Genomic DNA, 60,948 nt, shown 5'->3' on the forward strand with positions numbered 1-60,948 from the left:
GAATAATTTTGGCCTTAAGTGTATGTGACGACGATGTTCAAAAGTATCAGTTTTCAAGTCGTGCTGGATGTTAAAATAGTTTTGAAGTCATAACATAATAATCTGCAAGCAATTGTGTGGCTTTATTAATCAAAACTCTGTACCTGTAAATTATACTTTGTGTGAAAAGCAATAAAAGTTGCAAATACTAGAGTTGTACTGCCTCTAGTGTTGATTTCAACTGGAAACTGCAGTGATTCATACATATAGGTGAGTTTTTTTCAGTTTTGCAAAAAGAGGCATGTATTTCCAATGAACTGCATCTTTAGCTGTCTGTTCATTGGCAAACACAAATGTGTGGGTGCGTATCTGAATAAATTCATATATATGTATGCATATGTAAACATCTGTGCGTAGATATATGCATTACGTAAGAATACACACGTGCACTACTACAATATGTGCGGATGTGTGTATTTGAGTGTTGGTTTATGTTGGCACACTATCATGACAGAGTTTCATTATATGTGGTTTAATTTTATGGCTATAGATTTCAGCTCTGGAGACTCTCCAGTGTTTCCAGCCATAAATACTGAGCTCTACCTCCCTCTTTAGCTAAATATACAGCCACCCCAGTGCTCAAACTAGAGTTAGCAACTCAGCAAAATTAAATGCTTTTTATTGATACTGGCAGCCATATTTAATGCTGTATATTTAAACCCTCATGTGGCAAATTGGCCAGCTGTTGAGGTGGGACTAAACTGAGACCCAACCCCACAAATGTGAAGATTTCAAGCTGTGGAAAAGCAATGCCAAGGAAACACAATCTCAGGTGCAGGTGCCAGACTGTGTTATTTGAAATAAATTATATTAATTTCTTTATTGGACCATTAATGCAATAAAACACCCAAAGTGATATTCAGAGTCTTGAGAAAAACCTTGTGTCTACTTAAAGATAAACAAATCTAAAATGTAATTATGCTATAGGTATGGCTGACAAGACATACAGTGCCTTGCAAAAGTATTCACATCCCTTCATATTTTCATGTTTTGTTATGCTACTGCCCTATGTTAAATTGCTTTTAAATTACTTTTTTTCCACATCAGTCTACCCTCCATACACCATAATGACAAAGCCAAAACAGAATTGTTACAACTTTGTAATTTTTTTACAAATACAAAAACTGAAACATAAGTACATAATTACATAAGTATTCATACCCAACTATTCAAACCATACCTTAATGTTTTCAAGATACTGAAAAAGCCCAAATGTCAGGGCATGTCAAAACAAGGCCCCAAAACACCCTCAGACCCCAGAGGGTTAACTCAGTACTTAGCTAAAGCACCTTTACAGTCTTAAATCTTTTTTAGTATGATGTGACAAGCTTTGCACATCAGAATTGGCAATTATCTGCCATTTTTCTCCTCACTTCTTCACCTCTCAAGCACTGTCACGTTGGATGGGTTGGATTCTGGTTTCTCCAGAAATATTTGACTGGGTTTGAGCCCAGGCTGGACCACTCAAGGACATTCAGAGTTGTCTATAAGCCGCTCTTGCTGTGTGCTTAGGGTCATTGTTCTGTTGGAAGGTGAACCTTCTGCTTAGTTTGAGGTTCTAAACGATCTGGCCTGGTTTCTTCAAACATGATGCTTGGTATTAAGGTTTGTCAGACCACAAAATATTGTTTCTTACAGTCTGAGGGTGCTTTAGGTGAAAATGCCAAGTGTGTTTTCATGCGGTTTCACTGAGGAGAGGATTGAGTCTTACCACACCCCAGTAAAGCTTAGATGGGTGGAGTGTTGCATTGATGCTTGTCCTTCTGTAGGTTTCTCCTATGTCCACATATGTGACCCTGGACCACAAAACCAGTCATAAGGTTAAATTTTAAAAAACTGAGATGTATGCATCATATGAATACTCAATAAATAAGCTTTCCATTGATGTATGGTTTGTTAGGATAGGACAATATTTGGTCGAGATACATCTATTTGAAAATCAGGAATCTGAGGGTGCAAAAAAATCAAAATACTGAGAAAATCACCTTTAAAGTTGTCCAAATTAGGTTCTCAACAATGCATATTACTAATCAAAAATTACATTTTGATATATTTACAGTAGGTATTTTACAAAGAATCATTATAGAACATGATCTTTACTTAATTTCCTAATGATTTTTGGCATAAAAGAAAAATCAAAAATTTTGACCCATGCAATGTATTTTTGGCTATTGCTACAAATATACCCCAGCGACTTAAGACTGGTTTTGTGGTCCAGGGTCACATATGATCTTGGAGTTCAACTATAGTGACCAACCAATATAGTGGTTGGTCACCACTCTAACCAAACCCCTTCTCCATCAATTGCTAAGTTTGGCAAGGAGGCCAGCTCTAGGAAGAGTCCTGGTTGTTTCAAACTTCTATTAATGCTAACATGCTTCTGTTAACCCTTTAATGCAGCAGAATTTTTTTCTGCTTCTGCAATCTTCTTTCTGACTTCTGAGCTCTACAGGCAGTTGTTTAGACCTCAGGGCTTGGTCTTTGCTCTGATATGCATTTTCATTTATCAGGATGTGTGTACCTTTCCAAATCATACCCATATAATTAAATTTGCTGCAGGTTAACTCCACTCGAAGTGTTGTAACATCTACAAGCAATATAAATGCTCCTGAGCTAAATTTCAGCTGTCCCAGATAAGGGTATGAATACGTTTGCATTATGGTGAATGCAGTGTAGATTGATGTGGGAAAAAAAATAATTTAAAGCTGTTTAACATAACAGTCCGTGAAAAAAATTAAGGTGTATGAAAACTTTAGCAAGGCACTGTAAGGCAAATAAATTTCTATATTTTTGCATAAATATGACCCAAAATATCATCAGATTTTCACACTGAAAGTCCTGAAAGTAGACAAAGAGATTCCAATAAAACAAGTGAGACAAAAATATATTCTTTGTTATTTATTTATTGAGATAAATGATCCAGTGTTACATATCTGTAAGAGGCAAAAGTATGTGAATCTTTGCTTTTAGTATCTGGTGTGACACTCTTTTGCAGCAATAACTACAATCAAACATTTCTTGTAAATGCTATCAGTCCTGCACAAAGGCTTATAGGAATTTTATCCCATTCCTGTGTACAAAACCACTTCAACTCTGTGATATTGGTGGGTTTCCTCCTATAAACTGCTTGCTTCAGGTCCTTCCACAACATTTCAATTGGATTAAGGTTCAAACGTTGTTCTTCTTTAACCAATCTTTGGTAGAATGACTTGTGTGTCTGTGGTCATTGTCTTGCTGCATGACTTGCTGTTTTCTCTTGAGATTAGGTTCATGGACAGATGTCCTGACATTTTACTTTGGAATTTGCTGGTATATTTCAGAATTCATTGTTCCATTAATGATGGCAAGCTATCATGGCCCAAACTGAGCAAAACAGGCCCAAATCATGATACTACCACCATGTTTCACAGATAGGATAAGATTTTTATGCTGGAATTCAGTGTTTTCCTTTCTCCAAACATAAGTAATTTTTTGGTCTCATCCATCCACAGAACATTTCTCCAATACCCCTTTGGCTTGTCCACATGATATTTAGCAAACTGCAGATGGGCAGCAATGTTCTTTTTGGAGAGAAGTGGCTTTCTCCTTGCAAATCTGCCTTGCACATCATGGTTGTTATGGTTCTCCTAATGGTGGACTCGTGAACAATAACATTAGCCAATATGAGAAAGGCCTTTAGTTGCTTAGAAGTTACCTTGGAGTCTTTTGCAACCTTGTAGACTATTACATGTCTTGCTTTGGAGTGATCTTTATTGGTCGACCACTACTGTGGAAGGTAACAGTGGTCTTGATTTTCCTCCATTCATACAAAGTCTGACTGTGAAATTGTGGAGTTCAAACTCTTTGGAGATGGCTTTGTAACTTTTTCTAACCTGCAACAGCAACTCATTTTTAGAGTCCTCAGAGATCTCCTTTGTTCGTACAATGATTTACAGTACATCCACAAACATGATCAGACTTTGATAGATCCTTGTTCTCTACATAAAACAGGGCAGACAATGACATCTGATAGTCATCTCACTGATTGAAAACACCTCAAAACAGAAGGACTCTAATTTCACCTTCAATTTAACTGCCAGTTATAATATCCTTGCCACTCACAGATATACTGAATAAATAAATGACAAAAAATTTTTTTATCTGATTTGTTTGGGTTTTCTTTTTTCTGCTTTCAGAACTTGTTCAACAAATCTGGTTCACAAACTTTCAAGCAGCATTGTAGTTAGTTGTTTTTGATCCCAGGCTTAGATCCCGGACGGGCCCCCAATTTTATGTCTTTATATAGTATATTATTTATATTCCACTTTATATATTCCACTTGACTATTTGAAGTGGTTCAACTGTGAATATCAACAATGGGCTTCATCCTCAGAGTCAACCCTTCTCCTCACACTCTTTTAAAACATACCTAAACCCAAAAATAAACTCTTATGACCTACATTGAGTCATTGTTGATTAAGACTCAAAGCCTGTTCCACATCAAGTGAATCCCCCTAAGTACATATTTTTTTCTGGAACCTATTGTGATGTGGTCATCATGATCTCAAACTGGGAAAAAAAAAAATTTGATAAACAATTTGACAAATTACATTACAAGTAATGTTGTTCTGGAAAAGGACCCTCACGGAAACTTCCCATAAATTACACACTCAGTTGATCAAGTAGACTGACAGTCTAGGCTCTTCCTGAGAAGTTGATGTCATACTGTATGTTCATTGCCCCACACCGGTCAGTATTGGCTAGTTTCAAAATGATGTCACCACTATGCAATTCTCTAAGGACCGCTCTGATACTGTACAGCCAAATCTTGGGCCAATATTGTCTATGTGAAAAGTCATTAAATTGCAAAGTCAGTGTATGTATATGTATGCACATTTCCATATGTTCATGAGTGTGGATGCCAGATCTCCACATGGTCTACATCAAGTAATGAACTGATTGTGGAACTGTATATTGACTAAACAGTCCTAACACAGGATAACAATACTTTAAACAGGCAATCTACATAGCAATGAGGTAGAAAATGTTTTATGGAAACAGAAGAATTAAGTGCTGGAAAAAGAAAAGTAGGCTACATTGTGTAAGAAATGTCCTTATTGACCCTCTCCAGTAGTGGACGGAATGTGGGACCCAGTGCATACTTTTAAAGGGCACCTACTATGCAAAACCCAATTTTGCAACCTGGTCAGTATGCAAGTAGTGTTTTGGGGACAAACATAATTTTTGCTTGCATATTTCTCTATTTAACACATTAATAATGCAACAGAAAAATAATATAAGGTTTAAGATTTTAAGGTTTAAACATGATTTATTGAATTATATGATAACTTTGTAATTTCTTTTGCTCCTACTCCTGTAAGTAGAACTGAACATTTTAACTGCTTTAGTTATGATTACATTATTAATGAATGTCACTGGTGAACTGTTAAAATGTTTTAAAGCGTCAAAGAATTATTCTCCTGTTTCATAAGATCTGTACACAAATCAGTTAAAATCATGTTTTAAAAAAAGCTTGAGTACATTGCATAACAAGTTTATTTAGAGATAGGAAAACCAAAAAATGCCTTATTGAAGCTTAGTCATAAGCAGTTTGTTCAATAACAAGGGTTATGAGAAGCGCTCTTTCAATGGCACAGTTAAGAACTTGATAATGAAAGTTTAAATCTGAAAGTTTTTAAAGACTTTCATACTTATCTAGGAAGTCACATATGGCCAAATCCAGCTGTCAGTCACTGATTTCAAAAACACATTTAAATACACATAGTAAAACGTTTGTCAATGCAGTGAGGACCAGAATAGTGTGCACTTTCTGCGTGCAACTACTGAAGTAGAGTTCATTCAACCAAAGTCAATGGCCGAGTGCCCAAATGAAAGGAACATTAATTAATAAACTTCAGCAATCTTTGTACATGTACCATATGAAAGAAATAAAGCCAAACTGGTTTGCAATAAGTGCATATGGGAATTCTGTTTTGCAGTTGTTTAATCATTCTTTGAGATATTAATTTCATTTAAGGCTGTATTGCTGTAAGTAGTTGATGTGTGTCTGCTCACCTCTCTTGTTAACCGTAGGTGTCATCACTAATGCTCAGTCATCACTTGTAGAGTGAATCTACTTTATTTCACTAACTACAGCACTGCTTCAGTGTTACTTTTACTCTCTATAGATCAGGACCATGTGAAACCTGAGCAGTGTTTGTTTAAGACTGGGGATGTTACTGTGTAAACATGCAACCGGCAACATGTTTTTCTTTAAGTGATTTATTAAAATTAATTTGGAAAATTGTCTTGGACTTTAACTACAAACACAAACCAGTTTCATAAGAAACTTGATATGTAACACATACGCAAGTTTTGTTGTGGTCTTGTTGGGATTGTACCAGCAACCAAATGAACCAAACAAATGCTGGTCCACCAGCACACCGGCATCCCAAGCTGGTCCTAGCATGCAAAACATACCTTATGCTGGTCCACTAGCACCTGCTTGCCATGCTGTGGACCAGCAAACCAGCAACCAGCATCCCAAACCAGCATCTCATGAAAGGGACCAGCAAACCAGCATTCCATGATGGGATCCAGCAAACCAGCAACCAATGAAAGAGACCAGCAAAACATGCCTTATGCTGGTGACCAGCAATGCTGGATTTTTCAGAAGGGTACAAAAGGATTCCTTATCCTAAATCCAATTCTGTGCCAGCTGAGCTTCCGAGCATTCTTATTAAGTTCTGTGTTGTGCCCATTTTTGTCCCCCTACCAAAATTTTACCCGCTCTCATTGAAATTGCTACATGATTGCCTATTATCGACACCTAACCCTAAACCTAACAATACTAGGGGGGTTATAACCTGGCGGGAGTCAGAATCTGGCAGCGGAAAGCATACAACATATAAAGCTATAATCATAACTGTGTACAAAAACAATTAAGTGCTTGCTGTTTTACTGCATCTAGTGTTCATTTCTTTTGGAAACTGCAGTGATATGTACTTATTGATATGTATTCCGCGTCCTACAAAAAAGTTTCCACAGGTACGTTTTCGTCATGAGATCAAGTAGCACTTTTACATTTGCCATTGTGTGAACACAATCACCCTACAATGATAAAAATCCACCCACTCCTTATTTTTTGATCCCCATTAAACCAAACCAGTCTCATTAGGCAGGCAGTTTTGATTCTCAAAGCAGTATGACATCACATTGTTTAGGCCCCGCCCACAGCCGCTGACTGACAGTCCTGCATTTCCATAGTTTCATCCCTCGGCGAGTTGTGCTTGGTTGTATGCTGTCCTTCATTTTTTTCTGCACTCAAGCAGCTGTAACATCAATTTCTCGTGAGCAATCCCGGTGTTCTGTTTGGATGTATGACTGAACATAAGAGTCTTAATTTTCTCGCAACGCCTGAGGCACTGAGTGAGAACTCCTTTTATTTTAGGAGGTAATGCGCCTTGAAATCTATCAAAATACGTTTATGTCTGCGCTATGGTGTACCTTTTAGGACTTCCTCAAACCTCAGTCATACAACAAAAAGGTGTTATGCCTCAGACTAAAAGGCTTCAGTCACAGGACAAAATGGCATTGTGGCGAGGAACGTCATTTATTCTGGACTTGTCACTATACTGAACAATTCTGGGAAAATGTTGGTTCATTTAATAATAATATCCAGCAAGATGCATTATTTTCTGATTCTACTGAAAAAGCAATGCTTGTTTTGTTATAAACATTTTTTTTTCTTTTTAAATTTTATATTCACAAATTTACCAACAACAAACTGCAGTTTTTTTTTTGTTGTTGTTTAATTAATTTAAAAATGATCTATTTTCGTCAGAAAATAAGACAGCAAGAAGCAACCTTAAAGCCGGACAAGGAACACAGGAGCAAACCAACTAATAAAGGGGTGCTAATTACAAAGACAGGTGCAAGGAATAACCCCAATTACAGGAAGACCAAATATGGTTATATGGGAGAAACCAAGACAGATAGAATGACAGGGGTGTTACATTACTCCACCCTCTCGGAAGGCGCAACCATATGCCGTAGGCTCTGGCGACTGAGGCGGAGCCGCCTCCGGATGTCCGTGGCGGGGCCGGAGCGACAGAGGACTGAGGCGGAGCCGGAGGACGGGAGGAGCCCAACAGAGCCGGTGGGACGGAGCGACGAGTTGGCTGAGGATGAGCAGAGGGGCTGTCAGGAGACAGCGGTGGTATGGCTGATGCAGCATGGCAGACAGAAATGGGCAAAAGAGGGAGGGTGGGTAGGAAATACAGACAGGCATGCCATTTCGGGCAGACAGATAATTCAGGGTAGGCAGATAGTTCAGTATCAAAATCTCTTAAAAATCTATGAAGTCCTGCGTTTGCTCACCTTCAGCAGTGGTGCGGTGGGCAGGGCTTTCCATAGCCCCCTCTCACGCCACGTTGACTTCCACCATCACGGGCGTTGTGGCCGGCTCTCGCACCTGGTCGGACGTGACGGGCTCAATCTTCGCGGCGATCGACTTTTGGTGTGTTTGGCTTCCCATATGTCTGGTTGAACACCGATTGTCTCGCTCTCAGTCATGTTGCTTCTACTGAATGTTTATTGCTATAGGTATGCAAAGCAGAGATGTATATACTACGCCCTCTTCTGAAGAAGGGGCGGGAATATGCAGCTCATTTGCATTTAAAGTGATAGACACCAAAACAGCTCTTTGTTTAAAATTGACATTTTCCAGATATTATAATTAATGACCTGTGGGGTATTTTGCACATTCTGGAGACACCCAAGACCAATATTACATCTTGCCCATTAAATAAGCACGCAAACAATCTCCCAAAAGATTACAAGAATTTATTTGGTATATACAGAGCATACATATAGCATGCATATTTACAGCACATTGTATTTACAAACACTACACGGTTTCACATACCATTGAAGGAACAAAACACACAAATTGTCACAAATAGTGTGTAGTTTCAGAGCAAGACAGTCTGAATATTTTAAAGTCTAGTTCGAAAAGTCTGGTGACTGGTGTCAAATCTGTAATATAAAACATTTGATGTAATATATTTTATGTAACAACAAGTTCTACACAATATGTACAGTAAAATATTCTTGATGACAAGCTATGGAAACTTTATACACACATAGACACACAAATGAGGTAGATAACAAACAAAGACAGCACAATCAATTTCATCATTCAACGTACAGAAAAAGTCTGATTTTAAAACAGAGTTTATCACGATACAAAGTGTTTACTGGAATGAGAGAAAGGCCTTTTGATAAATCCAATACGACCTATGTTAACTCTACAGCCATTAAATGACCTTTCAGAGATTCAAACTCTGTTAAACATGACAGCATTGTTTTAAACATTCACACAATACAAGGAATATACATATGTTCATCCATTTAAACCCACAAACATGGATACATAGAGCTTACAGTGTGACCAAACACACACTTAACACATACTTAAATGAATGGTGAAGAGCTTAAAAGAGAGATAAAAACATTTGTATCATCAAAATATATTTTATAATCCAAATACTATAGTGTTCTCATAAAAATATATATCTATAATAAAACATCTTATTTTATACGATTATGTCAGTGAATGCAGGAATGCAGCTCACTTCAGCATTATGGACTATGTTTAGATTTTGAGAAAACATTATATAGAAATATGCCCACAAGAATTCACAGTATGCAGATAGAATTATAGGGTGGCTCTATGTGTGTATATATATATATATATATATATATATATATATATATATATATATATATATATATATATAAAAAATATAACTTTATACACAAATAAATGTTTAGATTCTTACTCTCTTTCCTCTACAGGAGACATTTATACAAGTTTACAATGAAGTTGAGGTTTGAAATAAAATACATTCTATAGGTACAGTCTGTAGCAAGCAACGCACAAACAAAAAAGCAACATTAGATAGTAGAAATAAACAACTAGATGCACAATTTGGCAGATTTTCACATCAGTGGGTATATATACTGTGCTTAAAGCAAAGCAAACCCCACTTCCCTTCTTGCCTTGTTTTATCTCTGAAATAATGCATATACTCAAAATTAAGGCACTTGTAATGTTATGACATTCATGTAAAGTTTTGACGGTGGGATTATGCTGGCTTTGCATTGATACATTTTTTTTCCCGCATGTTTTACACAAAATCCCAAATTGTTAACGTCACATACACAGCAGAAATAATTATGTTTTTGAAAAATGTTGATTTTGTGTTCACTCTAGTGGTAGTAGTATTTGATTAAAAACACAGAAAAAATTTATATTGTGAAATATTATTGCAATTTAAAACAGTGGTTTTCTATTTTAATATATTTTAAAATATAATTTATTATTGTGATGCAAAAGTTTAAATTTTCAGTCACGTGTGACATGGTCCTTCAGAAGTCATTGTAATATTTTCAAGATTCTTTGATGAATAAATCATTAAAAAAGAAGCATTTGTTTAAAATAGAAATCTTTTCTAACAATTTAAACTACTGTTAAATTTATTAAGGAAAACTTTAATTCAACAAGGATGTTTAAAATTGACCCTGGACCACAAAACCAGTCATAAGGGTCAATTTTCTGACATTGAATAATGTATATAAGTACAGAATAAATAAGCTTTCCATTAATGTATGGTTTGTTAGGATATGAAATATATTTGGCCGAGATACTATTTAAAATCTGCAATTTGAGAGTGCAAAAAAGTCAAAATATTGAGAAAATCATCTTTAAAGTAGTTCAAATGAAGTTCTTAGCAATGCATATTACTAATCAAAAAATAAGTTTTGATATATTTGCAGTAGGAAATTGAAAAAAAAAAAAAATACTTAATATCCTAATGATTTTTGGAATAAAAGAAAAATTGATCATTTTGACCCATACAATGTATTTTTGGCTATTGCTACAAACAAACCTGTGCTACTTAAGACAAAAAGGGTCAAATATTGTTAGACAAGATTTCTATTTTGAATAAATGTTGTTCTTTTTAACTTTTTATTCATCAAATAATCCTGAAAAGCATATTTGAAAGATTTCTGACGGATCATACGACATTGAAGACTTGAGTAATGACTGATGAAAATTCATCACTGCATCACAGAAATAAATTATTTTTAAAAGCATATTAAACTAGAAACTGTTATTTTAATTTCCAATAATATTTTATATTTTTTCTGTACTTCAATCAAATAAATGGAACTTTAATGAGCATAAGAGACTTCTTTTAAAGGAACACTCCACTTTTTTTGGAAATAGGCTCATTCTCCAACTCCCCCCGTGTTAATAAGTTGAGTTTTACCGTTGTGAAAGTTATATCGTGTACTAAGACCGGTGGAAATGCAAAGCTGCGATTTTCTAGGCTGATAAGATTAGGAACTACACTTCCATTCCGGCGTAATAGTCAAGGAAGTTTGCTGCCGTAATATGTACGAAGCAGGCGGAGTATTATCAGAAATGAGTTCCCAGCTAGTTTAGCATTTGCACATGTGCTGCGTGATATTACTGCTCCTGCTTCGTCCATATTACGGCAGCAAACTTCCTTGACTATTACGCCGGAATGGGAGAGTAGTTCCTAATCTTATCAGCCTAGAAAATCGCAGCTTTGCATTTCCACCGGTCTTAGTACACAATATAAATACAGAAGAGTCAAGTTTTAAAAAGGACAAATATGGAAACTCGTTGGTCATTTTTGAACGTGATGCTATTGGTCTAATCGGATTCAATGATCTATGCTAAGCTATGCTAAAAGTGATATCGCCAGAACAGGAGAACGGCTGAATGGATTTCACAACGGTAAAACTCAACTTATTAACTCGGGGGGAGTTGGAGAATGAGCCTATTTCCAAAAAAAGTGGAGTGTTCCTTTAAAAAAAAAAAAAATTTGGTTAGTACCTAAACATAGACACCGCAGGGGCTACTGTAATATTTAAAAACAGGCAGGAAGTAAATGCCCATTCTTTGGCAATAGATTATGTACATCTTTTGTGACTAGGCACATCGAGTCCTTCTCAACAAATGCTCATTTTGATTATAATTTGAGGACAAAATATCAAAATATAACAGTCTGCTGTTTGCCGAAATCATTACTTTTTATACTAATGTTGAATAATAATGCCCAGCATTTTAAAAATCACATTCTATAGAATCTAAAAAGACAATTTTTGACTGCAATTATCTGTACAGAGAGTCTAACATCAAAATTTGGTTGAAAAAAAAAAATTACTAGACAACTAGAATCTATTATTACTTATTATTTTGCGACTGTTTTAAAAGGCCAATTCTGTGAAGAGCTTGTGCATGTATATCTGTAAATTCATTCTTATTTGTCTTTATGATTACATTTTTAATTTTAAAATTATCTTCTAAATGGTGTATAATCTTCTGATAAATATTTGGTTTTAGTTAAAGCTTTATGTAGTTATTTCCACTTAAATCTCTATGCATTTCATACAATATTCACAGAATATACATTATTTTGCAATATTCTTAAAACGGTCCTATATATTGAAAATGCCTCTGATAAAGGCTTTTTACACCATTCACTCTTGGCATTTGAATCCTGAACACCGCTAGTGCAGTCAGCCAGACAAGAAAGAATACTATATGTAGAATTAAATGATTCAAACCTGGGTTTTAAAAGTCAAATATTGCAAGGCAAAGCACTGATCTTTGTTTAGCTTTTGCGTAACCTCACAAAGCACTAACTGTTCCTTTAGACGGCCTTCGTGCCATAAGAACTGGTGTAAACAGCCTTTGTTATTTTCACGCTGATTTCAACCATATAAGGCAAAAACAACACTCTTGTGGGGTTTAAAAAAAAAAAGCTACATTTCAAAACTCTCTGGGATCTTGATTTGATCATTTCCCTCACCTCTAAATGTAGCTTTTTTCATCTGGTTGTATACTCGGCCAAAACTTTTCAGTTCCAAATAATGAAAATATTAAGGCCTCAGGTTATGCTACGAAATCACATCTTTTTCCACAAATTTACAAAGCATAACGCCAATGGAAGGTTGATCAGTCCAGCTGTTCTATGCGTTACTGCTGCTTGAACACGGCGTGCTCTGTGTGCTGCCAATGCTGTGCGCCGCACTGCTGTTTTCAGACACCGGCTGGGACTTTGGCACCTGTTGCCTCGCTCCTGTGCCACCTGAAGAGAAAGATGGATACAGAGGACGTTATTGGGATACATGGAAAAAGAGTGTTCAGATTCACGACATCTAGGAAACAATTACTCGCACCGAATGTGACTTTCTGTATTTTGGGTCTCTCAGAATGGCGGAAGCTGTGGAGGCATGAAAGCATAGTAACGCTTTCAGACATAGACACAACTTTTTTTTCTCCATTAAGTGGTTTGGTTAGTGCACCTAAGAGCATATTAAGTTTGTGCACTGATTAGCATAAAAACTTAATTAGCTTCAGTAGCAGCAGACTGGAAAGTTAGACACAGATGAGAATGCTTGATATGAACATTATCACCACATCGCCATCTTTAATCTTAAAAATGGTTCTTTATCAGAATCTGTGGTTCCAAGAACAACTTTTAACATCCACGGAACCTTCCCATTGCACAAAAGGTTTACAGTGGGAAAAAGTTCTTCACACTAAGAAAAAAAATGTTCTTCTAAGATCTGTTCACTGAAGGATTCTTTGGGGAACCCAAAATGGTTCTTCTGTAGCGTCAATGCAATCTCTCAAATTTGAAATAAATTGTATTTTTTTATTAATATATAATTGAACAACTATTATTATTTACTGATATAATATTATTTTTATCTTTACACCTTTTCTTATTTCAAACAATTGCACCACATTATGAGGACCAGCAAATATCCATCCAAATGTTAGTATATTGCCAGAAAAAAGCAAGTTTATATAAGTTCCCTTCCGGGAACTTCGAGCTGCGTTGAACGCATTGGGGAACGTCATTGGCGAGCCTCGCTCTGAATGTCATCTGCAACCAATCGAATGGCAGGAGTGACGTCACAGGCGTGGTGACGTAAGCGACCAGGAAGTATAAAAGCACGTGCGTTGAAGCCGGCGTCAGCTTTCTGTCATTCAGCGAAGCGCTCTGTGTTTGTCTTGTGATCACTGTTTTTCTGTGCCAGTTTGCACAAATTTCTTTTGAGTGATCATGTCTGCTAGGAGAGATAAGAAAGTTGAAGTTGTGAGTGTCGAGCGGCCACAATATAGAGAGTGTGTCCCTCCTTGCCAATGCTACATTGTTGGTGAGGATACACAAGCTCTATGTGTGGTCTGCTTGGGAGCGGAGCACGCTCAGTCAGCTCTCGAGGGGGCTGGTTGTCCGCAGTGCGATCGCCTGCCGCTGCGGGTGCTCCGTTCCCGGAGGGCTCTCTTCGAGGAGGGAGCCTTCACCAGCGTTCCTCGCGGGTCTGGCCCCGCTTCCACTGAGGCGGAGTGGCAGCTGCACTCGTGGGGTTCGCAATTGGATCTGTTGGAGGGAATGGAGACGGGTGAACCCCTATCTCCTTCCTCACCCAGCAGATCTCCAGCCCTCCTACTGGATGAGGAAGCCCGCTCTGCGGATCCTTCCCTCCAGGAAGAGGGCTCGACGCTCCGCCTATCTTCCTCTGAGGAGGTTGATGTTGAGAGCGTCACAGACACTCAATCTCTCCCCCAAACCCCCCAATTTGAAGAGCTCTTGGAGGTGGTTATTCGTGCAGTAGCCGAATTAAAGATCGATTGGCCTGCCGAGCAACAGCATGAGCCTCGACTAAGCGGCCCTGACGGTGGGGAATCAGGGCCGATGAGGGCAGTCCCTCCTGGGGGAGAGCGGTGTTCACTGCAATACACGGTGCCCGCTCTTCTTCGGGGCCCTCAGGAGACTTGTCAGCTAACCCTGCCATCGTTACAGGGCGCGGCGGTCTCCCGCGAGCTCGTACCTATATCCAATTGGGTGTCGTTTGGAACTCGACCACGATGCAGGCACGAATGTCACCTGCTCGGATCGAGTCAATCCTCACTGCAGTCAGAGCAATCAAGCTAGGTCTGTCACTCACTGTGAAACAGTTTCAGGTACTGTTGGGTCTAATGGCAGCAGCATCCAATGTGATACCTCTTGGTCTGCTGCACATGAGGCCTTTACAGTGGTGGCTCAAAACCAGGGGGTTTTCCCTGAAGGGGAACCCCTTTCTTATGATCAAGGTCACGCGGCGAACCCTACGTGCCTTGAAACTATGGAAAGATCCTTGGTTCTTGTCTCAGGGCCCGGTGCTGGGAGCTCCTTGTCGCCGTGTCACGCTAGCGACAGATGCATCCCTCACTGGATGGGGAGCGGTCATGAGTGGCCGCTCAGCCCAAGGTCTGTGGAGCGGTCACCATCTCTCATGGCATATCAACTGTCTAGAGATGCTAGCCGTGTTTCGGGCTCTAAAATTCTTCCTCCCAGACCTAAGAAACCGCCATGTGCTGATACGCACCGACAGCACAGTGGTAGTGTATTATATCAACCACCAGGGAGGTCTGCGTTCACGCCCCTTGTACAAGTTGGCGTACCAGATTCTCCTGTGGGCACAGGGAAAGCTTCTCTCACTCAGAGCACTGCATATCCCTGGACGTCTCAATGTGGGAGCAGACGTCCTGTCGAGGCAGGGGCCGAGGCCCGGGGAATGGATGCTTCACCCAGAAGTAGTGAAGCAGATTTGGAGAATTTATGGACAAGCTCAGGTGGACCTCTTTGCGACTCAGGAGACATCGCAATGTCCCCTTTGGATCTCTCTAGTTCATCCAGCTCCCCTGGGGCTGAATGCTATGGTACAGACATGGCCGAGGCTGCGTCTGTACGCATTTCCTCCGATCGCTCTGCTCCCGGGAGTTCTGGAAAGAGTACGTCGGGACGGGGTCCGACTGTTAGTAGCCCCGTTCTGGCCGGCCCGAATATGGTTCTCAGAGATAATTTCCCTCCTAGACGGCTCTCCCTGGGAGATTCCTGTCAGGAGGGACCTCCTCTCCCAGGCCAGGGGCTCAATTCTTCACCCTCGCCCAGAGATGTGGAAGTTATGGGTGTGGCCCCTGAGGGAGCACATCTCTTAGATTCTGGTCTCTCAACCGAGGTTGTTGAGACCATTCTTCAATCCAGAGCTCCTTCTACGAGGAAACTATATGGCCTTAAATGGAATCTGTTCTCTTCTTGGTGCAGAGAACGCCAGTTGGACCCAGTTAACTGCCCAATTGGTACAGTACTGGAGTTCCTGCATGCGCGCTTCTCTGTAGGGTTAGCCCACTCCACCCTGAAGGTTTACGTGGCATATTTATCAGCCTACCACGCCCCTCTCGGTGGCCTCTCAGTGGGCAAGAATCCTCTGGTCATACGTTTCTTACATATGTCCACAGAGCTGCCCTGTGGCGTAAAACGGAGCAATTGCTTGTTTGTCATGGCCCCCCTAAGAGGGGGCACCCTGTTTCTAAGCCTACTATCAGTAAATGGATCGTAGATGCCATTACTACAGTCCTCGGGCCTCCCATCACCTTTGGGGGTCAAGGCCCACTCCACTCGAGGCAGCGTCTCGTTCCCTCAGGGAACATACATAACCTGAGACGTTTGATAGTATAGTACTGAATATATTGCATACACTTACAGAAAAACATTAACAAAATATACTATACCATACCATACCATACCCATACCACACTATACTATGCTGTACTATACTGTACTATACCTTTTGGAGTAAAGAAGGTAAAAAGGTGTTACTAAATTACACTACGCTATGCTATACTATACTGTAGTGTACTGTACTGAACTATACTTCACAGTACCATACGGTACAATACTATCTATACTATACTACATTGAAGGATGTGCATAAAGTGTGAGCTAATTTTTTTTTACTATACAATACTATATTATATTACACTACACTGCACAGTACTATATTATACTATACTAGTGTTGTTACTCTTAAGTAAAGCTACATTCTGTAAAAAATAAAATAAAGTTAATAATGAATAAATAAAATACATTAAAATTAAATAAATAAAATATTAAATGAACAGACAAATTTAAACTTATAACAAATATATAAAATACATTTGAGCACTAAAATTAAAACTACAAAAAAATACAAAAAAAAAAGAAAAAAAAAGAAAAGAAAAAAGTGTGTCACTGGGGCAGTACTCTGAAAGTACCCTAATACCTTCTTCACTCCTAAAGGGTGCACATTAGTACATACCCTTTAGATAGTAATAGGTACTCTTATGGTGCTATTATAAAACATTTTGTGGTACAGAAGGTACAAAGGTGTCCGTTTCAGGGTACTGCCCCAGTGACAAGCTTTTTTTCCTTTCTTTTTTTGGTATTTTTTGTTTCAGTTTTAATTTTAGTACATTTACTTCAACTTAAACATATTTTATAATTTTTATACGTTTAAATTTGTCTGATCATTTAATATTTAATTTTACGTTTATTAAAATTATTGTTTATTAAAATTATTTTTAATAAAAAAACAGAATGTAGCTTTACTTAAGAGTAACAACACTATTGCAGTGTAGTGTAGTGTAGTGTAGTGTAGTGTAGTGTAGTGTAGTGCAGTATAGTATAGTATAGTATAGTATAGTGTAGTGTAGTGTAGTGTAGTGTAGTGTAGTGCAGTATAGTATAGTATAGTATAGTATAGTATAGTATAGTATAGTATAGTGTAGTGTAGTGTAGTGTAGTGTGTTCCTTTCAGGGTACTGTCCCAGTGATAAGTTTTTTTTCCTTTCTTTTTTTTTTTGTTGGTATTTTTTGTTTCAGTTTAATTGTAGTAATTTTACTTCAACTTATTTTATATTTTTAAGTTCAAATTTGTCTATTTATTTAATATTTAATATTTCAGTTCAACACTAGTATAGTATAGTATAGTATAGTATAGTATAGTATCGTATCGTATAGTATGGTATGCTATGGTATAGTATAGTATAGTATAGTATAGTATAGTATAGTATAGTATAGTGTGGTATAGTGTACATTTAGGGGTATAATAGCTTGTCACCATAGACAGTACCTTCAAAGGAACACCTTTGTACCTTCTTTACCCCAAAAAGGTTTATAATAGTACCATAAGAGTACATATTATTACCTTAAGATTATGTATTACTACTCTAAGGTACTAATATGCACCCTTTAGGGGTGAAGAAGGTATAAAGGTGTATCTTTCAGTGACAAGCTTTCTTCTTCTTCTTTTTTTTTTGTTTAAGTTTTAATTTTAGTACTTTTCTTCAACTTATTTTGTTATACGTTTAAATTTGTCTATTCATTCAATATTTTATTTAGCTAATATATATATATTTTTTTATTTGAACTTTATTTTATTTAATTATTAACTGTACTTAAGAGTACAGTATAGTATAGTATAGTGTGGTATAGTATATTTTTTATTTTTTGCAATATATTCAGTACTATACTATCAAACCTATATAAACTTTATTTACGCTTACAAAAATATAAATACAGCACTGGATCATTTGCACATGGTCACATATCTTTTGTGTGATTGAAATATTGCTACTTAAACAAAACACTGTCAACAGTTCTCACGTCATCTTCGTTTAAATTACAAGTGGACTTGCTTTCTCTTAAGGAAATGTGCTATGCTGTATTTGAAATTGGCCAAAAAAGGAGGTTGTATACTCAGTTTTGGAACAAGACTTACGTCTGTCTCATTCTTCTCTCTTTGTCTTCCCTGATTATTGTTCTAGATGGATATAAACATTCCTCAACCCTGAAGCAGAGCGGCAAGTAAGAATGCATGTAATTCATCTTGTAGAGAGCTTGCGCCTGACAGAGAGTTGAAGAGTTTTTAATCAAATTCCAGGTTTGCTTTACATACTTGCCATTTGACTAAAACACCAATATTAATAAGCACTCCGCTCTCCTACACTACATACATCTGAAATCTCTATAAAATGTCTGGATATAAATTCCACCAACCCACATTTGTAAATTATAAGTGTGTTTATATATATGCGTGTTTCTCTTCTCAGCTCAACTGGACGTATGTCTGCTTCCCTGTTTTAGGCCCCTCTGCTGCTAATATGTGCCAGAGATGTGCTGCCAAGAGCTCCAGCTAAAAACAGCCTATTTCCTCATCCAGCGCTGTGTACTACACTCCGAGGCTTATCTGCCTCTGTACACCTCTCTTTTTACAACCAATTATCTTGCGAACGTATACAGTGACAGCGTGCTGACTAACAACATATGTTGGTTATATAATTATACGAAACACTACCCCAAACAGAGATGCATTTTGGTGTATGCGTGAGAAAGAGTTTGATGGCAGCTTGTTGACCCCTTCCACTCGACTGTGTCATTTCATTGTGTAACTCCCACTCTGTGTGCACAGGGGCAACGTCCTTAACCTATCAGTGTGATCTACGACAGGGATGGTGACAGGAACACAGGAGCTGTTCTCTAACAGACTCCCGCAACATTCCACACATAGCTTTCCCTAAAATAGAAGCATCCCTAATGTATGGAACAATATATGTTTCACAATTATGAATTTATAATCATGAACTCATTATACCCATCACTCTTTTAGTGTAAAACAATGAAGGATGGTGAGCTACATTTTTACTATAGTACACTACACTAAATCATACTATGCTAAATGACACTACACCACACTACATTATACTATACTGTACTATACATTATTATTATATATACTATACTGTACTATACTATATTATATTACACTACACAGTACTATATTGTACTGTACTGTACTATACAACACTATATTGAAGGATGTGCATTAAGTGTGAGCTAATTGTATAGCTTTTTACTATACAATACTATATTATATTACACTACACTACCCAGTACTATACTATACTTAACCATACTATATTATACTGTTCCATACTATACTATACTATATTACACTGCACAGTGCTATACTATAATATATCACACTAAACAGTACTTGACTGTACTGTATTATACTATGCTCCATTACATTGAAGGATGTGCAATAAGTGTGAGCTAATTTGTTTTACTATAAAATACTATACTATATTACACTACACTACACTGTACTATACTGTACTAACCATACTTTATTATACTGTACCATACTGTACAATACTATACTATATTACACTAGACTACCCAGTACTATACTATACTTAACCATACTATAATATACTGTACCATATACATATTACACTGTACAGTTCTTTACTATACTGTATTATTCTGTATTCCATTACATTGAAGGATGTGCATTAAGTGTGAGCTATTTTTTTTACTATACAATACTATACTATATTACACTACACTACCCAGTACTATATCTAACCGTACTATATTATACTGTACAGTACTATACCATATTACACTATACAGTCCATCCATAATGTACTGTACTATACAATACTATACTACACTTAACCGTACTATATTATACGGTATCATACTATACAATACTATAATATATTACACGGTACACTACACTACTATACTATACTATACTATATTACACTAAACAGTACTTTACTGTACTGTATTACACTATACTCCATTACACTGAAGGATGTGCCTTATGTGTGAGCTATTTAAAAAAAAAAAAAGTAAAATTAGATTAGTTGAAGTTAAAGTAAAAGTGCTCAAATTAAAACTGAAACACCTAACAAAATTAATGCTTAAACTAAAACAAAATGAAAATTGAAAACACAAAAACAAGTTATTTTAAACTATTATAATAATAACTATTATAATAGGGTATAAATAATACTAAAATAGAGTTGTATATGCACTAGAGGTTTTCATTCTGAAATCCAGTTAAATGAAGTCTAGAAGCAGCAAGAAGGAATTAAAGTATCCTCTGAGAGAACAAACAACTAAAAATTTTGTAAAAACAAATTTTAAATACATTTAGAATTACTCCAAACATTAAAATAAATATGCTGTTAATTAACTAAATTAAAGTAAATTACTTCCATATAATATTTTAATCACATTTTGGCTATAGTACAATGAAAATACAAAAGCCACATATTTAATTTTTCAAACAACGTTTTTTCCTTATGATATCACAATATCTAAATTAGGGATTCTTGGCAACAAAATGTCTGTTACCCTTGTACTGCACTACACTGCACAACAGAGACTTTTATTTGTCTTTGAAAAACGCACTGGGGAAATACAGATGATAATTCTGTGGGTCTAACTAACAGAGGGAGAAATAGGATTTTTCCTGCAAGATTTTCCACTGTTCATCTTTTAGAATTTTTCTTTCATCTGAGTCAATAATTTAGTCTATTCCAAACACGAAAAGCAATTGGGGTTAACGTCAGTATCAAAAAATGATTCCATATAGGGCTGTTTTAGTAATATAATTGAATATTTTAGAATACTGTGGTTTGATAGGCCTTTGGCTTGTATAAAGTAATCAGCGCCATTATGAGAAACACATGGCTGGAATGATTAGAGCTTACACCACAACTACACGTTTTTTTCTTCATTTCAACATTTTACACCTGTTTCTGACAAGAAAAAGTTGACCTGACCTGAAATGAACTTCAAGGGTAGTCAAATTCAACAGTGTCCCTCTGATCTGAGATGCCAGCCTAAACAGGCAAATAATAATACACTAATTCTCTGGGGCTACCTGATCTGAGCCCTTCAGTCTCATTTAACAAAAGTGAGCAGAAACACAGCTGGATAATGTCATCCCAACTGAACACCACAGGCAATATTAATAAAAATTACACTGATTTATGTTTTTGAAAAAATTCTGGAATAAAAATGAAAGCTAATAAAAGCTAAACATGACTCCTTTTATGTCAAGGCACGGATATATCCAAGAAATACATGTTCTAAAAACCCAAAAATAGATCAAATCCAGAATGGCTTTGATCCTCGGTCAACATACTGATACTCATCGGCCTACACAACTACAGAATCTGGAACAGTGTTCGGAACGGGACTCCCTTCAATTATGTGCCATGAAACGGTAGCAGGTCAATGGCATTGAGGACAGAAGCTAGCAGGAATGCCAAAGGGCGGAAATGGGGGCTAAGAAAGCGCATGCGCTTCCTTTGCAGGGTCAACAGAGGTCGTCGGCCTGGCGACAACAGGGCAATGCGAGGAGGAGGGGCGGGTGAATCTTGGCATTCAGAGGGAGGATTGTATATGTATTTTCCTGTGAGGCCTGGAGACACCCTCACAGCGAACGGGGGGAATTCCAGTCCCCTTCGGGCTATTGTACCCAAAATACTGCCGACCATCCAGCAGTCCCCCCCCAATGCCTGAAAGAACGGAAAAGACAGATGCGCTTGTGCTGACGAACGGGATATATTTACGAGTTTGGAGTCAATATGTTATTGTTAACATATCACTGCTGCTAAGAGAACTGGCCAGCCCTTTCCGATTATCAAAAATGAGCATGTTTCCTTTCTTATTTTGGCAATATGATAAATGACACAATGCATACTTCTCAGTACTAATTAGTGTGATGCAAGAAATGAGAACAATCGTCAGATGCGTTCAAGGCTATGGTGTGAATATGCAGTATTTTCTCACCTGTATGCGAGTAGATAAACCACAGAGCTCCAGTCAGAAGGGCTCCAATCACAAAGGCAGCAAACGCGATGCCCACCACAGTTGGGGTGTCCAAGACATATATAACGCCTGCAAGAAAAATGTTAAGAAGATATATCAGATTATTTCTGTTAAGGTAAAATTTCTCACTCTGTGGTCGAGGCTTAGTAAATATTTGGTACACTGCTATTAGGAGTGCTTCGATTAGGAACATTTAAAGGGATAGTTTACCCAAAAATGAACATTCTGTCATTAATAATTTACCCTTTTTACTGTCAATAATTACTCTTTTATTGTCTTTTAATTGCTCAAGACATTTGTTCATCTTCGGAACACAAATTCAAGACCCAGAAAGGTAGTAAGAAGATAAATAAAATAGTCCATGTGACATCAGTGGTTTCGACCTTAATTGTATAATGCTACATGAATACATTTTGTGCACACACACACACACACACACAAAAAAAAAAAAAAAAAAAAATATATATATATATATATATATATATATATTAGTGGTGGGCCGTTATCGGCGTTAACGTGCTGCGTTAACGTGAAACTCTTATCGTGCGATAAAAAAAATATCGCCGTTAATCTATTCTCAAATTTGGGTTGGGAGCTGGGTCTAAACTACGCAAGCTATGATGACTTTCACCTTGATAGTTTAACGCGAATGTATACCGAAGACTATAGAATATGGTCGCGCGTTTAAGTCTCTTCTGCCAAAACACAGACGGGATCGCGTCGTCCTCCATTCATAAAAACAGAATCTACTATAGCGAAATGCCACGTAAATTCGTCGTTTTTTTGGATTCATAAATCAAATGTTGGTCTGTCACTTAATTCAAATCGCGATATGGACTAGTGTATGTGAAAACTGAAATGCAAAAAGACCGTTTTAATATGAATCCGATATGTTCCGTTTGCCTAGCTGTATGTATGAATGGCCGAAACGAGCTTTTACTACACGCATACTGAAACACACGTGACGCTCCCGGTAATTTTTGGCATTTTCATCTCACATGAACAGATAAACTCAATCTCCCAAACTGCTGTGAGTGTCACTTTTACCGTTTCATTTGAGAAAAATAGCATCATATCATACTGTATACACAGAAACTTCACGGCAACCTGTCAAAATAAAAGTACGGTGTAACATGTAATGGGTTGGGTAGGTGTTGACGTTAAAAAAACACAATCTAATAGGTAGAAAAAATAATTTCATTGTTAGTTAGTTAGTAAACACAAGTACATCTAATTGAACATAATTTATTTTCATCAACAAATTATCATAGAACAGCTTTATGAGCTTTATGATCCATTCTCGAAGACTTACTTTTAGTCATTATTTGGGTAGCACACATATTCTGAATGCCTTCATCAGAATTCAAATTAGCCATTTTAATCTAGATTAATCTAGATTAATTCCAAGATTTAATCTAGATTAATCTAGATTAAAAAAATTAATCTATGCCCACCCCTAATATATATATATATATAGCTGCAAGCAGCTATGAAAAAAGACATTATCTAATGTTTATGACTGTTATAGTGCCAACTGTGGTCCAATCTCCTTAAAACTTTGCATCCTTGTTTAGACTCGCCTGTCGCATGTGCTCACCAGGTTTTGTGAAGTTTTGAGTTCCCTTCCAGGTAACTCGAGCTGCGTCGAAAGCTTTGGGAACGCCTCCTGCGTGACCACGTCCTGAATCATGTGTGCAACTATCCAACGAGAGTGTGAGACGTCACGGGCGTCATGACGTCCCTATCTCTTTCCTCACCTGCTAGATCTGCTGCTTGGCGTGCTGGGCGTCAGCAGCCCCCTGGCTCCTCACACCGGGAGGCACAGAAACAGAGCGTCGCCTCCTGCCTCCCCCCTTCGGGTAGGGAGCGGAAGCACCAGCGACGCTCTAAGCCGAGCTCTTCAAAGCCCCAGACTGACCTGAGGGAAGTCTTGAGGGCCAAGGAAAGCTCGGCCAAGAAGCCCTGACGGTCAAGGCCCAGGGCTAATGAGGACAGTCCCCTCTGGGGAAGAGCGGCCAACACCTCAGTATACGGTGCCCGTCTCTCCTCAGTGTCCTCAGGGGGCCGCTCTGCCAACCCTGCCACCCCTGGTGTTTTAGGGCATGGCGGCCCCCAGCGAGCATATCTCTCAGTCACCGCCCAATCTCGTAGCGGTGCTAGGAGGCTCGCGACCTCCTCAGAGGTCCCTCGAACAGCTAGCTGGGTCACTCAGTCCCCAGTTTTGGGACCCCCGGCTAGCCGTTCCCTTAAATCCAGAGGTCAGTCTCGAGAGGCTGATTCCCCTAGTAGACTTTCTGGCAGCGTGGAAACTTCTGCCAAATGTCTCTCAGTGGGTCCTGCGCACTGTAGAGAAAGGTTACCGCATTCAGTTCGGTTTACCTCCACCCCCTTTCAGCAGGGTTTTCCCCACTGTGGTGGGTCCCCAGCAGGCTCTGGTCATGGAACAGGAAGTAAAATCCACTACAGTATCACATCAGATATGCTATAAATCTCCTGAGGACCAATTCCATGCATTTTCAACTATAGGAGAGGAAGAGTTGTACAAACTTATTAAATCATCTAAACAGACAACATGTATGTTAGACCCTATTCCATCTAAGCTACTAAAAGAGGTGCTTCCAGAAGTCATAGATCCTCTTCTGAATATTATTAATTCGTCACTATCGTTAGGATATGTCCCCAAAACTTTCAAACTGGCCGTTATTAAGCCTCTAATTAAAAAACCTCAACTTGATCCCAATGAATTAAACAATTACAGACCAATTTCAAATCTCCCTTTTCTGTCAAAGATACTAGAAAAGGTAGTGTCCTCACAATTGTGTTCTTTCTTAGAGAAAAATGGTATCTGTGAGGATTTCCAGTCAGGTTTTAGACCGTATCATAGTACTGAGACTGCTCTTATTAGAGTTACAAATGATCTTCTCCTGTCATCCGATCGTGGATGCATCTCTCTATTAGTACTACTTGATCTTAGTGCTGCGTTTGATACTATTGACCACAATATTCTTTTAAATAGACTAGAAAATTATGTTGGCATTAGTGGTAGTGCACTGGCTTGGTTCGAATCGTACTTATCTGACCGGCATCAATTCGTAGCAGTGAATGACGAGGTATCATATCAATCACAAGTGCAGTATGGAGTACCTCAAGGCTCAGTACTTTCACTGTTATGCTGATGATACGCAGCTCTATATTTCTTCACGGCCCGGCGAAACATACCAATTTGAAATACTAACAGAATGCATAGTTGAAATAAAAAAATTGGATGGCAAGAAAATTTTTACTGCTAAATTCTGAAAAAACAGAGGTGTTAATTATTGGACCTAAAACCTCTGCATGTAATAACCTAAAACACAGTCTAATACTAATACAATGACTGCTCTGTCAATTCGTCGTCATCAGTCAGGAACCTAGGTGTGCTATTCGATAGCAATCTTTCCTTCGAAAGCCACATTTCTAGCATTTGCAAAACCGCATTTTTTCATCTAAAAAATATATCGAAATTACGACCTATGCTCACGATGTCAAATGCAGAAATGTTAATCCATGCGTTCATGACCTCAAGGATAGATTATTGTCATGCTTTATTGGGTGGTTGTTCTGCACGCTTAATAAACAAACTCCAGCTGGTCCAAAATGCAGCAGCTAGAGTTCTTACTAGAACCAGAAAGTATGAGCATATTAGCCCGGTTCTGTCAACACTGCACTGGCTCCCTATTAAACATCGTATAGATTTTAAAATCTTGCTAATTACTTATAAAGCCCTCAATGGTTTAGCTCCTCAGTACTTGAGCGAGCTCTTATCATATTATAGTCCCTCACGTCCGCTGCGTTCTCAAAATTCTGGCAATTTGATAGTACCTAGAATATCAAAATCAACTGCGGGCGGCAGATCTTTTTCACATTTAGCGCCCAAACTCTGGAACAATCTACCTAACACTGTTTGGAAGGCAGACACACTCTGTCAGTTTAAATCTAGATTAAAGACCCATCTCTTTAACCTGGCCTACACTTAATACATTTCCTATTCCAAATCCGTTAAAGGATTGTTAGACTGCATTATTTAGGTCAACCGGAACCAGGGACAGTTCCTATAACACCTGATGTACTCGTTGCATCAGAAGAAGAATGGCATCTACGCTAATATTAGTATCTTCTCTTCTTATTCCGAGGTCACCGTAGCCACCTGTATCCAGATCAGATGGTCACTGCAGTCTCTCGGATCTAGTCCGTGCCCATTAGCACCCCGAGATATCCTCTACAGCCCTGAATGTCAGCAGAGACCACATCAACTAGATGAGCCCCTGAGACAGATCATCAGTGAAGACCTCATCACCTAGACGGCCATCGACGCAAGACAGCAAAAACCAGATGAGTCCTCTCCAATCTGATTTTGTGGCAACTTGGAACTCTTGCATCTACATTAATATTAGCCTGTTTGTTTCTTATTCCCAGGTCACCATAGCCACCAGATCCAGTCCATATCCAGATCAGATGGTCACTGCAGTCCCCCGGATCCAGTCCAAACCAAGAGCAGATGGTGGATCAACACCTACAGCCGAATGTCAGCGGATACCGTGTCAACTAGTTGAGCACCAGAGACAGATCATCAAGAAAGAACTCCTACCCTAAACGGCCACCGGCACAAGGCCATGGGAACCAGATGAGTCCTCCCCAATTTGACTTTGTTGCAATATGGAACTCTTGCATTATTATTGACATTTTACTTTATTATTTTAATACTGTAAGGTTGCTTTGACACAACTTGTATTGTAAAAAGTGCTGTATAAATAATCTTGACTTGACTTGACTTGACTTTGGGTGTGGCCCCTGAGGGGGCACAGCTCATAGCTTTGGGTCTCTCAACTGAGGTTGTAGAGACCATCCTCCAATCCAGAGCTCCCTCTACGAGGAAACTGTATGCCTTGAAGTGGAAACTCTTCACGTCTTGGTGCGGGGATCGCCAGTTAAACCCAGTTAACTGCCCAGTTGGTTCAGTGCTGGAGTTTTTACAGGCCCGCCGGGTTAACCCACTCCACCCTGAAGGTGTATGTGGCGGCCATAGCTGCTTACCACACCCCTCTTGGTGGCTCCTCAGTGGGCAGACACCCCCTTGTTACACGTTTCCTCTGCGGTGCGCTGAGATTGAGACCTCCAGTACGCTCTCGCGTCCCTCCCTGGGACCTGGCTGTGGTGCTTGAGGCCCTGTGTGAGCCTCCCTTTGAGCCTTTAGAAGAGGGTTGAGGGTGCTGGCTATTACCTCCCTCAAGAGGGTTGGGGATCTTCAGGCCCTCTCAGTGGCCCCTTCATTTTTAGACTTTGTGCCTGGCATGGCCAAAGCCTTTCTGTACCCCCGTGTGGGGTACCTCCCGAAGGTCCCCACAGTAGCACCACGGCCTGTCGTACTGCAGGCCTTTCATCCTCCTCTCTTCGGGGAGCCTGACCAGGCGAAGCTGAACCTTATGTGTCCAGTGCGAGCACTGGACGCGTACGTCCACAGAACTGCCCTGTGGAGGAAGGCTGACCAGCTTTTGGTCTGCTACGGCCCTCCGAGGAGAGGCCGTCCAGCGGCTAAGCCTTCCATAAGTCGGTGGATTGTGGATGCCATTACGGTAGCATATGAGTCCTCTGGTCTCCCCTCACCATTGGGAATCAGAGCTCATTCTATCAGAAGTGTCTCTTCTTCTAAAGCCCTACTTTCAGGCCTTTCGGTTGCCGACATCTGTAATGCGGCGGGCTGGTCTACGCCCCTAACCTTTACTACAGCCTGGATCTCAGAGCCTCTCCAGGCTCCTTTGTCCTCTCGCCTTCACCAGCTGGGACTTCCTAGAGACACTTCCCCTCCTCTAGCCCTACTTTCGGGCCTTTCCTAGCCCTACTTCCGGGCCTTTCTGTCGAGCCTCTCATGGTTCCTTCGTGCCCTTGCTTACAGGCAGGGACTTTCCTTAGTATGGCAGCGTGGGCATTCTCGTTCCCAAAGCGTTTGACGCAGCTCGAGTTACCTGGAAGGGAACGTATGTATGTCGTTCCCTTCAGGGAACTAGGGTTACATACGTAACCTGAGACGTTTTCCTTAAGGCTTTATAGGACTTTGGGTAAATTCGGACAGGCCTCTTTTCTAAATTGCCCAGTTAGAGCTTCTCAAAGGGTAAATTAAATTTTTTTGATAACTATTGACCTGGAGAGTCCAGAGAATTGTACTGCAGTGGTTTTTCCAGATTGAGCAAAAAAAAACCTAGGACTAGATTGCAAAAATTGTTTTTTTACAGACCTTTGGGGTCGTGAGTCAAACAGGCTGCTCAAACTTCATCAGCCAATGGTGGTGGGCCAATTTGGACCAAGACTGTGCATATTTTATGTTGACAGGACAAATGGTTGCGCAGTTATAGCTTTTTTTAATCTTTTTTCGTTCTTATAGAGCCATTAAGTGGCTAAGCTCCACAATTTTTGTCCAATTTTTGATATTTGCTCTCCAGAGAATCTTTCTGCACTGGTTTGGTTCCAATCGGATGAGCGATTTCGTACTTTTGATCGGTGTAGCTTCACTGTCAGGACGATTGGGGCAAGCCTTGGTGACGTTGTTTGCAGTGTGAGTACTACAATCCCTCCAAGTTTCAAGTCTTTACGAATTACGGTCTGATCTGTGACCATTCTAACAATAGGGTTTCAGCATTACACGCTTGAATCCCTAACTACTTGAACATGTCAGTTGCATTGCTATCTTTGCAGGGTCAGACAGCTCTTAGATTTATTCAAAAATATCTTAACTTGTGTTCCAAAGATGAACAAATGTCTTGCGTCATTTTTTGGTAAACAATCCCCCTAAGGATTTCTGCTATTTTTTTTTTCTTACCACAAATTTAACACGCGCTGTGACCCATATGGTTCTTTTATTTTTCACAGGAAACATTTGACTTCTAATGTCTGTGTTTTATCTCAGGATAGCGTGCATGATATGGTTCATGATGTTTACATGCTGTGTGGTATAAGTGTTTGGTGACCACATAGTGTATAAAGTAAGAGCACATGCTTGGTATGGGCTTTGCAGTGGCATTTGTGAGCAAGCCAAGCATCTCCTTGGACTCATGCCATAGACTGAATGACTTTCAGAGCTCTAATTAGCTCTAATGATCACTGATCACACAGCACAATAGACCCTGTGTGGCCGCCAACTTCATAGCCTGTCTGGTCCAGCGCCAAAAGCCTAGGCACAATAGAAGCTATTCTCAGAAAGAGCACCTTCAAATTTTCATCCCCTCTGACAAACTGATGACAGACTATCGCTGGAGCGTTCTGTTACAACAAGAGTGAGCGCTATGCAACAGCTCCCACCTCATGCTTCACCCTTTACCCCAAATCACCACCACAAACGTCCACTGTATCATATCGGTGGAGGGCAGTTAAAAAATATAAAGCTTGCCATCAACACCTCTGTCTATATATGTGTTTTGAGGCCTGGGCAAAGGAGGGAGTATTAAAATAAAATACACTACCATTTACATTTTTGGGAATAGTACTTTTTTATGGTTCACCAGTATGAAAAATGCACTGAAAAGTAGATTCAGTCTTTTGTGTTTCATAGGCATACTAGTTTGGAATGGAAATTTTGGAATGAAATTCATTTTTGGGTGAACTATCCCTTTAAGCGAGGCAGAAAATCAATAATAAAGCAGAATCTCGCAGTGTACTGTATTTATGGTCTACAAGAGGAAGCAAAACAGAACAGAGAACAAAAGCTTGTATGTTTAGAGGATTCCTGAGAGAAGCTATGTCAGCTCAAAGCTCAGAGCCAGGGATGTGGTTTACTCTGCCATTGCCATAAGTTTGACTGAGCTACTCCACCCACAATTCCTGTAAAGTATCTCAGAGGGAAGTAAATGAACTAGCCCTAATGACTTGGACTACATTTCTATATAGTCACCACCGCCCAAGATCTCATCCTGGGTGTCAGAACATATTTGTGCTGTTCTTTACTTCGCCCTTTTTAGGGCTAGCTGGGTTTTGGAAAGGAAGTAAACTTGAGCGCAAGAACAATACTCTTGTGTGTATTTTTTGGACAAGGATGGGACAAACTTCAACAAGATGATTTGTTTGCCTGATTCAGCAGTGTAGTGCATAGAAGTTCTAGGAGTAAAAATCCCATTCACTTTTTTTTATAGAGAAATGCTGTTTTAGCAGAAACATACACTGCCAGTCAAAAGTTTGTGAACAGTAAGATTTTGAATGTTTTTTAAAGACGTCTCTTCTGCTCACTAAGCCTCCATTTATTTAATCCAAAATACAACAAAAACAGTAAATACTGAAATATTGTTACTATTTAAAATAACAGTTTTCTATATATTTTATATATAACATATTTTAAAATGTAATTTGTTTCTGTGATTTCAAAGCTGAATTTATAGCATGATTTCTCCAGTCACATGATCCTTCAGAAATCATTCTAATATTGAACGAAGGGATGTGACCAGAAGACCAGCAATTATCTGGAATAGAAATCTTTTGTAACATTATGAATGTCTTAATCATCACTTTTGACTGATTTAAAGCACCCTTGCTAAATAAAAGTATTAATTTCTATCATTTCTTTAAAAAAAACAATCACAACTTTTGAATGGTATAGTGTGTAATGTTACAAAAATGTTTTATTTCTGATAAATGCTGAACTTTGTATCTTTCTATTCATCAAAGGATCCTTAAAAACGTTTTAAATAGTTTGAAATATTGATAATAATAATACAATTTCTTGAACAGCAAATCAGCATAGAATGATTTCTGAAGAATCATGTGACAATGAAGACTGGCATAATGATGCTGAAAATTTTGCTTTGATCACAGGAATAAATTTCATTTTGAAAATATATTCAAAAAGAAAGCAGTTATTTTAAATAGTAAAATATTTCACAATAGTACTGCTTTTGCAGTATTTTGGATCAAATAAATGCAGGCTTGGTGAGCAGAAGAAACTTCTTTAAAATCGTACTGTTCAAAAACTTTTGAAATCTTTGAAGAGTTAAGTTATTAAGTAGATTCTGGGCTGTAAGATTTTACAAATTTCAAAGAAAATTGTGTCGTGTATTATGGCCACAGTCTAACAGACTAAACCTGTCCAGATGGAAGATATCAAACATGTTGATATTTTGATCTGGTTTTAAAACACATATCGTTTTAATGTCAAGCATCACCTAGTAAAGTTGTATTCATAGTAACTTCTGGGCTAGATTACACAGCACACCAAATTCAAATTAAGACATTCTCAACAATCTAATTTGAGTTTGTTCCACTGCTTTAGAACATAAGGGTAGGGAATTATTGTTGCCTGATCATAAATCTGTTTTCGGATGGCAACGTTTTGTTCTGCTGTGTTTTTCTCAAAGCATGGCACTCCCACAAACTGCCCTCTTTGATTTGTAGATTAAGCCAAATACTTTGGGATCCTGTCCAGAGCGGCGCTTTGAGCTTTTTGAGAGGTTGCTTTTTTGCCATGTGTGTATAAGAGTCGTCTTTGTGTTCGAAATGAGACGCAAAGCCTGTTTTCATTACATTTATGGCATATCTGTGTTTACCTAATCCACACCAGAGAAAATAAGCCTGGCATTGGCAACATTCACACACAATCTGGATTCACTCCCGATTTCCTAGGTATATCTCATCTGCTTGCTATGCAACTGATCTTTGATTTTGTTTCCACTTAGAAACAACTAAACCTACATGACTTGACTTGACTTGGGCCAATAAAATCCCAGCTTGCATCCTTCAGGAGTGGCAATCATTTCCCTAATCAAGTGTGACTAATAGACACATGCTCCATTTGCTACAAACAGTACAGCCACATTGTGTTATAAAACTGGAATGATTTTCATTAAGGCTGCGAGTCAGTAAAGTTGATTCACTCTAACCGCAATAGGTGCAAAAGTGCCAGGAGGATACAGGGAAGAGAACAAATCAGTCATGGTCAAATTTAATTTCTTTGTAAAACATTTAGACACCACCCTGCTGTCTTCTAGTATGCTACACACTCAATCTATGGCAAATGCCCTCTTCCGTAAAGGAGACTGCAGGTATGCAGTGCATAAGAGCTCTTTTCTTCTTATCATTCTCTCCCCCCTTTCTATGGCAAGCCATTTTAGCCTAAAATATACTAAGCGTTACTCGTCGTAATTGCATTTTTACTAGTAACAATTCAATTACTGAGCTCTATAATTAAATTTTTACCAGTAACAATGCCAATTAGAAAGCTCTTTAATTAAATTCTTACTAGTGACAATTATAATTAGAGAGCTCTCTAATTCAATTCACACTAGTGACAATTATAATTAGAGAGCTCTCTAATTCAATTCTTACTAGTAACAATTCCAATCACAGAACTCTTTAATTCAATTATTACTAGTAACAATTCCAATTAGAGAGCTCTACAAATAAATTTTTATTAGTCATATGTCTCCATTGACTTCTATTCATTTTTAATAACAGAGCTCTACAACTGAATTCTTACTAATAAGAATTCCAATTAGAGAGCTCTCTAAATCAATATTTACAAGTAATAATTCCAATTAGAGAGCTCTCTAATTTAGTTTTTACTAGTAACAATTCCGATTAGAGAGCTCTCTAATTTAATTATTACTAGTAAAAATGCAATTACAGAGCTTTATAATTACATTTTTACTAGTAAAAAACACATTAAAGATATGTTTAATTGCAGAGCTCCGTAATTGAATTAAACAGCTCTCTAATTCAGTTCTTACTAGTCTTACTTACTCTCTAATTGGAATTCTTACTAGTAAAAACTGAATTAGAGAGCTCTTCAATTGGAATTATTACTAGTAACAGTTGATTTAGAGAGCTCTCTAATTGTAATTGTTACTAGTAAGAATTCAATTGTAGAGCTCTCTATCTGTAATTCTTACTAGTAAAAATTATGTTGTAGAGCTCTGTAATTTAAAATAAACAGAAGTCAATGGAGACATATGACTAGTAAAAATTAATTTGTAGAGCTCTCTAATTGGAATTGTTACTGGTAAGAATTGAATTAGAGATCTCTGTAATTGAAATTGTTACTGGTAAGAACTGAATTATAGAGCTCTCTAATTGTAATTGTAACTAGTAAAAATTGATTTAGAGAGCTCTCTAATTAGCATTGTTACTAGTAGGAATTGAATTAGAGAGCTCACTAATTGAATTGTTACTAGTAAAAATGCAATTACGACGAGTAACACAGTATATTTTAGGCGAAAATGGCTTGCCATAGACATATGACTAGTGAAAATGAATTTGTAGAGCTCTCTAATTGTAATTGTTAATAGTAATAATTGAATTAGAGAGCTCTCTAATTGCAACTGTAACTAGTAAAAATTGATTTTGAGAGCTTTCTAATTGGCATTGTTAATAGTAGGAACTGAATTATAGAACTATCTAATTGAATTGTTACTAGTAAAAATGCAATTATGACAAGTAACGCATAGTATATTTTAGGCTAAAACGGCTTGCCATACATTTCCCCCCTCTCTCTGTATGGGAAAGGAAGGCCTTAAAGAATGTTTAAGTGAAACCAAATGCTATCCAGAATTGAAAAGCTGGTCGTTTTTCTCTCCTCTGATGCATCTACGAGTCCCTTGTCCCACATCTCTAATGAACCACATATACTCTCAAACCAAACCACATTGGATGCACAATAAACAGACACATGCAAATACACACATACGCAACACTGCCACATATTAAAAGACTCCAGATGGGAGAATGCACCACAAAGAAAGACAAGACAGGAACTCTGAGGCCTGTGATCTGTGAGTGACTGACACATATACAACTTCAGACGCACATATTCTCCCATGATGTGACAGGAGTCTTCATTTCATGTGAATGTACATGATTTTAAATCTATTTTTGAAAGGATTTATTCTTGTGGATTTTTTATGCAATATTTACCTGGATGTCGTGGATTAGGTGGCTCTACAGGGACGTTAGCAGTGACAGGTGTGTTGTCGGAGACGACAACCATTGGTTTGGTGATGGTCTTGGTGTTCATCATCATGAGGAGGATGTTGTCCACACTGAGGGAAGTGCAGGCTTCATCTGGTAACATACACTACAAAGGGAGAAGCAGAAACGTTAGAACAAGATCCAGGTGTAATCTTTGGCATATGGGCACCACAATCCTCAAAGAACATCATGAACTGGACTCATCAGATAAAAGAGCTTACTATAATAAACAGGTTTATAACTGCACTTCCTTTATTATGAGGAGAAACAGATATTCTGCATGTATATCTGGGATGTTAATGCAGGGCTTAACATAAGATTTTTTTTTTCTGTAGGTCTAGTCGAGAACTGCCAACGTTTTCAGAGGCCCTTTCATTTCATTTTATAAATTGTATTAGAAAAAAGGTACAAAAGCTGTCATTAAAGCGGAACGGTTTTAAACTGTGCACCTTTGTATTTCTTAAGGGTGCATATTAATACCTCAATAGGATAGTTGACACAAAAATGAAAATTCTGTCATTAATTACTCACCCTCATGTAATTCTAGGGCTGCCCTAGACTAAAGATTTTTCTAGTCAAAAATGTACTCACCCCATTGTCATCCAAGATGTTCATGTCTTTCTCTAAAATTATGTTTTATTAGGAAAACATTTCAGGTATCCTATTCATTTTCCCATATAGTGGACTGCTATGGTGCCCCAAGTTTGAACTGAACAAAATTCTGTTTAAATGCAGCTTTAAACGATCCCAAATGCGGCTGTAAATGATCCCAGCCAAGGAAGAAGGATCTTATCTAGTGAAACGATTGGTGAACATGCAAAGAAGATAAAACACCCTTTACAAAAAAGTTAAAACAGTGATGTAGGACAATCTTGAATCTTGTTCAGGCAGAGCTAGAAAAGACGAGTGTTTAAGGTTAAAAAGTAAATAAATTGTTCAATTGTTCATTTCGCTAAATAAGAGTCTTCTTCCTCGGCTGAAATCATTTACAGTTGCATTTGGGATCATTTGAAGCTGCATTTAAACTGCATTTTGGAAAACTCGGGGGGACCAAAGAATTATATGGAGAGAAATCCGGAAATGTTTTCCTTGTAAAAACATAATTTCTTTAAGACTGAAGAAAGAAAGACATGAACATGAACAAGGGGATGAGTACATTATCTGTAAATTTTTGTTCTGGGAGTAAACTTCTCCTTTAATAAATCATAATAATGAGCCTTTAAATTGCTTAATAAGCAATCAACGCATGCAAAAAAGCTTGTCTCAGCGCACCGGTAGACATAACAATTAGGAATGTGTCTGGGAAGAACAGCAAGGAGACTACTATTGATAAACTACCGATTTCTTTGTTTGCTGCTTAAGAGATAAAGTCAACGACACTGACTCACCATCTCCGCAGTGGTTGATGTGCCTGTATGCATGTTTCATACGGATTACATAATTTGTGAACATTTGTTTTCTATTTGAATTGGTTCATTTAAAAGTAGACATTTCACTCTCTATAGATATATTTTTCATGTCTGTAAGGCAAGTATACACAGAGTTTCGAAGTTTCACACTCGAGTTCACATAGACTGAGACGACACAAAGCGCATTCTGGTTTGTTTAAATTATTTAACAAAATCCCAATGTATCGTTGTTATTCTGAGTGCACACAAATAAACATAGAGCCTTTACAGATTCGAAAGATGTGTTACTTTTATTTGTACGACCAAAAATGATATAATATTTTAAGAGCAAATATTTGGTGCCTCCATCTGTCACGCAGTAAGCTCGCTATTCTTCAGCTTCTACACTCCTAGGTTAAGATTAGATTGAGCTGCCATGTAAAGTTGCTACTACTGTACATACATCTTTCAAATGAAAAGCCATATGAGGTTGATGAATGATAGGTGAGTGTTTGGATGTCCTGCCCGATGTACTATATTACCACATAGACCAGCCGTTAATGATCTCACAGACTGCGTGACTTCGACTTTTTTTTTTTTGTGGACCTTTGTTCATGTTCAGAGCACAACTTAAGATTAATCTTTGATGAATCCAATTGCTGTCTGACCCTTTCTGACACGGAAGAGAAGGAATTGTTGGATAAAGTCGTTAATTTTTGTTTTCTTTGTGCACAAAAAGTATTCTCGTAGCTTTATAACATTACGGTTGAACCACTGAGTTTCAGTTGCGTTGCTGTCTATGCAGGATCAGAAAGCGCTCGGATTTCATCAAAAATATCTTAATTTGTCTACCAAAGATTAACGAAAGTCTTCATGTTTGGAATGACAGGAAAGTGAGTAATTAATGACTTTTCATTTTTTTGGGTAAACTATTCCTTTAAACGTACATATTAGTACTATTTTTCTATCATACCATTTGTTGCAAAACATTTCTGATTTGTTAACTGTGCACAATAACGCCATACTTGCCCTAGAATCAACTGGCCTGAAACACTCTCACAGTGACCCCATTAGACCACCCCTATTTTTAAGCCCAGTTATGTACAACATTTTTACTTTGTTCTTAATAAGCATAGATTAGTGTATATTATAAGCCATTAAAGCCATTTAGATTGTTGCAGCTATTATGGCTCAGCCAAAGTGAGCACACTCTCTTCGCAGAGAAAGCACATATAATTTCATACACAGTTTATATGGTTTGACGTGTCACGCCTCTTATCCTCATCCAGATTACGACTAAACTGTAAACATCTACGACTAAACAATGAGTCACTTTCAAGATCATGTTAGGTGAGATATAAACAACCTTAAAGTGCAATATGATGATTAGAGCGTCTGAAAATGCAGGAGATTAAAATGATTATGGCTAGTAGCTAAGGAGTAAGGAAAATTTGAAAAAGGACAGTGAAAGTTGGAGATTTGTTTTTCCTCTGTGGTTGGTAACTGAAGTAACCTAAGATTTACGCATCCCGCGCTCACAGAGAGTGGATTGATGCTAGCAGCTGGCGTAGAGCGACCCGTGCCAAGGCAATGAATCGAAAAGCCTTCTCAGGATGGACAGCAAGTCAAACAGACTATATAAATGAATTAAAGATTGTGTTTTTATGTTGTCCATATAATAAAGCAACTACTCTGAGAATATGTCCTAGGGTCAATAAGTTATCTGCGTTCCTTTGCTCTGACTTAATGAGATCTGATAACCCCGTGCAGCCTAAAATTAAACAAACATACACAGTGCAGCTAAACTTGATTTGGTAAATGATGCTGATAATGCAGTTGATTGATTTTCAGTCTGATTGTGTGAAAGCCAATACACCTAAGAATCATATCTGAAATTAAAGTTTATGAAGGAACTCATTGGGAAAGATATACATAGCATTCCCTCTAGGATTTTGTGATCTGAACGTGAGAATTGTTGCAAATTCAATCAATTGCAGCATTGTTTGTGCTAGCTTTTTGTCTTCTTTCCAAAAATGTTCTGTGAAAAGCATTACCCTGAGGGCAGCAATATTAGACAATCAAAATCCACAATTCTACATGCAATCACGTTTAACTTTCTTGCTGCCGCATTACAGTGAATTTTATCATAAAATGAGTAGAAATGACCATAAAGGCCACAATTATTTTCAGCTATAAAAAAGATTTACTAAAAAATGAAAATTTTCTGTAAATTGACTTACCTTTAGGCCATCTAAAATATAGGTGACTTTTTTTCTTCAGGTAAACAGTAAAGCATTCATACAATGCAAATCAGCAGCAACTGTCACTTTAAGAGTCAAAAAAAGTATATCAAAAACGTAATCTGATGATATACTGAGGTGTTATGAAGCAAAACAATCAGTCTGTGCAAGAAATCGAACATTGTTTACAACATTATTACCTGTACTCTATTCACTGTAAAAAGGACAGTGAGCCAATACATCTGCAGTTTAAATCAGCTAAAATTAATTTGTATTGGAACATATTTTTAAGAATTGGAACTGTTATCATAGGGCCATCTATAAAGAAATGTATAAAGATATTAAAGAAATAAGGATGAAATGTATGTATAAAGATTGGGGATGTAACAATATCAAAATCTCACAACATTAAATATTTTTGTACATTTTAAAGTTATATTATTCTATCTAATGCACTTTGAGAGTTCAAAATTACAAGCTCCAATCCATGTTCTGAATTAAGAAAACTAAAGTCAGAAAAGAGTCAGTGAACTGAACTTTTAAAAGTGACTCAACTCTCTTTTTATTTCTGGTATACCGCCTCAGTCTAAATTACATTCACACCGGTGATTTAGGAAGCCAAACTAATTAGAATATAATAACAACAACCATTTTACATATATGTTCCTATGACAGTAATAGCCATATATTGTAATAATTGTACTGTAAAATTAATGAAAATGAATATTTCATAGGTATATTATATTTGCTTTACACTACAGTAGGGAAATGACAATACTTCTTTCCTAATTTCAACACTACAAAGAGATATTTTGAATTTGGACTGCAGTAACATTACCCATTTGTGCCTTCGGTTTTAGTTCATTTGACAGATACTGTGTCAATGGCCCAAAACACAACTTTAAAGACCTTTTATGTTTGAATAAGAAGTTTAAATATATTTTTAAAACTACACTTTTTGTCCGAAAGACTATCGCTTCATATCGTCATGTGACCACGATTATATTGAAACAGTATCGCGATACCACAATATTGATAATACCGTTACATAATGATAGCAAAGTAACTTGTAAATCAGCACTAGCTCGAGCCATGAACAATTTCAGACAGTTCAGTCTAATTTATTGAACTGGTTCATCCATCCAGGTCACTAAAAAGAACAGGCTCAAAAGAATCATTTGTTCAAGAAGCAGACATAACTTTGGACCAACTGATTGAGGCTATGGATTACATGTAATAATGTTATAAATAATGTTCAGTTTCTTGCACAAACTTATCATTTCACTTCATAAGACCTCTATGTAATGTCAGGAACCACGGGTATTCATTTTGGGTTCCCTGTTATGCTCTTTTTGACATTCAAGTGATGTTAGCCCCTGACTTGCATTGAAGGACCACAGTTTCAGCCAAAAATCCTTCTACTGAAGAAAAAAAGTCACCTATATTTTCATTTTAGGGTGAACTATCCCTTTGAACAAAATAACTACATTGTAATTATATATTACATACTGTAATTAAACATGATTATTGGTGAATTTTTACTGCAAATCAACACAATGCAACAAATATTGTCATCATTTTACCTCTGGCAGGTTCATCTCCTTGTCATTTCTTCTGGAGCAAAGGGACATCTCACAGTGCAGGAAGAGCAATGATACGTCGAACTTTGATTTGTAGGTGAAACTGAATCGTTTTTTGTCCATCTGAGCGTGAGGGATGGGAAAATCGCCTCGATGAGGGTAATAGAGCACAGAGTCATCCTTAGGACATATGTTCTCTATGACAACATAGTCTGACTGCACAAGAGGACTGGAGTCTGAAGAAATGAAGCAGGTCTGGATCATGAACCCGAGGTTAGGATCTGCTTTTGTAGCTGAAATCTGCGGAGAAAGGTTCACACGTCTCTGTTAATAAAGAAAAAGCCCTTTTTCTGTGAGACAAAATATTCTTCTGGTGCAAACAATAAAAGAGAGAGACAGCAAGAAATACTGCTTTCTTTATCTTGACTAATACAACTTCTTTGACAATTTTTCATAAATACGATCGAAAGTGATTCATATAGCATGAGATGGATCAGCAGAGTGATGCTTAGATGCTATATATTATGTCTAGTCCTCTGGCAGACATGCTCAGTCTATCTTTTTTGATCAGTCTGAGTGAGTTTTTTTCTTTAACAAACTCTCCCAGGCATCGATACAAATCAGCAAATAACGCACAGAGGCTGTCGATTTGCTTTACCACGGCAAACTGTCTAAAGAAACATTGTCAGAGCGGTTACGGTTCCAAGAATCACAAATTTTGACGTCAGTTTTCTGTGCCTCAAATAAATCTTCAAGAATCTTTCAGTTGTAAAAGTTTGGCCATCTGATGTTGTAAAAGCACGCATGACAGATAAGAGCTGCCACAAAAAACATTGCATTCCATTTCCTCAAGTAAGCACTGCCAAGGAGGTGTCATACTTTGGAGAGTGGCTGAATCATTTCAGGTAGGCAGACGATAATCCTCAAAGTGTACTGCGTGATATTCATAAATAGCATTGATTTTCAGTGTCAACAGACTGTCACACAAAAGCACTGCAAAATTGGCTTGCCATATTCCTGAAGTAGCTTCATAGAGATGTGAGGCAGAGAGCAATAACTTCAATTTCAGTGTTTATATTGTATGGCTCCAAAAGACTTGGATTTACAGTCAATGATCACTGTCTAAAAATTCATAAAAAGTGAATAAGTATCGTCAGAGTTTTTATTACTGCATTAACTGCAACACACTGCAAAAATTCTATTGTCAAAGAATATTTTTGTCTAATTCTCCATATATAAAAGTCCTTGAAACAAGGATTTAGTTACCTAAAAAACAATATTGCAAAATTAAAAAAGGCGTCACATATGTTGTAAATATGCATGTATAAACAATATATGTATAGACATTTTTTTCAGCAACAAATTTGTCTTTTTGTGGTTTATGCTGCATATAGGGAATATATGACACTCTTTCTGTTTAATACACCCAACTTTTAACTCATCAATGCCATTTTGTTCTTTCTTTAAGTAAACCTCTGGATAGTAATTAGATTCACTGTTTTGTGACCAGATTAATAATACATCATTAATATGAATGTGTTCTCACTGCAACAAGTGTAAAAAAGTACTAATTCAAATTTTTTTGCATATTATTTAAAGCCCCAAGCTCTTTGTGATCCACTGTCTGATTGACATGGTGTAAATCACTAAATAAAAAAAACTGGTCTGTTATTTTCATAGGGCATATGAGCTGGAACATCAGTGCCCATATATAATGAAATACTATAACCCTGAAAGACAGAGTTAAAAACAAAGCAGGGACCTGAGCATTTCACTGCGAGATCAAATATTGTCTGCCTTCCCCTTTTGAAACCCCACTGATTAATGACAGTATGACACGAGCCTGGACCAGACAAAATGTACACACACAGCAGACAGCTGACTTCTTTCACAGTGGTAGACAGAGAGGGATCTATACACACACTTACAAATTCATGTCTGATCAGACACACAGACACCAGGCGCTTATGGCATTAGAAACATGAAACCGTACACAATGAGAACCACACATTATGGTTAAAGGGTAAAAGCAGATCTTGTATTTCACAAGCCTTTGGCAGTGACTGTATTTGTGTATATGGTTTCTCATTCAATTATTAAATTATATTCCTAATGTGGTTACAGAACTGGAAATGGTTTTATTGAACCCCAAAGGAACCTTTTCAATCATAATGCACATACAGAATATATGTATTGCACAATGTAATGCCCTACGGTTTCCACATATAAACTTTGTTTAAAAGTTTACGGTTAGCAAGAATCTATTCATCAAAGAATCCTGAAAATAGATTTATATCATTACAACTCGGAAGATTTTAGCTTGGTGCAGTAAGGAAAAAAAATGTTTGATCCCCTGCTGATTTTGTACATTTGCCCACTGACAAAGAAATGATCAGTCTATAATTTTAATGGCATGTATTTAACAGTAAGAGGCAGAATAACAACAACAACAAAAAATCCAGAAAAACCCATTTAAAAAAGCTACAAATTAATTTGAATTTTAATGAGTGGAATAAGTATTCCCTATCAATCAGCAAGTGTTCTGGCTCCCAGGTGTCTTTTAAACAAGTCACGAGCTGAGATTAGGAGGACTCTCTTAAAGGGAATGCTCCTAATCTCAGTTTGTTACCTGTATAAAAGACGTCTGTCCACAGAAGCAATCAATCAATCAGATTCCTCCAGAACTCTACACCATGGCCAAGACCAAAAGAGCTGTCCAAGGATGTCAGGGACGAGATTGTAGACCTACACAAGGCTGGAATGGGCTACAAGACCATCGCTAAGCAGCTTGGTGAGAAGGTGACAACAGTTGAGTGAGCAGCACCAAGTTCCTGGGTGTGCACATCACTGAGGATCTCTCCTGGACAAACAACACCACTGCACTGGCCAAGAAAGCACAGCAGCGTCTCTACTTCCTCCGCAAACTAAGAAGAGCAAGAGCACCAGCCCCCATCATGTACACATTCTACCGAGGAACCATCGAGAGCATCCTGTCTAGCTGCATCACTGTGTGGTTTGGAGCCTGCAATGCGTCCTGCCAAAAAACTCTCCAACGCATAGTCAGAGCAGCTGAGAGGATCATTGGTGTCCCTCTCCCCTCCCTCCAAGACATCTACAGCACACGTCTCACCAAAAAAGCCCTCTGCATAGCAGCCGATCCCACTCACCCAATACAAAGCTTCTTCAGCCTGCTGCCATCAGGGAGGAGACTGCGGAGTCTCCAGGCCAGGACCAGCAGACTGAAGGAAAGCTTCACCCATCAGGCTGTCAGGAAGCTCAACTCTCTCCCTACTCTGCCCCCACTCCCCTCTTCTGCCCCACAAACTTTCTGAACTCTGACACACACACACACACACACACACACACACACACACACACACACACACACACACACACACACACACACACTGACCTGCACCAGTCACTTTGTGCAGTATTGGTCTGCCAACTACCTCACCTACTCATAGACAGTTACAAGACTGCTCTGACACTTTTACACATTACAAGCTCTGTTGCACTATATTGTTACATGTTTACATGGTTTGCACTCTCTACCATGTGCCCTTACTTGTATATTGCGTTTTTCATTTTATATATTATGTTTTTTTGTATTTATTCATATTTTTTTAAATTCTACCTTTGTATTTACTGTTTGTATTTAATGTTACTGTTTGTATTTAATGTTACTTGTATGCACCATGGGTCTGAGAGTAACGCAATTTCAATTCTCTGTATGTCCTGTACATTATTGACAATAAAGTTGACTTTGACTTTTGACTTTGACTTTGAGTTGGTGTGATTATTCACAAATGGAAGAAATGCAAAATAACTGCCCACCTCGCTTGGTTTGAGGCTCCATGCAAGATCTCTCCTTGTGGAGTTTCAATGATTATGAGAACAGTGGAATCAGCCCAGAAATGTGTTTTTCTAGATTTTTGTTCTTATTCTCTCTCTCTCACTGTTCAAATAAACCTAATACTGCTAATACCAATATGCTGCTGTGAGTATTAAAGACATACTGCTGCACAAATAGCATATATAACCCGTAGAAGATCTATACAGGTGGAGCTGGGGAGGTGAAGGGTTTCAGAGGAACTCTGAATGCGCACTGCGAAATGCTCTAGTGATGGCTAACCAGGCATTTAAATGTAAAGCAGCAAGCTCATTGGCTGTGTATGCAACATGAACCAATCAACTCGTCAACAAGCCAGGAACGTATTAGAACATCTTGGAACTGCTCTTAAATTATCACAATCAAGCATTCAACCATCCTGTGGTATATGAATAGGTATATGCTTACCTCCACATAGACGGGTCGATTCTCAGTGATGGTGTGAAAAGGCTGAGTGCTGGGGTAGTGGAACGGATTGTTATACAGCTCCATGTTGAAGGTAACATTATCTAGAGAGTCTACAATGAAATCCTCAGATCCGATGTCACTGTCAACAGGGGTGTCCTGGTTCTTACGGTACGTGCAGTTAAACTAAGGACAGAGAAACGGAGAGTAGGAAAATATTATTATGAATGCAAAATAGCACTGTGTTTAGTTCATTTTATTGTCTTGAAATTTTTTTTTATATACATTTTTGGGTGAACTAATCTTTTACCATTTATGAATATTATACAGTTTGACATGTAGATATCATACCAAGATAGTTGCACGATGTCCGCTTTCAGGTAAAATTCTTTCTGTAACATCCGGATCTCCTGGTTGTACAACATCTCCTGACTCCAGATCTTCATATTCAAATGGCCAGCCACTTCCATCCTTCTGTTCTGATTGGCTAATAACAATCTGTCAATCACAGACACAATAATAAGGCAATGTAAACCCAACATTTCCCTAACAATCATACAATTTCCTCTTTCCTCAGAAATGAGATTGCTTCACTCCGGTGCTTAGCACAGATACAGTCAGAGACAATCTAAATGTATACTTGCCAAAGGTCTGCCGAAACAGATGAGAAAGCTGGATTTAATACATGGGAATGCACAATTTCAGCAATGCAACTCCCAAGGCAGATGAACGAAAAAAAACCCATCTCAGTTCTTCTCATCGGAAAAAATACAGCAATCCATTCACATTATAGTATGAGAATCACCTCCCTATGTTCAGAACAATTTGTGGGTTCAAAGGTGAAAGAGTCCTGTGAACATTGTATAACGGAGGTGAAATTGGTTCACACAAGACTTGCCAATTTGTCAAAGGATTGTCATTGCAACAACAACCTCCTTTGATGCTTTCTGGATCTTTCTCTGTGAGCCAGTGCTGTGCTCTGACCATACGGGTCACATCGTTTTAATTGCCCTTGAGGCTCTGAGTTCATAGTGAAGGATAAATATTTGGGAGGTCGCCCAGTTTTTTTTATTGGGTTCAAGGCTAAAAGTGTTATTAGGAATTTCCGCTAGAAATTATCACAGAAGGTCAGTGTGGAAGTGAATCATCCCTTCTGGGTGAAAACACACTTGCAGGACCAGGAAACAGAGAAAACAGATACAGGGGACGTTGCACCTCAACTGACCCTGAACACCCGCATGCATCGGACAAAGCAACGCAAACAAAGGCTAGATTTCACAGTCTGATATTATTGATTGTATATTTGCTTTAGTACTCACTGAATTGATATAGAGGACCACTGGGCTGGGGTGGGAGGGAATTTTGGTGGTTTGGCAGCCAGACAGGGGCGTCTCCAGTATATAGTGGGTGTTGTTCGAGGTTGCTTTGCATTGGGAGTCCTGAAGAGTGATATTGGGTTTTCCAAACCCATTGGCCTGTGAGGACATTAGGAAAACATTAATTCACAGGAAAAATCTCAACCTTTGACAACATATCAAACAATATCGTTTATCGGTCCTCAAGGTATTGCTGTCTAAATCTGAAATCTGAAATGTGTGTTTCAGTTTCTGACAGTGACAAACACAATTTACAAGCTGGCATAACTATGCTCAAAAGCATTTTGATTATAGAATGAGGGTTTTTAATTCCTCTGAAGTGGTCTATTACGCCACTTTTGGTTTCTGACATCATTGCATATGGCCCACACATTCTGGGAATATTCACATCAGCTTTAGGGAAAAACAAGGTGTCTCTTATGCACCACTTCTACACTATTTTAACATGTTTATGTTGTTTTTACCAGTGTTAGGGAAACTACATAGAGACTATAGCTTATTTAAAGTAGTTTAACCACTTTAACCAACTTTAAACAAATAGTTACAGTGCCTTGCAAAAGTATTCATACCCCTTCATTTTTGTTATGTTGCAGCCTTTTGTTAAACTGCTTTAAATTACTTTTTTTCCACACTAATCTACACTCCATACACCAGAATGACAAAGCACAAAACAGCTTTATAACAACTTACTTGCATAAGTATTCACACCTTTTTCTGGGACACTTGAAATTGATCTCAGAAGCACTCATATCGCTAGTAGATGTTACATCATGAGTATGATTTGGCAAGGCACACACTTCTCAGAAAAGGTCTAACAGCTGAAAATGAATATCAGAGCAAAAACCAAGCCCTGAGGTCAAAATAACTACATGTAGATCTCAGAAATTGGTTTGTGTCAAGGCACAGATCTGGGGAAGAGTTCAGAAAAAAATTCTGCCGCATTGAAGGTTCACAGAAGCCTTGTACTCTGGTTTGATGAACCTCAATTCCAAGCATCATATTTGAAGGAAACTAAGCACTGCTCATCACCTGCAGAGTACCATCTCAAAAGTAAAGTGTGCTGGCAGCAGCCTTATGCTGTGAAGTTGTTTTAAAGTGGCAGGGACTGACGGACTTGTCAGAGTAGAAGGAAAGCTCAATGTACCAAAATATTGAGATCTTAATAAAAACCCAGTACAGAGCATTCAGAAACTCAGACTGGGCAGAAGGTTCACCTTCCAGCAGGACAATGACCCTAAGCACACAGTAAGAGCAGCTTATAGACAACTCTATGAATGTCCTTGAGTGGCCCAGCCAAAGCCTTGACTTGAACGCAATCAAATATTTCTGGAGAAACATGAAGATGTGTGTCAGTCCCCATTCAAGCTGACAGAGCTTGAGAGATGAAGAGGTGAAGCAAAAATGCAGATAATTGTCAAATGCAGAGACTAAAAAAATGCTTCAACTAAGTACTGATATAAGGGTATGAATATTTATTAATTGTACTTATTTCAGTGTTTTATTTTTAATAAATTTGCAAAGTTATCACAAATCTGTTTTTTTGCTTTGACATTATGGTGTATGGAGTGTAAATTGATGTGGAAAAAAGTAATTTAATGCAGTTTAACATAGGGCTGCAACATAAAACATGAAAAAAATGAACGTGTATGAATATTTTTGCAAGGCAGTGTAGCTACACTGCTAATAACAACAAAAGAATAAAAATCCATCAAAATATTCAAATATACCCTTCAAAATTTTGGGATTAGTTTTTTTTTTTTTTTTTTTTTTTTTGAGAATACATGTATACTTTTATTTAGCAATAATTCAATAAACCAAGACCTTGGGATTGTTACAAAACAAAAATCTATGAGCTAATGAAAATGTGTTTTCTTGTTACCTGTAAAGTTTCCTTGTCAATGCTGACCACCATTTTGTTCTTTTCACACTGCACACTAAATCCTACATTCGAAGCCCCCTGCTGCTCCTCAAGACCCCCATCCTGATGGACACGCTCCTCAAGAGAAGGGGTCAGAGGTGGGAATGACAGGCCCTGGTCTGTGGATGGCAGGAAGGGGAACGGGAACCTGTTCCGTGGAGGAGAATCCCGGGCGCTGGGCTTAGGAAGTGGGTTGATATTGCGGAGAATAGACAGCTCTGGTGGGAACATTCCCTCATCCATGATCCCTAAATCTGGAAGTGACAGCAGTTGAGATCAAAACATCAATCTGATTGACTGCATCTCGTTATTAATGCAAATGCAAGGAAATCACACACAAAGCAAATACAGTAAAAACCAACTCACATTAGCTTGGTAAATGTATATTTCTTTACTAAGTGTATTGTAAGCATCTTAAGTTTATACTGTTTATATTTTCAGTTACTGCTCTTGCCTTGTTCTCTGAGCCGCAGTTTGAAATGGTTGGCGACAGGGGTGTTGGTGTAGGAAGTGACGGGTTTGAATCCGTTTTCCTCTGCCCACTGGATGAGAGCCTGAGATCCTGTGGGCAGCTTCTGTTTCACCGTCTTTGACACCTGCATCAGCCTTTCTGTGTCTTCACTCAGGCTGACGGTATCTGATGTCTGAGAAGGACAGAGGGAAAGAACAAGAGACATAGAGGAATACAGTCAGAAGTGTTCATTCTTTGCTGTAGAAGAAAAAAATGGAAAGTCCTGTTCAACTTCAAATTTGTTTTTCTAAAACATTTCCCAAATCTTCAACAATAAGCCAAGGTTGTTCTTGTTTTCATTAACATATTCTGATGTAATACCTTATCATATGATCCAAAATTAACACATGCCAAGCTCCAAACTGAAGTACAGAAATCTTGGCCAGAAAAGGAATTGCAACATAATGCACGTTTTAAGTCAAACTGCAACAATGATAAGTCTTGGTGATGGAAGAGAAAACACGTCAGTGCTCAAATGGCAAACAAACAAGGAGAAGTTCACTTCCATAATAAAAAAAAAATCCTAAAAATGTACTCACCTCCATGTGATTCAAGATCAAGATCATCAATTTCATGTCTTTCTGTCTTCAGTCGCAAAGAAATTAAGGTTTTTGAGGGAAACATTCTAGGATTTTTCTCATTTGTGGCCAACAGGTTGAAGGTCCAAATTGCAGTTTCAATGCAGCTTCAAAAGGGCTCTACATGATGCCAACCGAGGAATAAGGGCCTTATCTTGCGAAACTATCAGTCATTTTTTAAAAACAATAAAAATGTATACTTTTTAACCACAAATGCTCTTCACGCAGTTCTTCATCTGTGTACAAAATGGTAGGGTAAGACAAAAAAATAAATAAAAAACATCGTTGTTTCAGGTTTTTTTTTTTTTGCAAAGGGAGCTTGACTTTCTGTGCATGTTCACTTTGTAAACACTGGGTTAAAAAGTATATACATTTTTATGTTTTAAGAAAATTACAGATTTTTTTCGCTAGATAAGACGCTTATTCCTCGGCTAGGATCGCGTGGAGACATTTTAAGCTGCACTGAAACTGCAAATTGGACCTTAAACCCATTGGCCACACTATGGAGAAACATTCTGGATTTTTTTTTTCTAAAAAAATTATTATTTTGCAACATAAGACAGAAAGACATGAGCATCTTGGATGACATGGGGGTGAGTAAATTATCAGGAAATTTTTATTATGGAATTACTTCTCCTTTAAGTTACCTTGAGTCACATTAAGCTGTATGTTGTGTCTATTCATTTGATTTAATATTGAAAGGGGAAAAAAGAGAAAGTGGCACCTTTCAATCTTTCAAAAACATGAAAAACAAGAATTTGGCTTGAATTTTAATTTTACTCTTAAAAGAGAAGTTCACTTCCAGAACAAAAATTTCTCTTCATATAGTGGACTTCTATGGTCCCCGCGAGTATGAACTTCCAAAATGCAGTTTAAATGCAGCTTCAAAGGGCTATAAATGATCCCAGTCAAGAAGAAGGATCTTATCTAGCGAAACAATCAGTCATTTTCTAAAAGAAATGACAATTTATATACATTTTAACCACATATGCTCGTCTTGTCTAGCTCTGCGTGAACTCTGTGTATTCTGGTTCATGGCAGTTAGGGTATGTCGAAAAACTCCTATCTCATTTTTTTCTCTAACTTCATCCTACATCGTCTTTTTACCTTTTTTTGTAAAGGGTGTTTGATCTTCTTTGCATGTTCACTTTGTAAACAGTGGGTCGGTACTTCTGCAGCAATGTAGGATGATTTTGAAATTGGAGGGGAAAATGAGATGGGAGTTTTTCAACCTACCCTAACTGTCTTGAACCGGAATACACAGAGTTCAGAGTTCATTATTAGATTAGAACCTTTTTCTTTTATTGGGATCATTTAGAGCCCTTTGAAGCTGCATTTAAACTGCATTTTGGAAGTTCAAACTCGCGGGCACTATATGGAGAGAAATCCTGAAATGTTTTTTCTCAAAAAACATAATTTCTTTACAACTGAAGAAAGAAAGACATGAACATCTTGGATAACAAGGGGGTGAGTAAATTATCTGTACATTTTTGTTCTAGAAAGTGAACTTCTCCTTTAAGGCTTAGAAAATGGATAACAATATTGAAGCTGTCAATAATTCTGTTTTCAATATTAAATAAATTTATAAACACAATGGTTGTGTTTGAGCTTATAGTTAAAAATGTGCAAAAAAGGCATGCAAAACAGTTTAGTTTTTAGTTTTTTTTTTTTTTTTATCACACAACATTGGTCATTATTCCCAAAAATTTTGGACTGTCCTCATTACATATATATCTGTAGTTCTGACAAAGTAAGACATGGTCTATGACCAATATACCAGGTTTAATTTGATTGTGGTTTGAGATGCGTCAAATTACATAGGAATTATATGTGAGCTTCTATTGGTTCTCTGTTGGGTGTGAAGGGCAGATGGCCCTCATTCCCAGCCATGTTTCCCACAAATGCCTGACCAGACTAGACAACAAGCTTGAGCCAATCTGCCAACAGTAGCAGGGCTTTGATTTTACAAGGCTGTGGATCGTATCGCATGCATAACTTACATTCTCCTATGCTCTAAAACACTGTCACTGATTCACTTGGACACAGACATGTTCGATCAAACACGTTCATGGAGACAGATACATTACACACACACTTAGACATTCACATAAAAATTCTCTAATGAACTTTACGACTTTATGACTGCCAATGCAACTACCATAGCATTATGTAGGAACACTGTGTACCTGAATATTCTGAAATTCTGTGATTTGAATCTTCTCAATTTCCTCAACTTTAACTACTTTAATTTCAAAATATAAACATTCTTATATATAAACTGTTGTTGTCTACTGCAGTCTTTGTATATATTTAAAGAGAGTTCAGCGTGTAAAAGAATCACACTGTACTTGTATATAAAGTACTTTACTCTACATTACTCTTTTCCAGCTCAGAAACACATCCATAAATTATCATATAAACACCTTAAAACTCTTTAAAGTAATGTGACTTCTCATAATGACACTGGATTTTTTCTCATAAGCAGCACATAAAAACGCACAAATATTTAGCATTGAATTACACACTGTGCGCAAGTCGCTTTCCAAGAGCAGTGCAGTGACAGTCTCAGCGGTGTGAGCCTTGTGCTGCGCTATCTGAAACCAGCAGCCAGACGCTCCCATAATTCATATTCTGAAGTGCCAGGCCAACACTACAATAAAAACACTCCAAAGGCTCTGGCTGAAGAAAAACTTACTACACTCCTCCTTCTGTTATTACTCCATTTCATGACAGGCCTCCAGATCTAACAGTTCATTGGATCAACTTGCTATCTTCTGCTCATTCTTTCTACACAGTTTGAAGAGAAATAATTATACTGTATATAGTTTATTTACAAACCATTAAAAATTATATATATATACTATTACTACTACTACTAAAGTTTGGGACAGTATGATTTTTTCACTGTATGTTACAACTTTGCTGTCTTTGCAGGAACATAATATATTTTGCATTTAGACAATATATTATAAATCCTACCACAATGTCCAGTTTGCCAATGACGCTGTGGGATTTGATTACCCAATTCACCGACTTCTCACATTTCAGAAGCAACACAACGTCACGATGGAGCGGTGCGTCACCATCCAATGGCCTTAAATCCACAATCACATCCACCTGGAATGCACTGCTCAGAGACAGAGAGAGAGAGAGAGAGAGATGGAAGAAATGGAAGGAAGGCCATAAGAATCTTGGAAAAATTAAACTTCAGTTTTAGCATGTTTTCTGTGTCTGGCCAATTCATTAAAAATCTGGACCGCTTCCTAGAAAACAAAGCTGGACACATGTGAAACAGACCACATAACGCAACTCTGAGATCCATCATGATGCTTGCATATCTTTAGATCTGTTTTTCATTTTTTTAGTTATTATTAGGCAACAGTGAGTGATATTGGTGGGGGCGGAAAGAGTTTTCCAAAATCAACAGTACCCTGGTTCCTGCCTATTTCCAAATAAACGTTACAGAACCAGAGGAAACACAATGACAACCTAAAATGACAAATAGAGAGTGACATGCACGTACATTTACACATGAAAGCAAATACACCCACCCATGAACGGCCATGTGCATACACAACATCTTATACTAAACACATCCATATGTCCCGAAACACATTTATACATAGTTTGAACGTTTTTTAATGTAAAATGGAAAGTTTTTTAATGGGAAATGTGTTCCCTTTCTACAGCAGATTAAATGATACAGTTCAGGTCAAAAGTTTATATACACCTTGCAAAATGTTAATAATTTTACCAAAATAAGAAGCATCATGCAAAATGCATGTAGTTTTTTATTTAATACTGACCTGAGTTAGATATTTCACATAAAGGACTTAAAGAGAAAGTAATAAAGAGAAAATAATAGTTGAACTTAAAAATAAAATGACTCTATTCAAAAGATTCTTAATACTGTTTTGTTACCTGAATGATCCACAACTGTGATTTTTTTTGTTTTGTGATAGTTATTCATGAGTCCGTTGTTTGTCCTAAACAGTTAAACTGCCCGCTGTTCTTTAGAAAAATCCTTCAGGTACCACATCTTTGGTTTTCCAGCATTTTTGTGTATTTGCACCCTTTCCAACAACGACTGTATGATTTTGAGAGCCATCTTTTCACACTGAGGACAACTGAGGGACTCATATGCAACTATTACAGAAGGTTTAAATGCTCACTGATGCTCCAGAAGGAAAAACAATGCATCATTAAGAGCCAGGGGTGTAAACTTTTGAACAGAATAAAGATGTGTACATTTTTCTTATTTCGCCTAAATATCATATTTATTTCATTTAGTACTGACCTTCAGAAGCTACAGAAGATACTTGCATGTTTCCCGGAAGACAAAATAAGTTAAATTTACTCTGATCTTCAAAAAGTATTCACCCCCCAGATGAATGCTTTGTGTTTCCTTCTGGAGAGTGAGCATTTGACCCTTCTGTAACAGCTGCATATGAGTCCCTCAGTTGTCCCTCAGTGTGAAAAGATAAATCTCAAAATCATAGTTATTGTTGGAAAGGGTTTAAATACACAAAAATGGACCTGAAGGATTAACTGTTCAGGACAAACACGGAACTCGTGAACAACTATCACAAAAGAAAAAACAGAGCTGTGGATCATTCAGGTAATAACATAGTATTAAGAATCAAGCGTATTTATAAATTAATTTTCTCTTGTGGACTATGCAAATGTCTTTTATGTGAAATATCTTATTTAGGTCAGTACTAAATAAAAATAGCATGCATTTTGTATGATCCCTCTCAAAATTTTGCAGATTCTGCAAGGTGTATGAAAACTTTTGACCTCAACTGTACACTGCCATCAGTGCTGGGTGGTAACTGATTATATAGTATATTATATTACATTTTAAAATGCTTATAATCAGTTTACAGTTACTTTTTATGGATTACACGATTATGTAATTCATCCTTGTTGAATAAAACTACTAAATTCTTACAAACAATACAAATGACCCAAAATGTTTGAATGGTAGTGTACATTAATCATCATTCTCAGCACATTCTTTGCTCTTCATTTTGTTGCGCAAGCACTAAAAAAGCTAAGTAAATAATATAAAAGTGCTCAAGATTTTATTTGTGTTTCAAATTGTTGCTGTAATTACAACTTCTAAGCTTTCAAAAAGAGAATAACCTGAACATTGTGTTCACTCTGCAGGGGCTGTACTACAGAAACTTCCAGAAACTTCTACAGAAACTTCTTAGTTCATTCCTGACATACGGTTTAAGAAAAAAAAAAAAAGGTTGGATATTTTTGTAACACAGAAGAACAAAATGGAATGTAGTTCAACAGTCTTCTCCTTACCTGCTGGAGTTTGGTGCCTGGAGCTCAATGATGTGAACCTCCTGGTCATGATCAGGACCTGAGAGAACACACCCTGTAGATGGCTGGGGCTGGATGTAGCTTGCCAGGTAGTTCAGAGACAGAAACTTGTTATCAATCTTACAGGTCTCGGAGAAGACGGGGTCTGAAATAAATTTGAGATGCGTTTAGGCTTAGGGCTAGAAATCTGGAGGACACAGAGATGTTTGATTGACACATACACCACATTACCAACAGTTAGCTACAGTGGTATAATCTTATATTTAGTATAACAGCCCTGGAACATTTCACTGTTTGTATCACTTGGCTTGTCTGTATTTGCTGTGTGCCAGACCACAGTACAAGAGCAGGAATGGAAGTGGAGTGAAGTTTGTGGGTTTTTTCATAGGGTCATTTTTAACCCTCTGGGGACTGAGGGTGTTTTTGGGCCCTGAAAAAGTTTTGACATGCCCTGACATTTGTGCCTTTTTCAGTATCTTAAAAACATATGAATGGCCCAAATCTGATTATATTGTAATCAGCACAATTTGGGCTACAATAATATGTAAGCAACATGAATGTACATGTTGGTGTTTTTGAGAAAACAACGTTTATGCGTGCTTAGTGAAAAACAAAATTTTTGAAGTCACTGAAATAAAGTCATGAAACACATACAGAATATTTGTTCACAAGACTTTGAGAACTGGATGTGTTAGGCTAGAGTTTTTTCTATCAAATGATATGAAAATCATCTGGTTCACTTGTTTACACAAAACAGTATATTGATTTAAATTTTTGAAGACACTTTTTGTTTAGAATAGCTGTATGCGAAGAAGGCGTGAATGATCATGAATAATGCTGTGATTCACACCTGAGAAGACAAAGACCTGCATAATGAGCCGCATAATTAGTTACTCAGTCAGATGACTGAGAGGAACAAAGGAATGAATGAAGGAGGAATATAAGGACAAAATATGTTTGTAGCTTATTTTGAATAGATTTATTTATCAAGAAAAATAACTTGAGATTCACTTGTGAACTTCTTTAACATCTGAAGATGGTACAGTGCTCTCAGGAAAACAGTTTGAGGAGACTCAAGTAAATGTCAGCAGGATCCATGTGTTGAGCAGGTTTACAATCACTAAAAACAACAAAACAAAACATCTGTGAGCATGTTAATATCAACAGCATCACACTATTTATTTATTTATATATATATATTATGATTTTGTAGTCATAGACCCACGCATTTTGTACAAACGTAAAAAGGACATTTTATATCTGAGAAACTAATAAAAAGTGTTTATCGTGTTAAACATCCATTCGAGAACACAGTATTAATACATATTGTCAAAACATACACTAAGTGTAAACCCTCATATTACATCCTACTGTTGTAAGATACATTAATAACTAAATAAATAATTATGATCTTATAGTCAAACATAAGCATGCTTTGTGTGAATACAAAGAAACTAGGCTATATTATAACTGTTAAGCTTAAATGTGAACACTATAACCTTTATATTGCATCATTCTTTATTGAACAGACTATTAAAAACATACTGGCATCGTTAGTCATTTAGATGCAGTGAAATGAAACGTACTTTATAATGTTTCACTTGCTGTAGTCAGGAATTATAGTTGGCAAAAAGTCTTAACTGGTAAAATGTTTGCACATTCTGTCACAGTAATAACTAACAAGTAGGCTAATAAGAGAAAAAAAAAAACTTACTCATGTCTTCTGAAGTACGTTTTATTCCTGACAGAGTCTTCTTCCAGAAATGACTAACTTGAACGAAGTTTCTCCTTTGTTTACCGTGATGTGGGCGTCTACTTTTGGCGCGGCGCCCTCACGTGGACGATTTGAATATGAATAGCGAACAGCTCGTGGGCGTGATCTAATTATAAAATAATGAAGCTGACCGGAGAGACTGGACATCGTGTTGGTTTCATATTGATTATCTTATCACAGGATATTTGTTTTCGGTAAAACTTACTTCGTTTAAAAGTATACATATCAAGCTTTGTCTAGACATATTGCTCATGTCTCTGTGTTGTATATTGGCTGAGTTATAGTCTATTTTACTGACGCGTTTGTGAATGAAGATCACGGAGATCAACGCGGCAGACAGCACACCCTTTTTGTTTTCTTTATTTTGCAAAACCACAATGTTTTTTTGATTTTGTGAGTATATACAAATAAAAGTAGACCCTTTACAGATTCGATTGATGTACTGCTTTTATCTGTACAATCAGAAATGACAAAGTAATTAAAGTTCCTTTTGGGAAACTGCCTCAAAACGCCCCAGGGCGTTTTTCGTCCCCAGGGGGTTAATGTCCAGCGGTGATGCTGATATCTTAAAAGCAGGTTGGCCAGGTTATCATGGCAAAATATATACAATATTGTTCAAACGTTTAGGGTTGGTAAGATTTCTTTAAATATTATTAAAATGCAAACTGCTTTCTATGTTATTATTCATAATTAGTAATTATTTTATACAAAAGTTGTGTTGTGCCGTTTATTATTCAAAAAAGACAGATTCAAGAAATTCCAAAAGAACAGCATTTATTTAAAATAGAAAATACATTTAGAAAAAAAATCAAATTAAATCTTTTAAGACAAATAATACATTTCCTGATAATTTACTCACCCCCATGTCATCCAAGATGTTCCTGTCTTTCTTTAGTCACAATAAAATTATGTATTTTGAAGAAAACATTCCAGGATTTTTCTCCATATAGTGGACTTTAATGGTGCTCAATGGACTAAAGGTTAAAAATGCAGTTTTAGTGTCATTTCAAAGGGCTCTAAATGACCCCAGCTGAAGAATAATGGTCTTAAGACGTGTTTAAATATTAAAACAACAACAACAACAAAAAAGACAGATGCTTTGAAGCTGCACTGAAACAAAAAAAAAATTAACCTTCAATCCGTTGGGCACCATTGAAATCCACTATATGGAGTAAAATCCTGGAATGTTTATAAAAAATTTACAATTTATATACTTTTTAACCTCAAATGCTCATCTTGTCTCATGATGTGCATGCATACACTGTGTTTCAATACAGTTATGGTATGTAAAAAAACTACATCGCACTTTCCCTACATCGCTGTAGAAGTATCAACCCAGTGTTTACAAAGTAAACTTGCAAAGAAAGTTAAACGGCCTTTACAAAAAAAAGGTAAAACAGCAATGCAGGTCAATTTTGAAATTGGAGGACAAAATGAGATGGTAGTTTTTCGAACTGTTTTGAACCAGAATGCACAGAGTACGCATGCACATCGCAGAGCTAGACAAGATGGGCATTTGTGGTTAAAAAGTGTATACTTTAACCACAAAGGATTAAAGGTTAATTTTTTTTTAACCTTTAATCCATTGGACACCATTGAAACCTGGATGTTTTCCTCAAAAAACTTAATTTCTTTGCGACTGAAGAAAGAAAGACATGAATATTTTGGATGACATGGGGGTGAGTAAATTATTATGAAATTTTTTTTCTGGAAGTGGAGTAATCCCGTAATGCGTCTTTGCTGAATGAAAGTACACATTTTTTTCAAACAAACAAATAAATAAATGGAAATCTTACTGGCTGATTCAAAATTGAATTTGACATAAACTTGCTAAAGTGAATAATAATAATAAATTATTATATTAATAAATATTTGTCAACATTTAATCAAAATGACAATGACGATAATCTTGAAAATGCCAAATATTAGCAGATTAATCTCTTATAAACACAATTAATTAATTAAGCAAAACACAGTACTCTTCCTGACCTGTGCTGTTGCAGAACATGTTTAAATATTCCTTGAAAAAAAAAAAAAAAAAAAAATGTGCAAGGGGAGTGGCCATTAAACGACTGGTGAAACATTGTGAAGAAAGGTCGGGCCTGTAGCCTATACCAGGGGCGGAGTGGCAATTGGGACGACCGGGACTTTTCTAATATTGTATATAATTTTCACGCTTTCAATATGCAGGGTATAGAAATCGCTTTTAAATGAGTGCTCACGCTGTTTCCTTTTACTTTCGACTTTGCGATAACGCACACTCTGTGTAAAGGGAGCAGCACATCTTATAATAGATATTTGTCAGCGAGTACAAGATTGCAGCAAATCCTCCAGTCTATTTTTGTCATCTCTCTTTACTTTCGACCCGTGATCATTCAGATCTAAAGGTCATTGTACACTGAGTCTGATTTTCGTATGTGTTTTTTTTGTTTGTTTGTTTTCTCATATTCGCCATCCTTATCAAAATGCTTATTATGGATGCGAAAATGCAGAAAATCAAACACGATCCGAATTTTTTTATGACGGACCAAAGTTTCAGAGTCAGTGTGTAAACTCGATTAACATAACCTGTATTTTTTTTTAACGTGCAAAAATCTTGGACGAAAATTTCGTACTCATGTGTGCAAAGACATTAACTCCAGCAGCTCGTGTTGGATGCAGGGTTGCCAAGTCTGCGTTTTTCACCACAGAATTGGTCTACTTTTAAACTGTTACAATGGGTTGATTTCCCCCAGTTATTTAAAGGTTTTAAATATTGCAGAAATTAAATTTCAATAAGAAATAATTTTTGTTTTGTTGTACACTGTTACGTAAGATCTTTAGGGTTTTTGCTAAATAAATACGTTGAGAATGCATAATACTCTCCCATGTCTCTTTTTGATAAGGATACCTACCATTTACTTATTATATTATACAAATATTAACTTTATTCACATACTAAAGGGACAGGACAGGCTACTCCTCCCAAAATGTACCAAAAAAAAGTAATACCGTGATATTACACCGTCACCGTTCAAAAGATGAAAAATACCGTGATATTAATTTTAGGTCATATTGCCCACCCCTATATATATATATAAATCGTCCCTGCTCTTGAACACAGTTTTCTTTGCTCCTCCACAAAAGAGATAATGGCTCTTCTCTTTGCCCCAGAGAAACAGAAGACAGATGCTTCCTTATTTGGCCATTACGCTTTTGGACAAAGCGCAAGGGTGATGAGTGTGAACTCATCATGAAAGGCTGGCATCTCTTACTCTCGGCTCTTCCTGGCTCTTTGAGGTACCGGGGGAAAGAGGGTCGCCTGTTCTCTGCAGCAAACAGATCGGAAGCATGTCCGCTCTCATGCAGAGCTACAAAGGGTTGAGATAGAGTAGAAGGCCAGAACTCTCCTGTAGAGGTAAACACAGCCTTCTGAATCTCTGCCAAACCACAAACTCCAAATGACACGGGGCCAAATGTTTTACGGGGCTTACCGAAAGAGGCTCAGAGAGTGGAAAGTGTACTTTGAATGATGCCGTCATTACTTTCTCCTAGTGCTTGAAACTTATGTTCTTTTACGGAGTGAAAAATGAGCACCAGCAGTTTAACCGGGCAACCTGACAGCTGAGAGATGCTGAAGTCAGACGTGTTGCTGCTTCGGTCTTAGAACTCAGCAGGAGAAACACGACACAGCCCTGGGTGAAACACGCAGCCGGATCTGTCCTTTTTTTCTTTCTTCAAACAATTCCTGCGGCTCCCTGTGCTAATGGTGCGTATTTGCGAGTATCTGTTTCTACTTTCTCTCTTTCATGCCCTCAACAAGTAAACAACAAAATCTATTTGAATGTGGCAACCATGCCTGACTCAAACATCATATCAAAGTCCAAGAGTCGGTTTCAAGTTAAATCCCCCCCAAACCGTTTCCTTTGAGAATAAGCCAACTCCCCCCCCTACGGCTCATGTCATCGGGCAGATGGCTACGATACTTTGCCATCTTGCAGGGCTTCCTGGTACTGCTATAAATTTGGACTTTCTGTTTTGGGCTCTATTTTCCTCTTCGCTGCCAAACTTTCCCTTTGCACATTCCCTTTTTCCTCTCAGTCTGCTATTCTTCCTCATCGTTCTCTTTTTAAAAGCACTGTTGTGAAAGACTTCAGGTTTGGCGAGGGGCCCGTACGCACAAGCTGGCAGTCAAAGAGTTTTCGTCTGAAACTCTTCCCGTATGTTTATTTGGCCTTTCCGTCAAGTCTCCATCACTCGGTTGCTTATGAGTCGGACAGAAAAGAAGCGACTGGCATGCAAGCAAATCTACTGATTACAAATGAGAGGCAGAGAGAAAGACCACAGATTTTGCCATGTTGTTTTTAAATGAAACTAAATGTTGCCCAGTGGAAATCAGAATGACTTGAGGTGGCTTCATTGGGATTTTATTACCCATGGGACTGGTTACTAAACACAGTCAACAGGCTCCATTGAGAGTGAATTAACATGTGCTGGGCCATGATTGAAGTTCAAAGGCAGCTGGAAATGTGGCTTAAACTGAAAAAAAAAAAAAAACATATCGCTTACACTTCGTTTTGATAGTCCACTTTAGACATTCTACTAACTATAAGTAACTTTGCAACTACATGTCAACTAATTCTCATTCATTTGCAGCTACATGTCTACTAACTCTCAGAGTAGACTGTTAGGTTAGGTTTATAAATAATACATAATAAATATACACAGTACACACATATATTTTGTAAACAACAACTTTCATTTTGGATGCGATTAATCATCACACAGCACCAAAAATAATATGAACAATTATTTTTTACACCTAGAATTCAGTGTTAGATAAGTTTCTCTAAGAAAAATAATTAATTTCTACTTCGACAAGTTAATGACACAAGGATAGACATCAAAGGATTCTCTTAATTCTTTCAAATAAATAATAGATAACTACATAAATTATTCTGGTCACATTATAGATTAAGGTCCAATTTTCACTATTTACTAACTATTAATTATGACTTTTGCCTTAATATACTTCTAATTACTGCTTATTAATAATTAGTAAAGTAGTTGTTAAGTGTAAGAAGTGTAGTAATTGGCTAGGATTAAGGATTTAGAATAAGGTCTTGCAGAATAAAACATTAATATGTGTTTTAAAGTAATAATAAACTGTCTATATATCAGTAATATTCATGCTAACCAACTACTTAATAGTGAGAATTGGACACTAAAATGTTACCAATATTCTTGTTAACTCAACAAAGTATTTCAAGTGAGAATTTCTTTAACAAAAAATAAATGATTTTTTTTTTGTTTCTTGCATGATTAACATGTTACTAGCATGTTGTAAACAGTGTTGTTTTCGTTTTTCATGA

The 60,948-nt window shown here is 37.5% G+C and overlaps 1 protein-coding gene across 1 annotated transcript; it reads right to left on the reverse strand.

Annotated features, from left to right (window-relative positions):
- Positions 1–8,847: 8,847 nt before the first annotated feature.
- On the reverse strand, positions 8,848–47,645 carry tgfbr3 (transforming growth factor, beta receptor III). Its single transcript, XM_073852198.1, has 8 exons — positions 47,362–47,645; positions 45,426–45,581; positions 44,458–44,604; positions 44,110–44,292; positions 39,813–40,109; positions 34,548–34,707; positions 22,584–22,691; positions 8,848–13,205 (listed from the first exon to the last, which is right to left on the reverse strand). Exons 1-8 carry the CDS (start codon positions 47,641–47,643, stop codon positions 13,087–13,089), a joined length of 1,452 nt encoding a protein of 483 aa, XP_073708299.1. The 5' UTR covers positions 47,644–47,645; the 3' UTR covers positions 8,848–13,086.
- Positions 47,646–60,948: the final 13,303 nt, after the last annotated feature.

This window comes from Garra rufa, chromosome 12 (genome assembly GCF_049309525.1).
Source record: "Garra rufa chromosome 12, GarRuf1.0, whole genome shotgun sequence".
In the NCBI taxonomy this organism is placed as follows: Eukaryota; Metazoa; Chordata; class Actinopteri; order Cypriniformes; family Cyprinidae; genus Garra; species Garra rufa.

What these genes read in the sequence shown, in the direction of transcription:
- tgfbr3 (XM_073852198.1), bottom strand. Translation starts at nt 47,643, where the DNA reads ATGGATGAGGGAATGTTCCCACCAGAGCTGTCTATTCTCCGCAATATC. An exon ending in TGGTCCTCTATATCAATTCA is followed by an intron (nt 44,605 to 45,425) that starts GTGAGTACTAAA and finishes TGTGATTGACAG; the next exon opens with ATTGTTATTAGCCAATCAGA. An exon ending in GTTTATCTACTCGCATACAG is followed by an intron (nt 13,206 to 22,583) that starts GTGAGAAAATAC and finishes CTTTCTCTTCAG; the next exon opens with GTGGCACAGGAGCGAGGCAA.